Here is a 72,089-nt window from a genome sequence, read left to right as displayed (position 1 = left end):
TGTGGCTCAGGGGTGGCACACTTTTCTGTGGAGTCAGAAGAGTAAATACGTTAAACTCTGTCAATCATCCAGTCTCTGCTGTGATTACTCAGTCCTGTTGGAGTGCAAAAGCAGCCACAGACCATGTGTCAAAGAATGTGTGTGGCTGTGTCCTAACAAAATGGTACTTAAAGAACAAGCAGCTGGATTTCGGAGGCTCCCAGCACCCAAGGCATAACATAGCATTATCTCATACAAGTGAGCACAACTCTGCCCCTCACAAGTGCATTCTGATGGTGATGGTGATGGTGATCGTTTTATCTTCCAACTAACAATTTTCTTTGCAGGTGTGTCTGAACTTCTGAACTTTCCTATTGATTTCTTTATTTCAAATATTTTATTTTTAGCTCTAAAGACTTTATTTTTAAAGAACCTATTATCTGAGTGTATTTAAACAAGTATTCACCCTCCATTTCCTGCTCCTCACTGGCTGCCTATGAGTTGTTCCCAAAGTTGTTAATTCTCCAGCTTACCCCCTGCCCTGTGAGCAGCCTGGGAAAACAAGGACAGAACAAAACCCTTGGGTAGCGGGGTCCCAGTGGCTTCCTTAGAAAGCTGTCAAATTGGCAGGGACTGGGGCACGTATAGATGTGGCTCTGGCAAGGGTCTGAGATAGAATTCAACCAACAAATCAGGATGCCCATAAACGTGAAGCTTTACAAGGAGAAAAGAACCAATTGCAAACACACGAGTCAGCAAGAGTCAAGTACAAAGAGTCTATTCAATTGCCAGAGCAATGAATGCACAAACATGTTGAAGACCGAGTATCCAAGAGTTGCTCCAGTGTCAGTGCGACCAAAACAAGAGCCTGCCATATAAACCTGCCACTACAACTATGATACTAGGTAGGAGCTCTCATGGGGCATTCTGTGAATTCAGTACACCTGAAGAGGACACCATGCTTGACAAAGGTGGCTACGGGACTCGTGAGTAAAGCCTCCACGTCATTGTTCACATGCTACGTTTTCTGCAAGTTCCTTTCACAGGTAAATTCTGGAACTTCACCAAGAATTGGATTCTGGAAAGTTCAGTCTTCAGCCTGGGAGCTGAGTTGTGATGGTAAAACATGGTAACAGACAATCCAGTGTGCCAAGTGAGCTCCATCGTGGAGTTGAGCTTTATTTCTGTGGTTCTGGAGCTCACCATTTCTCCTCTCCTTAAGACACCCCAGAAAAAAAAATGCCACGGTCATTATCAAACTCCAGTTAGAGTAGTAGAGGTACGTGATCTCACATATCTAATATTTAGACCTGTTGTCTGCACTCAGCAGATGACAGTGAAGCTCTGTCAAGATCAGAACCACTTGTCCTACTCCAAATTGACCTACTGAATAAGTGCTCTTCTTTATGTCATGAAAATTGATCCACACGAATGGGCTGCCATAACAAAAGACAGATATGTGACATTGGCTCTGGGGACAGACAGCAGCAGAGGCTGGCAAAGCGTTGAATAAACCATTAGCACAGGCTGGAAAAATAGTAAGACATTTACCTTTGCGGGCTGGAATAAAAGGTCATCTTATTATCTAATAGCCATATGATTGGCCCAATTGTTCCTCCCAGCAGTTTGGGAAGAATAACTAATGAACTGGCTGGTTTGCCTGTGGGTATCTCCTGGTAAATGCTGGAAGTGTTGCTCCTTTAGTGTAGCTCTATATCGTAAGGTAAAGGAAGAGAGAGATGAAAAAAAGTAAACCGTTCTTTTTGCAAGCCAAATATAAAAGAAATACAAAAGTAATGAGGTGTGTTCAGCTGGGGAATGAAAAAAAAAAAAACAAAACCAAAAAAACTTTTTACATCCTTAATCTCTCCATCAGCAAAAGATCCTCAAAGTCAAGTATAACCTGGACATACAGATCAAATAAGATGTGTGCTATTCGGCTCAAAGATTCTTCTCTAAGATTCTTGAAAGATTTAAGCGGAACCTGGTTGACCTGTTCAGCTAGGCAGAGAGACTGCTCAAATTCTTCAGGGTCTTATCTAAAGAGACCAGGCATCACAAAAGTACTTAGTTACAGGCCTGCTGATCTTGAAAAGAATGATGGATATGTATTTGGGGGCATAAAGTGTTGAGCGAATCAGGTTTTTAGGTTCCTGTACTGGTAAATCAACCACCAGATGGGACTACGAGAAACTGAGACCTTCGAATAATCTCCTGTGGGATCTTGGTATTTTTATGGGAATTAAGCAAGCTGAATTATTTACTCAGGTACTAGCACTGATGGGAATTTTATTATGTACGAAGAAGAAAGAGCCAGAGGTCTATGCCCTCCGGGATCTATGCTCTAAGGTCTGAGAGCATATTAAAGATCTGAGGAAGTGAGCGGCCACTCACTGCTCAAGGAAAAAAAAAAAATGATATGGTATGTTTAAAAAGGTATAAAAAAAAAAGACTATGCAATAGAACTATGAGGCCCACAAAGCCTAAAATATTTACTATTTGAACCTTTATAGAAAATATTTCCTGAACTCTGACCTTGGAAACCACACCCACACAGCAATAAAGAACCTCAGGGTGGATTTTCGCTCCAGGGGAAAAAAATCAATGCCTTCCAAAATCATCTGCCCCGGAATGCTGAGTTCTGGAAGAAGGTGCCTAGTTACATTTTAAAATGGCTATGGGTCAATTACTGGAGTGTTCCTCTAACTTATCCTTTCAAAGAAAGCATTTATGGCCATTTTTTTTCTCTCCCTATCTCTGTTGTCCGGAGGCAGAGAACTTGGAATTTTGTTCAGATATCTCTGGAACAGGAGCCTCTCCCACATCTTGGACGTTTCTAACCTGAAAAGCACACAGTAGGTTCCTAGGAAGTATATGTTGTAAGTGCTTTGCTTTTATTCACAGATTAAAACACATACAACGCAAAAAGTTTATGTAATCTTTTTCTTGGAATTCCAAGTATCGCATGCCATTTTTTATTTCATATACTGGTCACGTTGTGTATTTAACTTACTTTTCAGGTTCATAAAGATGCAAGGAATGCTTGTCATATATTTTAGCTAATCTTTGCAATCACGGGAAAACTGAATATACTAGAGTAATTAAATAAGAATTAAAATAACTAAAAATATATAAATGACCGTGGGTGAGGGACACAAAGAGACAGAGACAGAGGTAGAGACAGTCACAGTCACATGAGCACACGTGACCAAAACACATTGATGATAAGTAGAAGAACTCATGTGTCCTTGCCTTTACCCACTCCAGAGCGTCAAATCTGAGTTTCACCTCACCCCGTCTTATTTTCCTCAAAGGAGGCAATGTGAACACTTTTTGTCAATGAGTGTCTTCAGTGTGCTGTGGAGATTTCTAGGATTCTTTTTTTACTTTTCTGAGGTAAAGAGACAAATGTGTGTCTTGATGTTTCCTTCTCATTTTTTTTAAATTGAAGTTTAGTTGTCACGTAATGTTGTCTTAGCTTCAGATGGACAACACGGTGATTTGAGAACTCTTCACATTATGTGATGCTCTCCAATGACAGTGTGGTGACCATTTATGGCTACATGACATTATTACAATATTACCGACTATGCTCTGTAGGCCGTATTCTTCATCCCCATGACTCATTTATTTTATAACTGGAAATTTGTACCTCTTACTTCCCTCCACCTATTTTGCCCATCCCCCCATCTTCTCCCCTTCGGTAGCCACCAGTTTGTTCTCTGTATTTAGAGGTCCGTTTCTGTTTTTTTTGGTTTATTTTGTTTACGGTCCACATATATGTTTCCTCTTTTTCCTGCCAAGAATGTACAGGTAAACCCAGCGATGTGGCAACCTCCTCGCAACCATAATGTAATAGACAGGAGGAAAAAAGCCATGCGGTCGCCTGGATAAGCAGAATGAAGGAGCCTCATCATGGTCGTATTGAGTAGCTGAGCCAGTACTGAAACTGCCTCCCCTTGGGTATTGATAAGCAGGGGAAAAAGAAACACCTGTGTGTTTATTCTACTTCTAGTCAGGTTTTCTATTACTTGCAGTTGAACACATTTCTTACTTATACATATATTTAGAGAGAAAATCATTGAATATTGATTCTTGTTTATATTCTTCAACCCAATGAAAGCAACAATTGCCTTAGGGAAAATAAAAAAGCAGAAACAACATGCCTTTTAGTCTTCCTTTCCTGCTTTTGCTATTTGCTTATTTATACTCCACAAATATAAGTTTCCATTAGGTTAGCTTATTAATTTAGGCCATCCATCCTTGGTCTGCTCTGTTAATTTAAATCTTATCTCTGCCATGACCCGGTGTTGCCCAAATCAATGAATAACACTACTGTTTCCTCAGGCCTTCAGTCTTTAAAAGAACCTTAATTCGTGTCTTTTTCTTACTCCTCACACCCGATCCTTCATCAAATTGTTTCCCACATTCTGACCTACGTTATCCTGTTTCATAGACCGTTGGAATTTACTTTTAACTACTTTTTCTCTACCTTGACTATGGCAGCCTTGTTTTAAATTAAGAGTATGTTCCTTTTACAACATAAATCAGGTAACATTGCTGCCCTACCACTAGCCTTCCGATGATCTCCCTTCACGACAGAAGTAAGTCAGGCAACCTTACCATGGGCTCTAACATCTTACACCCTCTGGCTCTGATGCTACTTACTTTCTTAGTCACTTGGCTCCATGGGTTTGTCTGCTCACCATGTTGTTCTTTAAACACATCAAGCAGACTGTTGAGAAATATGTGAAGAAATGAGGGGTGTTACTCCAATGGGACACCCTTTATATGGAGACATGAAGCCAAGGAAAAGGACATTTCATGTTAAAGCAGGACGTTTTAAAGGGCATTAATGCAGTGATATATCCCATGCAATTCAATGGCATAATGTCCAGTAAAAAAAACGTACAGAATTTTAGACTGGAAAGTGACACTATTGATATGATTAATCTAATACTTCAGGCAATATATATATATGTGTATATATATATATACACATATATATATATATATATATATATATATATATACACATACACTATTTGTTTTTAGAGCAGTTTTATATTTATAGAGAATTGAGCAGACAGAGTAGAATGTTCCCATATAGCCTTACCTCTCCTGGTCACTGTTTCCCTTGTTATTAAAATTTTGCATCAGCATGGTATATTTGTTACAATAATAAATCAATAATGATTCTTCATTACTTTTTAAAATATTTATTCATTAATTTTTGACAGAGAGAGAGAGAGAGAGAGAGAGTAAGGAGGGGAGGGGTGGAGAGAGAGAGAGAGAGAGAGAGAGAGACAGAAAATCACAAGCAAGTTCCACACTGTGAGTGCAGAGCCTGACGTGGGGCTCAAACTCATGAACCATGAGATCATGACCTAAGTGGAAATCAAGAGTCAGACACTTGGCCGACTAAGCCACGCAGGTGCCCCAGTGACTCATCATTATTAACTGAAGTCTATAGTTTGCCTGAGAACTCGCTCTTTGCATCATACAGTTCTGTGGCTTTTGAGAAACGCAGAACATTATTGTTTTTAACCCTAAAAATTCCCTGTGCTCTATACATTCACCCTTTCCCCCTGTGCCCATATCTCCTGTCATTCACTGATCTTTTTTGGGTCTCTACAATTTTGCCTTTTCCAGAATGTCATAGATTTGAAATCCTGCAATATGCAGCTTTTTCATACCATTTTATTTCATTAAGCAATCGGTATTTATGTTTTCTCTATGTGTTTTTGTGGCGTGATAACTCAGTGATTTTTATTGCTGAATAATATTCTATCACATAGATGTATCCTAGTAAATTTATGCATTCACCTTTTTAAAAAAATGTTAATGCTTATTTATTTTTGAGAGAGAGAGAGAGAGAGACAGGATGTGAGCAGGGGAGGAACAGAGAGGGACAGAGACACAGAATCCGAAGCAGGCTGCAGGCTCTGAGGTGTCAACACAGAGCTCAAGGTGGGGCTTCAACTCACAGACAGCAAGATCGTGACCTGAGCTGAAGTTGGATGCTTAACTGACAGAGCCAGGGGCCCCTATGCATTCACTTTTTCCAGTGGGCCTGTACAATTTGCATTCTCACCCTGGTGAAGGAGAATTCCTGTTGCTCTAAATTATTGTCAACATTTGATATCAATCATTTTTGTTTTCTCTTTATTTTAGTCTCTAACAGATGAAAAGTTGGTTTAGCTTGCAACTACCTAGGGATTTATAATGCTGGGCATCTTATGTTTCTCTTTTGTATATCTTCTTTTTTTCTTGTTCTGTTCGGATCTATTACACACTTTAAATTCAATTTGTTGACTTCTTATTGTTGAGTTTTGAGAGTTTTTGGTATATTTTGAATACAAGTTCCTTATCAGATAATGGATTTTACAAATGCTTTCTACCAGTCTGTATCTTGTCTTTTCATTTTCGGGTCTCTTACAGAGCAGTGGTTATTAATTTTAATGATACTAATCATTTTTTCTTTCATGTCTCATGCTTTCAGTTCTGTATTAATAATTCATTACCGACCTCAAATTTATGAACAAAGTATGTAAATTAAAAAGACAAAAGAACCACTCACCCTAACCAGGAGAAACTGTATAATTTTAGAAAAACTTAAAGTGTGCATATACTTGAAAACTAAGTATGGGGCACCTGGGTAGCTCAGTCGATTAAACACCCAACTCTTGATTTTGGCTCAGGTCATGATCTCACAGTTCATGGGATCGAGCCCTGCATGAGGCTCTGTGCATGGAGCCTGCTTCGGATTGTCTCTCTCCTTCTGTCCCTCCCCTGCCCTCTCTCTCTCTCTTTCTCAAAAGAAGTAAACATCGAAAAACAAAACAAAACAAAACAAGTATAATTCCAATTCCTCAAAATGGAAAAATATGGTATGAAAAGAGAGTAGGGTCATGTATTAGATTCCAGAACTCCCTTAAGGAATTACCACACATTGGGTGGTATTAAATAACATGAATTTATTGTTTCCCAGTTCTTGAGGAGAAAAGCCTGAAATCAAGGTGTCAGCAGAGCCACGTTTTCACAGGGCTCTCAGCGAGTCCCTTTCCTTGTGATATTCTAGCTTCTGAAGGCTGCTGGCCATGCTTAGTGTTCTTGGCTTGTGGCAGCATTAACAGCTCTTCCTGCCTCTGTCTTCACATGTTTTCTCTGTGTGTTTCTGTTTTCTTTTATCAGGATGCCAATCACTGGGTTGGTGTCTTCGTTTGTGTGGGTTGCTGTGACAGAATACCACAGGCTGGGTGGCTTAAATACAACAATTTGTGGGAACACAGTTGTGGAGACTGTAAGTCTCAGATCAGGATGCTGGCAGGTTCCGTTTCTGGTGAGGACCCCATTTCTGGTTCACAGAAGGCTGTGTTCTCTCTTCCCACATGGCAAAAGGGACAATGGATCCCTCTGGGGGGTCTTCTCATTCATAAGGGCTCTACCCTAATTACCCAATCATCTCCCATAGGCCCCATCTCCTTATACCATCTCACGCTGGTGGTTAGGAGATCAACCTATGAAATCTGGGGGCCACAAACATTCAGTCTATAGCTGTAGAATCCACCCGAATTGAGAGTGACCGCATCTTCACAAATTACATATGCATAGACTGATTACATTTCCAAATGATGCCACACCCTGAATCTCTGGGTACACGTGAATTTGGGGGCGAAGTTATTCAACCTGGCGTAGGTCATAGAGGTACATCGTATGCACTTTCCCTTGAACATGCAAACAGTAAAAGTGTTCAAAGACAATGGCAATGGTAATAAAGCACCGTAAATAAGCTTACTAAAAATAAACCCTTCATAACGAAGGTCCATCCCTATTTTTGTTAAAAAAAATAAATTTGTACCAAACAGAACGCTTTGTGAGATGAACTTAGTTGATATGTGAATTCTCTAGAGGGAGGTGGTCGTGTTTGTGACGTGAGGTCATGTTTGCGATGTGAGCTAAATCCTCCACTGTCACCTGTGACATCAATAATGTTCCACAGAGACTTTGAGCACGTTCCCCATCGTGTAAGCAGCCAGGAAAAGGACAGCAGGTGTGTTCCCCATATCATACTGCATATTTGCACTAAGAAATTCAAAGGGAACCTACCTGTAAATCATCCTCATCGATTCTTATATGTAAAATGCAATTTGAAGCGAAAGTAGCTTCAAGAAGCTTATTTTATTACCGGACTGCTGATGTTTAATGTCATAACTGGCTTACTCTCCTTAAAATAAGCTAACAAGAGGCACCTGGTGGCTCAGTCGATTAAACATCCAACTCTTGATTTTGGCTCAGGTCATGATCTCACAGTTTGTGAGTTCAAGCCCCGCATGGGGTTCTGTGCTGACAGCCTGGAGTCTTCTTCAGATTGTCAGTCTCCCTCTCTCTGTCCCTCCCCTGCTCGTACGTTGTCTCTTTCTCCCTCAAAATAAATAAACACTAAAAAAAATAATAGTAAGTTAACCATAAGCATGATGGTTCTGTGGTTTGAGTGAAAATTTAATTTTCAGCTTTATATGTGTTTGACAACCGTCTACATTTATCACAGGCACAATCTCTCGACCACACTCGTGTCCAAAATCAGCCAATGAGTGGAAACAAATTCCCAAACATAATTATAGAAAATATTTTACATTTAAAACAGCAATTCTTAATTTAATTCCTATGCTGAACCAATGGAAGAAAATTGGAGAATAGAATTAATAAAATAAAATTGGATTAAATGTTTCTTACACTTAGCAGGTTGACTTAAAATGCAAAATTTCTAATTTTGAAATGTTTAAAGTATCAGCTCAAGGGCTGATTATTACAAAACTGTTTCCCTGGGGCGCCTGGGTGGCGCAGTCGGTTAAGCGTCCGACTTCAGCCAGGTCACGATCTCGCGGTCCGTGAGTTCGAGCCCCGCGTCGGGCTCTGGGCTGATGGCTCAGAACCTGGAGCCTGTTTCCGATTCTGTGTTTCCCTCTCTCTCTGCCCCTCCCCCGTTCATGCTCTGTCTCTCTCTGTCCCAAAAAAAATAAATAAACGTTGAAAAAAAAAATTAAAAAAAAACTGTTTCCCTGCAGTTACAAAGAACTTATGGGTCCAACTATACCTAAATTAAAAACAAAAAAAGAAAATTATAAATCCTGCCATTTGTGTCAACGCTGGGATGGAAACACGAGAGAAAACTTCCAGCAGTTCAGGACTAAGAGATGATGCACCAGATGTGTGTAGGTTGCCCACGTCTGAAAACTGGACGAGGCATCTTGTGGCAAATAGATTGTGTGTGAATGCTAGATGGAGCCACGTGTCCTTAGTTAAGTCACTAAGTTTCTTCCTGTCTAAACGTAAAATAAGAACTTTTCTGGAGAACTGGGGAGATTCAAGAAATAGCAAGGGAAGCCCCTGAGACTCTGGTACAATATGCCCTGTTGTCGAACGGTCTGGTGTCCCGAGGTGGGTGGTGTCTACACGGGCACCTGGCGATTCCACACACCTTACACTTCTTTTCCTCATGTTAGAAGGAGTAGGGGCTGGGGAAATGCTGTTTCTGAGATTCTGCCCTCATAATACCACCAGATAACATGTTAGGGAGAGAAAAATCAAGTGCACTCTTCCGAGGTAACTGTAGATGTATGTGCGAAGCCTGACCTATTTCCCCAAAGCAATTCCTTATCAGATGCCTTTTCCATAGCTATTTGCCCTGAAATAACACGCCAAAGGTATCAACAGGTTTTAAATTGAATATTGAATAATTCCTCACATCCCTCCCTCTCCCCGATTCCGATGCCAAAAGAAGGAACGTGATTCCGCTTTGAATAGCAAAGGATTAGGGGAACTGTGTGCACATCTTAGGTACTTTGTAAACATGGTTGACTGACAATGAATCAAAACAGTGTCATAAAAAGGAAGTCAAATCATACGGGGAGATGTAAATGCTCTCTATGCATAAATCCTGAGTGTAAAACCTCTAGGCCTATGCAATTCTCCACTTTCTGAATTCTCATAAAGTCTGCCTAGAAAGTAGAGTAAGAATGGCTCCCGCAACAATGGCTTTGAGGGGTTAAAGGCTCATTCTTGAATATGGGTGATTAAAATAGAATATTGATTTGGAATAAAGAAATAAACTTATGATGAAGGTATGAAAGCGGATTATGAATAATCTTATTTTAATTATATATCACTAGTGAAAGCCCTCAGGAAAATATTTCCCGAAATATTCATTGAGGTGTTATTACTTAATCAACTTAATTCACTTCTTCTATAGTAAGAAGGGAAGTTAATTTTATCTTCACATGTTTATATTTGGGTTTATATTAAATTTGTATGATTCAATAAGGGATATTCTGAATTTCCAGGCATATTTAACATCAAACAGGGATTGTGGTATTTTAATTTAAAAATACCTCAGAGCTTACTAAATAAACTTAATGGCTAAATATTTTGTTTAGGATCTGGAATCTGGGTAGATAATATTTTTGCTTTGTTCACTTATAAAGGAATCTGGTTTTATGTCAGAAGAAAGTTAAGCGTTAATATGCATAGAAATATTCCTGATATGTTTACATTAACAAACATTTACAAAGAGATGCATTGTTTTTAGGCACCACGTTTTGATCTTAAGGACTCTGTATGCTTTATTGATAAAGATTGTGGAAGTTGAACTGATGTTGTCATTTTATTTTGTACTTTATTATTTGAATTTGCTCTTATAGTTATGAAGACAGGGCTTATTTTCACCAGTTTCTAAAATTGTTACCCATTACTTCTTCGCACAGTGAAACAAGAACATGGCTCCAGTATTTAGCCTAAGGTATAGTGATATACCCGATGATCCCTAAAGCTGATAGAAACAGAACTCGCCAACAGGCAGCTGGATGTCCGTGTCCTATTTGCTGGTAAGAGAACAGATATTCATTAATCTAGTTGTCAATAGCCATCTTTAAAATATGTTAGTTTTAGATTTTATCTTCAGGATTTGACATTTGTAAAATGTATGAAGAGAAGGAGGTGGGTTTTATGAATAGAGATAGAGTGTGATTTTCCTTATAATCTTATTAGTATGATACTAAAAATTATATTTTACTAAAATATGATTCATACACATCAGTCAAAAGTATACTTTTTACCTCGAATACTGTGGTCAAAATGCCCCTGCTGATGCTGGGGCACCTGGGTGGCTCAGTCGGTTGGGTGTCCGACTCGATTTCGGCTCAGGTCACGATCCCAAGGTGATGGGATTGAGCCCCAAATTGGGCTCCATGGTGAGTGTGGAGTCTGCTTAGGATTTTTTCTCCCTCCCTCTCTCTCTCTCTTTCTCCCCTCTGTCCTTCTCCCTTGCTTGTGCTCTCTCTCTCTCTCTCTCAAATAAAAAAAAAAATAAAAACCAAATCAAATTTAAAAGACTCAAAAATGTTCCTGCTTATGCTGAAAAAAACATTTGGCAAACCCAACCTTTCAGATCTGACCATAATGCAGCATATGTTGCAACTGATTCCCTTCAACAAATATCACATTTTTCTCACTTTCTCTCTCTCTTTTTTTCTTCACTTTTCATTCCAATTCATTTACGCCGTTACCACATCCCAAGCAACCTATATATGCAATATAACATCATACCTAGGACAAATATGTAACGTGTATTCAATAAATAGACAATATAAGAATCTTAATCAGAGTTTTCCAAATTGTACTCAAAATGTTTCCTCTAGCTACATGTTAGATCTGAAGGATAGAGTCATAACTCATCACTACCTTTTCATTTTTAGATAATTTGATATTATGGTCATAAGAAGTAATACAATTAAATACTCTTTCATCAAACGTTCCCATTTCAAAGTATACAGATATTGATTACAAGTAGATTTTGGTGAATAAATTTAATACATATGCCCTAAAAAATAGAATTAAACTAATATTATATAAAATGAATAAACATGAGAACTGTTCCCCAGGTCTTTCCCCAGATCCATACTGTTTGCCCCTTAGGTAGACTCAGCTATGCTCTAACTGTTAAGTTTTATTCTAATTAATCTCATATTCTGAGATAAAAGGATCATGGAGGACAGTTTTGACAGTGCTTATTTTTGTTAAATGATTATAAAATTGTTATTATATAAGCCATTTAGATATAACTTTTTTAAAAATACTGCTGACATTCTTTTTATCATAAAACCCACAGACCTTCTTTATTGCTGCTGCAGTCAAAATGTACACTTTGAATGACATTCTCCAGGAAGAGAATTCGGAGATTAATAATTGGATATTCTGTAACATTGTTCTCTAAGAACTGTTAGCTCTGTTGCATTTTCTTAGTTTGACATTTTGCAAAACCTACTGTCTTTATTTGCAGGATAGAATGGAAAGTTTGTGGAGACTTAGGCAACTTTTCTGGAAATCTGCCAATTAAATAAACAATTGAGATTGGAATTAGTGTGGCTTATGATACATTAAATACAATAAAGTAAAAAATAAAAACAATAGTATGAACAGTTTCCTATCACCTCCTAGAAACCAACTAATTCTGGGGATTCGGGATTTCTTCTCTTTTCTTCTCTTTTCTTTTCTTTCCTTTTCTTTTTTTTATCTCTGTATTAAGGCTTTGTATGGAGTCATATTTTTTATATAATAAAACTCCCTTCTATAATGGTATGGCTGTATGTTAGTAAATGTCAAGTATAAATATGGCTATTATATCATCAATGTGTTCAACAACCAACACTTTCAATTTCATATAAATCTGACTTCCACAATATATTTCCTTCTAGATTCAGTTTAAAACCCAAACCAAACAAACATGTATTTGTGTGTATAATTTATACCATACTTTAAGCTGAATGCCGGAAATAAAAACATCCATATGACTGAACTTCTGTTCTCAAAGTATCTCACATCTAGCTAGGAAGGAAGAAATTTAACAGTAAATACACCATATGCTAAGTGCTACACTAGATTAGGGTAAAAAAGAGGTGTACGGATAGCTTAAAACAGGGAGGACCGTTGTGTTACATTGAGAAAGTTTAAAATGTTTGATTATCTTATGGCAATGATAACAGTAGACATACAGTTACTGTATTCTCATTCTGTCAAAGCCTACGATTTAAAAATTCTATTCTTTTTGTTGAATTGGTGGTATTCATGCAAAAGTCATCTCTTCTTTTTTACCATAGTTATTTTTACTTTCACGTCAAACCTACTGGACCAAGAAAATAAATCTTTCGCTTGATATTACGTTTAATATATTTATTACCTTACATTTGTCTCTCCAGGCTAGTAGACAGTGAGATAGAATATCATCAAAGGATTTCTAATATAATGAAATCTATTAGAAAAAATGTATTGGTACTTAGCAAAATATCCTCTCTTCTAAATTATTTCATTCCTTTCCAAAGAAAAAAGGTGAACGCTTTTTATGTTCACTTTATTGACTGCAGGTAAAATTTATAGGATGATCTTTATCATTTGTAGCCTATAGAAGACCAGAATTGAATTGACATCACACATTCTTTGGAAAATTCTAGAAGTAATAAGAAACCAAAGGACTACTGTCATCCATATTAAGAACAGATCAAGTAAGGGGCGCCTGGGTGGCGCAGTCGGTTAAGCGTCCGACTTCAGCCAGGTCACGATCTCGCGGTCCGGGAGTTCGAGCCCCACGTCAGGCTCTGGGCTGATGGCTCAGAGCCTGGAGCCTGTTTCCGATTCTGTGTCTCCCTCTCTCTCTGCCCCTCCCCCGTTCGTGCTCTGTCTCTCTCTGTCCCAAAAATAAATAAACGTTAAAAAAAAATTAAAAAAAAAAAAAAAAAAAGAACAGATCAAGTAAAACATCCCACTTCATATCTCACAGAATAAAATAGCCAGATTTTGAAAAATTTACTATCATTTAAAGAAATTATTCTTCATTAAGTTTTAGTCTAAGTGATGTCATCAAATGAAAAACACTCTATAAATACCTTGAATTCACCTGTCCCTGTTTAAATATCACAAGGCAAACAGTGAATTGTGAAGATGGTTATAAGAGTATGTAATAATCAGATATTTGAAATTAAAAATATGTTTACTTGTGTTATTTTTCTTACCTATTTTGTGCTTTGAATTACTCTGCAATAAAAATTGTTACCTCAGAAAACTGACACCTTGAAACCATTTTATAGGATGTAGCTAGAAATGCTGCTCACCATTTGTGTTCTTTTTTTCTTTAATTTTTAAGATCTTGGCCAAGTGCAATATGTGATATATATTATGAATAAATACGCTTTCACAGATGAGAAACCAAAGCATTTACCTTTATATGTCATTTTTCTTGCCTATTGAGACAAATGACCTGATTGCCAAAGAATTTGTTTTTCTAAATCAAAATAATAAGAGAACAAAATGTTATTGTCAGGGAGGAAGACCTTCCTCTGCCCTATCTATGGTCCTTCCAGATGGACTTAGGATCAAACTGACATAAGACAGATTAACAGGAGAAAATCAAATTTAATAGCATAGGTACTGGGAGCCCACACAGACAGGAAATTTTGAAGACAAGAGGCAACATGAAACTAACATGACCTAAAGAGAGGGAGAAGTTCTGAGGATACAAAAGTAAGAAAGCTCATTAGCAAGAAGGTGGAAAGAGATGTCTGGAAAAACAAGGTTGCCCTATTATGCAGATAGGATCCTTAGGTAAAGGGGAGTCTTTATTAACAGCTTTCCAATGTAAATAGAGGCAGTGTTCGGGGAGGCACAGAACTTTTCCTGCATCTGCTGGGTTTTGATTACTTTAACTCTACATAATCTCTGTGTCAATGTGGCTCATCTTGTGGCAGCCTGCCCTGGGCCCCTAAACTATCTTAATAATGTTTATCAAAAATAATAAGATTCTGCTACATACCTATTAAAATGGCTAAAGTCAAAGACACTGATAATGAATATTGCCAGCAAGTATACAGAGAAACGCAAAATCTCATTCACTACTGAGGGAAACGCAAAATGATACATGAACTTTGGAAGACAGCCTGGCTGTTTCGTACAGAACTAAACATACTTTTAATCTGTAATCTAGCAAATGTGCTTCTAGGTATTTACCCAAATGATCTGATAACTTGCGTACACAAAAGACCTAGACAGGTATGGGTATAGCACCTCACTGATAATCTCAAGGAAGCAACCAAGATGCTTATCCTATGTGCAAGGACAAAAAACAAAACAATAAAATGACCAGGGTTCCTTGGATACATTTCTGATTCTAGGACTGGGGCAGATAATTAAAGTGATCAACCTAAAGCATCTCATAGTAAGTGCTAACACACACACACACACACACACACACACACACACACACACACGGATGAGTGCATATCAAATGTCACCAGAACCAACTGAAGAGGATCCCAAAGGTCAAAGCTGAAACAATTTTAACCAAAAAGTAAATAAAATAGTTTTGGATTATAACCCCATGTATTAAAAAACAATTCCATGAGACTAAAATGATATAAATAAATGACTGACTAGATTCTGTGCAAACAAAATTCCAAATAATGTATATAGATTCTGCCCTCACGAAAGCTGGACCATAACTTCCCACGCCTTAAGCACAGGCTTCCAAAGATTATGGCACAGAAAGGTGCAGGGTGGGGGAAAGTAACATAAAGTGGAGAAAATAGCAAATATGTCTCAGCTAGGTGATCAAGGTCAACACTCAAAGCAGTAATAACTCAGGTCAACCACATGTGTCCTTGATATAAGGTGATGAAACTGGCACCGTGCTCTGTGGTCTCCATCCCAAACCCATAACCCCCATCTTATCCTGAAAAAACATCAAATTTCACTGAAGGGACATCCTACAAAATAACCGACTAGTATTCCTCAAAACTGCCAATGTCAGAAAAGTCAAGAAAAAAATCTTAGAAACTGACACAACCAAGAGAAGCCTAAAGAGACAAGATGAATAAACGTAATGTGGTATTTTGGGTGGGAAAGAGAAAAAGAACATTAGGCAAAAACTAGGGGAAAGGGAATGTGCTTTATAATAACATACCAATATTTCTCCATTAACTGTAACAAGTGCGCCATGCTGATTTAAGATGTTAGTAGGGGAAACAGTGTGAGGTATATAAGAAGGTAGATGTCTGTACTATCTTCTCAATTGTTTTCCTGAAAATCTAAATCTTCCTAAAATATAAAATTTATTATTAAAATACTACTTTATAAAAGCCCTATTTTCTATCAAGTATATATAATACTATATTATACTATATATATTTATATATGCATATGTGTATCTGTATGTATCTATATCTATACTTATAAAGGTGTATATCAGTCATATAAGACCATCTTCAAACCAAGATAGATGGCTACCCGTCTCTCTGGCTTTCCCCACACTGGAGCCTCAACAAGGCTCAAAAACAAGATGGAGTGACAACATGTCAGCAGAGGTAAGGACATTCAGGTGGTTCCATCAACTCTACTGCTTAAGGATTGCCTGGCAGCCCAAGACACAGTGATGGTCAGGGACTTACTGAGGCATCACATGGAAACATTACCAGGCCATGATAAACACAGAAAGCTTAAAATATTGCTATTCACATAGCACACATAGGTTGTAATTAGAGTTTACATTTACCATGTCACTGATACCAAATATCCTTCAAAATCTTCAAAGAAGAGATTATTCCACAACTTAGTCTTCCTCCACGTCACTCAAGATGTTACTATGTTATTTTATTTTTTTTCTTTCCCTACCTCCTCTATCAGAAGCAAGCAGAGCACTGAATCACCAGGTTGGGCGTCCTTTTCCGCGGTAACAACCTAATTCCCTGGCAATTACGTCAATTTCAGGTGGCAAAGTTCGCAAAGGCAAAGGTTTTTATTGTTTTGCTTTGGAGAGGAACAGAAAACACATTTTGAAGTCCAGAAGCATTTCATATAGCTAGGTCAAAGTTCAACGCAAAAATAGTTTCTAAGAACATCTGTAATCAGATAGTTTGTGATGTCTAGTGTTAAGTGCTCAAGGCTGTACCTTGTTTAAACTCAGTGCAGGGAGAACTTTTAGTCAGAAGACATCAATTTACAACCAGAACTAAAGTTTTGATGTTAAAACTCACCTTCAAGTCTTGATTCTTTTAGCATGAAGCCCAGTGAGTCTTTCTAGTATGTTAAGTGTGTAATAAATTATAGAAACGGGGCGCCTGGGCGGCTCAGTCAGTTAAGCGTCTGACTTCGGCTCAGGTCATGATCTTGTTGCTTGTGGGTTCGAGCCTCGAGTTGGGCTCTGTGCTGACAGGTTGGAGCCTAGAGCCTGCTTTGGATTCTGGGCCTCCCTCTCTCTCCCCTTCCCCCACTCACACTCTCTCTCTTTCTCTCAAAAATAAATAAACAATGAAACTTTAAAAAAAAATATAGAAACTCCTTTTCTTATGAAACTTCATTGATAGGCGCGAAATTATACAACAGAACAAAGTCTCAACTGCGCCCACCAAATTAAAAAAAAAAAGATGGTATTTTCGGTCATTTGTATTGTGTCACTATAGGATTAAATACAAATGGAATCAAAGATGCTTTTCTGGAACCTAAACCAATCTGTAACAAAGGGTATTCCTTTATCAAAACTGGTAATTTTGAACTGAAGCTGATAAACTTATTTCACTATGGTTTGATTTTATACGAACACCTGTGCTTACTGACTGTCAAGGTTATATCTTATAGGCAGCCTGCTGATCACAATGTCAGTTTTTCCAGGAATATTTTTAGGTTTTTTTTTTTTTCTTCAGTAAGAGCTGGTCTATTCATTATCCATCTCATATATAGAACTCTCCCGGTGTCTCACTAAAATAACGCAGGAGGCTTCAGATACGTTTTTATTTAGTCAATGTAGCCAGTTAGCTCTCGCTCTGTGGTTCTCCATCTTGTCCTTTCGTTTTGGGTCAAAGAGGAAAAAGGCATCAATAAGTGAAATGATTGTTCAGCTAGACAATCTAGCCTTCATTGGTGCACACATAAATAGTAAAACAGAATGTCCAGCCACACATACATCCCAGTGTTCCTTTCCATTGGTGCAATTTCCTTTACTCCTGTTCCTGGAAAAGTGACCCTGTCCAGTGATGATATTTGGGCAAGTATGTAAAGTCCATGGTTTTGAGTTTATTTAACTGGTTTGCCAAATAACTAAGATGCACTTTATCAGGTAAATTTGTGTTTGGCTTTAAAATGAAAACTGCTATTCTCTCAGTGGAATTCAGTTACCTGTTATTACCTAATTGGATTCATTCACTTCAGTCAACAATATTTGTTGAATGCTTGCTATGCTATTCTAGGGCCCCGTAATGGTAAACAAATCATATAGGGTACATAGAGAGCTTAGAATCTAATGGGGATGAACAAGGAGGAACAAATATATTATGAGTGCTAACATTTATTGAGTATTTACAATGTGCCATCATTGTTTTGATTTTGTTTATTTAGTAACCCATTTAATCTTTAAAATAATCCTATCAAGTTGGAAATGTTGTAACCTTCATCTCACAGATGGAGAGACCAAGGCATATAACTCTAGTCAAAATCATCTTACTTTCCTGCAACTATGAGGCAGCAGAGCCTCTGAATGATACAATCTTAACAAAAGTGATCTAAGAAATGGAGTTATATAGTAAATATGAATAAAGATAGATGAATAAAGATTAATCTATGGATAAAGATGGAAGAGTTCTATTCAACTAGAGAATCACATGTCTTGATATTTTAGTGGGACTGCATTGGGAGCCCCCCCGCCAAAAACAAAAACAAAAACAAAACCGTGGAATTTGAATACAGACCTGAGAAGATGAAGAAACATCCATGTGTCTACATAAAGGAAATAAGTTCCAAACAAGGGGAATAGCAAGAGCAAAGACTTAAGAAGGATGTGCTTGGTGCTCAGTTGGTTGGGCGACCGACTTCGGATCAGGTCATGATCTCTCAGCTGACGGGTTCCAGCCCCGCGTCAGGCTCTGTGCGATGGCTCAGAGCCTGGAGTCTGCTTCAGATTCCATGCTTCCCTCTCTCTCTGCCCCTCCCCGTCTCTCTCTCTCTCTCTCTCTCTCTCTCTCTCTCTCTCAAAAATGATAAATACTAAAAAAAATTAAAAAAACAAAGAAAGATGTGTTTGACTTAGTTGATGGACAACAAGGATGGGACAGAGAAAATGGCAGAGGGTTGGCCAATGGGACCAGTTCGTGAGGCATCTTGAGGTGAAGGATTTCACTTGAGTTATGCAGGCAGCCACTGGAAATTTCAGAGATATGATGAAGGTGACATAACCAAATTTAGTAACAGCTGAAAGTAGTCACCGTGTAAACACTGGGAAGGAATGGAAGTTGTAAGAGCATTCAGAGGCTGAGTAATCCGTAAGTGATGGTTTATGTCACAAGGTATCAATCTGCATTTACCTTCTCTTGTTATTGTACTCCCGTGGGCCTTTTGCTTTCTTTGCATATTTAACCGAAATGGCTTTTCAAAGAAACTGTCTTTCTAATTATAATGTGAACTGTAATCTCTTGGAGGTAAATGTGCAGGGTTTTGGCCTTTGGAAACACGCCAGGGTTGGCATGATAGGAAGGAGATGCACTGAGGGGAAAACAGGAGATGACGCTAACTTGGCATAGGAAAAGTGATGGTGGACGTGGTGAGCAGATGTCTATCTGGGGAAATTATGTGAAAACGGAGCTTGTAGAATTTTCTGAATGGCCGGCTGTGGAGGTGAGAGCTGTTTGGGGGGCTGAGTTGTGATCAAGAGTTGAGTCGGGACTTGCGAACCTAGTGGTAATCATCAGACATGCGAGCTAAGATTTTGTGTCGGCAGCTGGAATCCATCAGCCTGGACTCCAAGAAAGAGGACTCAGGAGGAGGCTTGAATGTCGAAAGGATGGTAGTTAAAATCAGGAGATAGGATGCTCACTTAAGGGGTGTGTGGAGAAGAGCAGCTGAGGTACTGTGACTTGTAGCATAGAGAGGGCAAATACTGAATATTTGAAGAAGGAAACTGGGAAGGGCTATAAAACAGGAGGAGTAACTTGAAGGTACAGGGTTACTGAAGTCAACGTACTGAGGAAGAACATTTTGTTTTCTAGTTTTAATCTGTTAGAGGAGAAAGCTTCTTCATCAGTCCTGCTAAATTCAATGCGATGAAAACTAAGGACAGTGCACTTGGTCCATAGGAAAGACATTGGCCACATCGATTTAAAAGTAGTTCTGGGTGAAAGCTTCGTTCAGTCTGATTCAGAATAATTACCTAAATGAAATTAAGGTAAACTGTAAAAGCTCAATGAATGTTTTTGTGAAAACAACAGCTACATCAGCAACAACAAAATTGTGACGAACTTCTTACTGATGGCCTGGATTTTTTTTTGTTTGTTTGTTTGTCTTCCACAGTACTGGAGTTACAGCTGGATATATGGCAGATTCCCTTTCTGTGGTTTCTAGATGAATAACTGGCCCTGGCTTCTAGATGATTTTGTGTGGGTTTCTGCCAGCGGGAGTTAGGCAGGGGTGATCTTTCTGCAATAATAGCTGTTTCGGCTGCCTTGCATCATTATGATTTTCTGCAGCAACTAGAAAAATCGGACCAGCTTCGCTACAATGATTCACCCAGAGGGCTTTTTTGTTTGTTTGTTTTTAGCAGTTCCAAGGATTTTGTAAGCTCTTAAGTCCCTGTATTAAATCTCTTACTGATTAAAATACCTATAGTGGTTTCTATTTCCCGTGTTATCCCCTGACTAATGGAGACAGGTAGTGCCTACACCTTATCAGAAGGGTGCAGGATATGCTAGTGTTCTTTGAGCCCTGGAGGTGAAAAGAATTGTAAGCAGGTGCATATGAATAACAGACCGTGTGAAATGAAGACTAGTCCTGCTTGACATCAGGTTCCATTACGTGTTCGTTCTTGCAATAATATGCATCTATGAGAGCAGGGATTATAAGAATTATACTTGAAAACAGTAAGTAATAGGTTTGGTTTTCCTAATTTTAAATTGTGTTGAAAAATGATGCGTAAGGAAAAAGACATATAGGCCTAGGTATCAAATAAACTCAGTTCCACAAATAAACATATTTTAAGAACATATGTAATATTCTGCAAGTACCATTTTGAACAAGAGATACTGCACAAAAGATCTTAAGGAAGAACAAGGAGACCCTCACGAAAGAAGAGCAGGAGTATCAGCAGGAGTATGCGGTTTCTCACCGGACCCACTTTGGCCCCCCGGGAGTACTGTCTGCTTAAGTCCCTAGGGGGCTGGAAGGGCAGGTCCCCTGCCTGGTCCTGGTGCCTTTACCCAAGGAGATGAGGAGAGGACAGGGGAGAACAAAGCAGTGCTGCAGTCCAGAGCCCAGGACCCGGGCCCCAGGCCACACTCTGGGAAGCTCCAGGTTCTATCCCTGGAGGGACTCGAACAATCGCTTTGCCCTAAGAGGTTCCCCTTCACAACACCTGTGGGAAAGAACATTGGAGGGCCAGGGGAGTATCCGGGGTCTGGCTGCTAGACAAATATTCCTCTCCATTAGAGCAATAAAATGCTTTCTGATCTCTCTTTCTCTGTCTCTCTCTCTCTCACACACACACACACACACACACACACACAACACACACACACACAACACACTTCCGCAAAACACAATTGAGCAACTTTCCTAATCAATATCAGATGGCGAAATTCAAGGAACATTTTAACTAATTAAGCTGCAAAATAAACTTAAAAGAGGTATCTGAAGCTAGCCTTGTCTACAAAGAGAATTGCCACTTTGACAAGCTCAATTAACACTTTGAGCTTAACTTAGGAACTTTATTATTATTATTATTATTATTATTATTATTATTATTTTTACTTAAATGTTTAAGCAACGTGGAGCTAATGCATTCTTTATGTTCGGCCTTCACACAACTGATATCAACCATAACTATGCCCAAAGGCAACATGAAACAGTTGATGGCAAAGAAGATGAAGTTAAAACGCAGATTTTTTTTAAAGGTAAAGGATTCTAATTAGCTAATGGATTTTAAAGTTATATAAATATTATAAATACTGATATATAAATACATAAATATGATAGCACTTAAATTTAATCATACAAATATTTTTCTTCTAATTTAGACAACCATACCCTGATTACCCAACACTTCATTAAAATAGTCAGAAATGAAGGAGAGATTTAATTCAAGACCACAGTCATTTTGGAAGCTGGAGAAAGTTAAACTTTATTGAGAGACTATAATGTTTCACTTAATTGCCAAAATAAGAAAACACACTGAAAAGGCAAAGTCTAGAAAGGTTAAAATCTGCATACTACACCTGCACAATAATTACAAATTCTATTGCATATATATATATATGTGTGTATATATATATGTATATGTATACACACACACACACACACACACATATATATATATATATATATATATATATATATATATATGTATGTATGATATAACCAAACAATGGGCTGTCTGAAAATGCCGGTGTTGTTTATCACCCAATCCAGGGTGTAATCACTCCATTGATGTTCATATATTCTGCACTAAGCACTGTGAAAAGTGCAAGGGAGAAGACAATACATTCAATAGAACTCTAGTTCCCAAAGAAGCCATAATTTAACCAGGAGTTCAGTCATAATGTAGTTAAACAGAATGTGTAAGTATTTCATTAGCCTTTGATTTTCAGAGGGAGTTTATTCTGTCAGGTCAACCTGGCGAACTTCACAGAGGAAGAATTACCCATTTGGAAAGGGCTCCACCTGAAAAAGTTACGTGCATCCCTGCTATCCCTATCATAATACATATAACACTTCATTTCTTATAGAAGACTGCCTTTTGAGAGGCAGAATAGCAGAGTTGTTGAAAATGTATACAACACAATCTATTTAGATGCAAATCCCAGACTTTCTGCTTCCTTGCTTAGGCAAGCTGCTTACCCTCTTTGTATTTAGGGGAAAGGGATCTATATTAGGAAGATTAATCAGACTTAACTGAGTAGGCTAAATTGGAGTGGGAAATGAATTATCATTTGTGAGAGCCTTCTTTAATCTGGAGCTGAAGACCACAATGTCCCTGTTATACAATGATTACAAGTAAACATGGAGGATATTTTATCAAGCACAATCCTCTCATGAAATACTAGAATATATACCTAAACTTGAACACTTCCTAAATACATATTTTTTTTTCTATTCGTGTGCATAGAATCTGTGCATTCAGCAAATACTTTCCCATAGTTCTTATTATTAGCCACATTATTACATTAAATTTTATATGAAAGGTCATCTGATAGAAGGGAAATATACAGACATACTAATTCATTAATTATTCACTTATTCAACATTGATTGAATTCAATCTTTGCCAAGCACTTGATTGGTGTTTCTTGGAAAATTGGTAAAATGGTAATCCGATTCCAGGTAGAAGTAGAAAAGAATGTGTTTTCGACTCCTTTGGAGGAAGTGTTCTGCAAATGTTCATTAGGTCATGTTGACTGTTGTTCAAGTTAACTATGTCCTTATTGAGAGCCTGTCAGCTTTCTTCCATCAATTATTCTGACCATGATTATGGATTTTTCTATTTCTCCTTATAGTTCTGTAAGTTTTTGCTTCACTTATTTTGAACCCGTTACTGGGTTCATAAATATTTGGGATTCCTATATCTTTGTGATGAATTAACCCTTCATCATTCTGAAAATGCCCACGTTATCGCTGGTCTTTGCTATGAAATCTACCTAGTCTGGTATTAATTTATTCACTAAATGTTCTTTGCCTTGGTCATGGCATGGTAGTCTTCCCAGCTATTTACTTTTAAACAGTCTGTGTATTTACACAAAAGGTAGGTTTTTATTAGGCAGCATATATTTGGTTCTTGGTTTCTTATCCAATCTGACACTCTTTAGGCGGTGTACTTATACTATGTACATTTAATAAGATTATCATTCTTATTGATTTTGATTCAAACAGGTAAATAAAGTGAAAGATATTAAAAAGAGAAAAAATGGTATTTACCCACACATTTGCAATTTAATGTGTTTTTAATTGCTGGTTTTGTTTTCCTTCTTCCAGGAGGAGGAGATCCTTTCATAGTGACTAGCACAGGACTTCTTGTGATTGATTGCTTTTGCCTTTGTATATCAAAGGAATTATTTTGCCTTCGGTTTTGAAATATATACATGCAGATTTCCAATTTGACAGTTTTGCTTTTGTTGTTATTGTTACTATTGCTGTTTGCCCATGTTTTACAGAGGACAGCCCGCTGTTGGGTGCCCTGGGTTGTTGCAGAACAGACACCTGCCTTTCCTCTCATCTTTGTACCTCTGGGTAAAATGTTCTCTCTTTGGCCACTTTTAACCTGTTTTTTATCACGGTTTTTGAGATATCTGATTATTAAATATGCTTTGCCACAGTTCTCTTCATGTCTTACGTTGAATTGATTGATCTTTGTTCTAGGAGTTCAAATTAAAGGTGTGAAATTTTTATCTATTTTGTTTTCAGTATTTCTGTTTACTGTGTTCTCTCCTTCACCCTTTGTGGGTTCCAGTTTCACATGTATTTAAACCACTTAAAGTTGTCCCATGTTTTGTTTTGTTTTGTTTTGACGTTCAATTAGCCCTCTTTTGTTTTGAAGTTTTGTGTTCCTAGGTGTTTTTTTTTTTTTTTTTTTAATGTGGCTTTCTTTCTACACTTATTGGTATTTTTGTCTCCTCAAGATCACTAATGTTATCTTCTGTGGTGTTTAATTTGCTGATAATCCCACGTGGTGCATTTTTCATCCCAGCCATTGTAAAGGTCATCCCTAGACATTACATTTTACCTTTTTTCATATTGTAAAATATTTTCTCATAAGCAATGTACTTAGAAGTTTTTTAAGCCCCCGTGTGCTAATTCTATTACCTGTGTCATTTACAGTTCGGTCTCTACTGATTGTTTTTGTTCTTACTGTGGCTTGTATTTTCCTGCCTTTAGAATGCCTGGTAGCCAGTATCCTTCTCGGTACCCTTCCTACATCCTGTGTATGTATTATGAAGTTTTCTACTCTGGTCCTTTGTTGAGCTTTCGGAATTATGAACATTAATTATTTTCAGTGGTTAATTTTCAGATCCTGGGAGTTCCTTCACGTGCACGTGCTGATTGGTTTTTGACTGACGACCCAAGAAAGACCTCAGCAGATCTCCAGTGTTCTCGTTTCTCTCTGTCTCTGCAGTTACCTCCTCTCTGGTACTCCTCCCTGCAAACTACCTCCATCTTGGCCTTCATACACTATCAGTTACCACTCCTCAAGTAGGGAGACTGCAGGGTCTCACCAGGGTTCTTCATGCCTGTCCAGTAGCCTGGAAGCTTGCTTGGGGCAGTAAGTTGGACAATTGTAGAATTCATAACTGTTGTACTGATTTCTAAAAAAATGTCCTATACTGTATCATTTTAACTTTTTCTTATATTCTATTGGGCTTTTCTTTTTTGTTTCCCCCAGTAGTTTCAGTAGGAAGGGTATAATTGGTTTGTGTTACTCCATCTTGTGAGGTATCAAACGTTTTATTGCTTTTTTAAAATTTTATTCTAAGATGATTTTGGAGCAATGCTGTAGAAGATATATTGATGAAATAAGAAACTTTTGACAGAGAAACAAATAGGACACTATTCTGAGAGTAATATACAGGGAGAACGCAAGAGGCATGCTTGAGTTATATCAGAAGTTCAGTAGGTAGGATCAGACAAACAATTTAACATTTATTATTGTTTTTCCTCCCAGCTTTCTTTATTCACATTGTTATGCACTCTGGTGTACTTGAAATTTAATTCTTTAATAAGGTAGTTTGGCATAAGGCTTTGTCCCAGATTCTGTTTCTGGGGTACACAAACTAAGCTATTTAGTGATACTTTTTTATGCTATTTTTATTCATCAGCAAAGTGAAATTATGCTTGAATAATTCAAGCTTAGTTAAGAGTTAGTACAAATCAAATTTTCAAAGAAATCAGTATCTAAAAATTGCTCTGAGATTATAAGATTCTTATGTAAATATTTGAGTCTGAAAAATGCTAAGCTATATTAAATCAAACGGCTATCTACTTTTTTCTTCTTCAATCTTGTAGTTGCAGGACATATGGAAATAAACAATGCCAAAGTGAATATTTCTTTAATTCAGCAAAACCATAATAGAAACAAAGAGGCTAATCAGCATAGATTAGGAATCATTCTTATTAAATGACTGTAAAATATGTGAAATGATATTAATCTGTTTTGAAAATGCTATATGATTTTCTTTACCACCTTGCCCTTTTAAAAATGGCATTCATAAATGCTTTCAATCTTAAATAAAGATCACACTAAGGATGAATTACATAAATCTTAATTACTTTTCTATATGGAAACATAGCCAAACACTGGCTTGGCATTTATATTGTCATATTTTGTATATTGTTTTGGTAGTTATTTAATCAAATAGAGAAATTACATAATGGGACAGATGAAGAGGCAGAAACAAACTTACCTAATATTTGATACCCTTGTTTTTTGTAAAAAAAAAAAAAGAAAAAAGAAAAATCACAGCAAAATTCAATATAATGTCCACATCACTAACAATTTCACATTAGTTCAACTGATTGTTTTATACATTAAAATAGCAAGCGAAGCCCCTGTGTGGCTCAGTCAGTTAAGCATCCAACTCTCGATTTCAGCTCAGGTCAAGATCTCATGGTTCATAAGTTCGAGGTTCATGTGGGGCTCTGTGTTGACAGTGCAGAATCTACTTGGGATTGTTTCTCCCTCTCTCTCAAAAATAAATAAATAAACAAAAATAAAGCAAGAGAGTTCTGTATTATTAATGAATCATTCATCATCTTTTATTATAGCACTGTCACTTTCTGACTCTAGATGATTTACTACTGTTTATTTAACTTCCTTGAACATTGAACAGAATATTATTTGAATGCTAACATAACATTTTTGTCATCTCTTTTCTTCCACATAACTTAGCACACTGTCTTTTAGCCAAATTTGACTTGTGTTTATAATAGAATTTATCTTTCATGCATTGTTATTATCTATTTGATATTATTGACCACTAATAATGTTAGGAATATAAGATTATTTTCCATTTCCTATGTGCCTGACATTATTTCATGCATTTAGGTAAAATCATCTTAATGAAACCCAAACACAGCCAATATCAAGGGAATCAAAGTTCAATGAGGTTAAGTAATCTGATTGATTTCTTGAAATTATGATATGGCAGAGCTAGGATATAACTCCTTTCATAGTTTTCCCAAAAGAATACATGGACATAGTTTATATCTATTCTGTATATATTTTTTACAATATTCAGTATTATAATATATTCTTGATAATTTAAAGAGTTGGAAAATATATAATTGTATACAAACACAAAGATTAATTTGTCAAAATAACAAAGAGAGTAGAATAGAATTTGCTGAGTGTTTATTTGGCAATTACCATAATGAGTAAATTGAACAGATGTTTTTAGATTATAATTGAAAAAAGTTTACCACACTGTTATTAACAATTAATAATAATAAAATTGAAACCATAAGATATGATGTGGAGACCTTTGCAAATTCTATCAAATGGAATCTTTCCAAATAACAATTTTCCTCGGTATTATTATGCTTATATTATCAATGAGAAAATTGAAGCATAGCTAAATGAGTGACCCAAAATCAAAAGTGGTAATGCTCCAATTTAAATTCGTTTTATTTTGATTTTTTTTACAGTCACAATTATCCTCTGGAGATTTTGTGTGAAAATATATAATCTAGGAATATGCCTTGTGAATTTGCTTTTAATTTGATTTTATAAGCATGGCATGGTTTGTAAAATAGCATGTTATTTTATTGGTGCATAAGGTGGTAATTAATTATAATACTTCAATAATGAGGTGAATAACTTTTCTTCATATAGGAGAGACTGACAATTGAGCAGTGTCTAATTTAGTTGCTACCACTAAAGCTTTACATATTAATAAAACTGGATATATTATAAATGTGATGAATAAAGATATTATTAATGCCTTCATAATTATAATATATATTACATAGTCCAAAGATTTGTTAAAAGTCATTTACTTTATATTGTGAAAGCTTTATTCCCTTCCTATATTTCTTTAATTTAAGATGTCTCAAAAGACCAATCTAGAGATTTTTCAAAATGCTAGGTTGTTTTTATTGAATGAGGATCAAAATGCGACTATAAAAAAAGTAACATTAAATGAGCTATTATATTACTCTTGTTGTTAGATACCAGAATTATTCCCATATCCCTTGCCATGTCTCAATTATTTACAGAAATGTGAATTTTGTTCTCATCTCTGTGGTTACTTTATGGTCGGTATGTATCTTATTCTCAGTATTTTTAACAACTGAAAATTAAAAAAAAAAATAGTTCCAGAGTTGAGAAGAAAATCTCTAGATTCCAAAGTTGACCGTCAATGGTAAATAACTGACACCAAACAATACTCACATGTCATACGTATACATCCCTAAGAAAGTTACAAGGAAAGCAGTCATTGTTTGGGTTCTGAAAGACTGTTTTCTAATCAGGTACATAAAAACTGAGGTGAGCATTGGAAAACATAAATTTTGCATAGACAGTAATGATTCCTAGGAATCTAGCAGAACTTGAATGAGAAGAAAGGACCCAGGACTACAGGATATCAGATCAAACAATTTTGGTAAAAAATTTTTATCGGTTGTACTTTCCTGACTTCTGTTCCTTGGAACACCATTGTAGGGAAATAATTATGCAGGAAACTAAGTTCGAGAAAACATGTGTATGTTTTTCAGGTATTCATAGTTAGCATTACCGGCAACCAAAATTTTCAGACATTCTGCAATAAAGGCAACTGAATATGCTTGTTTAAACCAATGTCGTCCAAACAACAACTGTTTATTGCTAGAGAACATGTACTGCAAACTTTTGGCGTAAAGCTCTAGTTTAACTGAATCCTGTAACATGTAACATGCCCTAATCTCCTTTTGGTCTGAATCCAGTACATAACCACAGTGTATATTTTCATCTGGAATATACGGTTCCTTAGTTTGGATTGTGACTGTTTGCTTTCACCATCTCTTAGCAAGACCCCTAATACAAAATAGGTGCTCAATCAGTATGTTACATAATTTTTCCAAATTTGAATATTCACCGGGTTCCTCTTTTCTTACGTTCTTCCATATAATTATTTAAGATAAATAATTGAAAACAACAGCAAAAGCACCCACTTCTTTTTTGACTAGCTTGTTTTTTAAAAAAATACACTTGAAAGTTTCAAAGCCCCTGGACTTTACAAATAATATGAAATGATTATCACAATTATTGTTTCCATTATTGTTTCTATATAAGTCCAAGTAATATGTACAACTTGTACTAGAAAGGAGGTTTATTCCAGGGAATACACCACTAGACTACGACTATGGCTTTCTCACCTAGTTGTAGAAATTGAGGGAGTCCTTGGGTAAAGTTATTCAAATAATGAGTTTTAATTTGCCTTGCTTGAAATGGGTACATAATTCTGTGTCAACATTTCAGAGGCAGTTTTTGTAAGGAAGCTTCAATTTTAAATGTGTTAAAAATATTAAATGTCACATGAAAATGTGCTCAGAACAGAGTGACATCAGCATTATGGCAAAAGTCATTCCTTTTTTTTTTTGTCTCTTTTGATTTAAACTAACTGACATCCGTGAATGAAGAAGTGTATCAGGGCAGCTGAGAGATCCATCCATCTTTGCTCCCCAAGGTGGGTGCCTTGGACTCTGAAGGAGGTGGTGAAGCGGGGAGGGATGGTGGTGAACCAGAACAACCTTTATGGCAGAGGCAGTGGCAGGTCACAGGCTGAGTGGGGGTGTGCCTGGCTATGCCTGCTGAGGCTGGGGAGACCAGTTGTTTTCACTGAAATAAAGCCCTCAGTGAGTGGGGTTGAAGGAAAGGAAATGGGAAGTAAGGGGAGATACCACACATCTCCGGGACGCCCCCTCCACCCAACTTGTAGATGCCCCTGCGGGCTGTGGGTGCATCCAAAGTTCTAAGTACACTCCTCCTTCTGCCCTGTGGCCATCCTTTGCTGTTTTTTTTTAATGCCCAATCCCAACCCTTGTAGTGAATTAGCTTTCCTAAGCGAAACTAGAGGCACTTCTCATCAAACACCATGAGAAATCATGGTAATACAAAGAAAATACCACAAAAAGAAAATGACAATTTTCTAGCAATTGAACCCAAAGACATGGAATATTGCAATCTAACTGAAAAAAAGAAAAGAACTTAAAATAGCTGTTATAAAGAAGTTCAAGGAGCTATAAAAACAAACACTCAGAAGTGCAATACAATAATCTCAGAAATAAAATTAATGAATAGAAGGAGTACTTTACAAAACACAAATTCCAAAACAACAACAACAACAACAACAACAACGAAACAAAAACCCCCAAGAAACAGACAGAAATTCTGGAGCTAAAGAACTCAATATCATATGGAAGATAAAGAAATAGATCACATGGAAGAGAGAATTAGGAAGCTCAAGGTTAGAAATATAAAAATGGCTCAGGTGGAAGAGGAAAGAAAACAGATATAAGAAAAAGTAAAGAAGCCCTTTGAGAAATAATAGATTGCATTAGAAAAGCCAACATAAGAATAATGGATATCCTGGGGCGCCTGGGTGGCTCAGTCGGTTAAGTGTCCGACTTCAGCTCAGGTCATGATCTCGCACTCCGTGAGTTCGAGCCCCGCGTCGGGCTCTGTGCTGACGGCTCAGAGCCTGGAGCCTGCTTCCAATTCTGTGTCTCCCTCTCTCTCTGCCCCTCCCCCGTTCATGCTCTGTCTCTCTCTGTCCCAAAAATAAATAAACGTTGAAAAAAAAAAAAGAAAAAAAAAAAGAAAAGCCAACATAAGAATAATGGATATCCTGGGGCACCTGGGTGACCCAGTCGGTTAAGCCTCAACTCTTGGTTTCAGCTCAAGTCATGATCTCATGATTTGTGGGGTCAAGCCCCACACTATCAGTGTAGAGCTTGCTTAGGATTCTCTCTCTCTCCTTGTCTCTTTGCCCCTCCCCTGATTTTGCACTCTCTCTCTCCTTCTCTCTCAAAATAAATAAATAAACTTAAAAAAAAAAAAAGGAGAGAGAGAAGGGAACAGAGAGCATATTTAAAGACACGATACCTGAGAACTTCCCAAACCTGGGGAAGAAACTGGATTTATAAATCCACAAAACTAACAGAAAATGTTATTATCTCAATGCAGAAAGACCTTCTCCAAGACCTATTATATTAAAACTATCAAAAGTCAATGCTAAAGAAAGAATTTTAAAATCAGGGGAAAAAAAGACAGTAACCTATACAGTAACCCCATTAGGCTATCAGCAGGTCCTGAACAAACCAGGAGAGAGTAGAATGACATATTCAAAGCACTGAAACAATCCTAAAAGTGTGTAGAGGCAGAAAAGGCCCCAAATAGCCAAAGCAATTATGAGAAAACAAAACCGAAAGAAAAACCAGAGGTATTTGGCTTCCAGATTTCAAACTAAACTATGAAACCATAATGATAAAAACAGTCTGGTACTAGAATAAAATTAGACACATTAGCTAATGGAACAGAATGGAAAGCCTAGAATTAAACCCTGGTAAATACAGTCAAATACAGCCAACTAATATTTGACAAGGGAACCAAGAATACCTGATGGTGAAAGGATAGTGTCTTCAGCAAATAGGGCTGGAAAACTGGAGAAACACAGCAGAACATGTGAGTGCTATCTCACACCATCACAAAAACTAATTCAAAAATGGACCACACTTAAATATAAGACCTGATGCCATAAAACTCCTAGAAGAAAACAGAAAAGAAACTTACTGATATTGGTTGTGGCAATAATTTGGGGGGTATAAAGCCAAACACAAACAAAAGAAAAGGGAAGTCAATCAATGGGATTACATCAAGCTCAAAAGCTTCTGCACAGTAGAAAAACAATTAACAAAATAGAAAGACAACAACCTACAGAATGGGACAAAATTTTTGTAAACCAAATATCAAATAAGGGGTTAATATCCAAAATATATAAAAATTTCAGTCAATTCAATAACAAAAAGACAATCAACCCAATCTAAAAATGGGCAGAAGAACTAAATAGACATTTCTCCAAGAGGGTATCTAAGTGGCCAACAGACAAAAGAAAAGATGTTCAACATCACTAATCATCAGAGAAATGCAAAGCAAAACCGCAATGAGATTATCACCTCACATCTGTTGGGATGGCTATCATCAAGAAGACAAGAGACAACAGGTGCTGGTGAGAATGGGGTGGAAAGGGAACCCTTATACACTGTCAGTAGAAATGTAAATTGACCAAACCACTATAGAAAACAATATGGAGATTTCTCAAAAAATAAAAATGTATCTACCATATGATCCAGAAATTCCACCTCTGTGTATGTACCTCAAGTAACTGAAAACAGGATTTCAATAAGATATAGGCACTCTCACGTTTATTGTAGCATTATTTACAATAGCTAAGAGGTGGAAATTACCCACATGTCCCTCAATGGATGAACGGATAAAGAAGATGTGGTAGGTATACACAATGGAATATTGTTCAGTAATGAGAAAGGAAGGTATCCTCCCCTTCGTGACAACACAGATGGACTCTCTGAGCACATGCCAAGTGAGGTAAGTCAGACAGAGAAAGACAGACACTATGTATCATTGATATGTGGTATCTAAAATAGTTAAATCTGTAATAATAATAAAAAAGAGCAAATGATTACCAGGAGATGGGGGGGTGGGATAAGAGTGATGGTATTTGAGGATATAAACTTGCTGTGAGTAGTAAAACAGCCGTAGAGATTTAATGAATAGTATGGTGAATATAAAAAATAATATTGTACTATAATTATGTAATATAACTAATATAACTATTGCTTTATTGGCAATCAGATCACGGTATATAAATGTATCAAAGTAACATTGTGCACACTTTAAACTTGTACAATGCTGTGGATCTAATTATTCAAATGTCTGATCACCTTGAACGCTATTAACTGGCAGGCTCTAGTGAATTCAGGAAAACCATAATGACTATCTAGTTCTAAAATCAGGATACTAGCCTAAATAACCTGGGTGATTATCAAAATTGTTTCCTGAATTCTTGACTGTTTTGCCTACATGGAAGTGGTAAGAAGAACACAATAATTAATAGCAATTATATCTCTAAAACCATCATTTATTAGCAGCACGAGCTTTGAAAATCAGGTTCATTTGGATGGCTCAACTGGAATAGAGTTGATTTTAATTTGTTTGTGTTACCATTAAGACCCACTAGGACAACTGGATTTATTTGCACTCACTGCTACTCCAAATTCACATAATTCCAACTCCGCCGAGAGCACTAATGAATACTGAAGCTGCTGTTTCTTACCTTCAGAAGTCAGAGAAAACATGGAGAGATAGCTTGGAAAAATGAATTTAAGTTGACTCTAAGTTTTTGATACCTAATAAACTAATGTGTACTATATATATTATTGAAAACAGTAATAACCATCCTACCTTTAGAGGGCATGGACCATCAAGGTTTCCTAATCCCGTTAAAAATAAGAGTGGGATACTGCCCCACTGCACTCTTTAAATTCAACTCTTGTATATGTTTTTGTTCCTGCCTCTGATCACCTCTAATGGGAATACAATTTAAATTGTTCTATAAATTTTAAATTTCTTTTTTTCTAAATTATTATTTATTTTGAGAGAGAAAGAGAGAGAGCAGGGGAGGGAGGGGTGGAGAGGGAGAATCCCAAGCAGGCTCTGTGCTGTCAGTGTGGAGCCTGCTACAGGGTTCAGTCTCATGAACCATGAGATCATGACCTGAGGCAAAATCCGGAGTCAAATGCTTAATTGACTGACTCACCCAGGCACCCCTAAATTATAAATTTCTATGAAACTAAAAAAAAAATAATAGACTTTGCAACTAACAAAGGCAGAATTTTGAACACTCTTTTTTCAGATATTTGCTACTTATTAGGCATAGGAGATTTTCAAATTTCAATTTTTTTTAACATTTACTTAATATTGAGAGACAGAGAGAGACAGAGTATAAGCATGGGAGGGGCAAAGAGAGAGGGAGATGCAGAATCTGAAGCTGGCTCCAGGTTCTGAGCTGTTGGCACAGAGCCCAATGCAGGGCTTGAACTCACAAACTGCGAGATTGTGACCTGAGCCGAAGTCAGTTGCTTAACCAACTGAGCCACCCAGGTGCCTCGAGATTTTTAAATTTTAAATCATTACCACACTGATAGTTGAAATATTTAAGATTGTTTTTGTGTTTATTTGTTGAAAAAAGTAATCAGCTGCCATATATACGGAAGTTATATGAGGAACATATGTCAAAAAATAAATCAAAAAGATTTCAATTATAGAAAAAACTTAAAAAAAAAAACCAATTGCACAGAGGCTTTGCCTGTAGAGGACAAAATAACTGAATAGTTGCATGTTAGAAGAATAAATCGAGATCATTAAGAACCTCTGCTAAGATATTGGGGAAGGCAGAGCTGAAGTTGTTCTCCCTGAGGTGGGACAGTCTAGAGCTGAAGCCTTTGAATTTTTCAGAGAAGCTAGGGCTAAATAGATATGCCTGCCTGTTCATATTGGGATGGCAGAGGTTGGACAGCAAATCGTCTTCTCGGCACCCGTGAAGTCACATGTACACTTGCAAGTGCACGAAGTATGAAAATATCTGTTCTTGGGGCACCTGGGTGGCTCAGTCGGTTGAGCATCCAACTTTGGCTCAGGTCATGATCTCACAGTTCATGAGTTCCAGCCCCACATCGGGATTGCTGCTCGTAGTGCAGAGCCTGCTTCAAATCCTCTGTACCCCTCTGCCCCTCACCCGCTTGTGCTCTCTCAAAAATAAATACCCGTTAAAAAAAAGTCTCTGTTCTCAAATTCTGAAGCCATTGGTTACACCAGCACTTAGGAATGGTGGTAGGTCTTTGCAGTGATAACACTGTATTCTTTCTGATTTTCTTCTTCATTAGGGAAGTCATGATAATTGAGAAAATAAGCAGGGAGTGTTTGTTGGTTTCTTTTCAATTTATTCCAATGTAGTAGTCATACAGCTTCCCTCCTTTCAAATACATGGTAGGATTGTATTGCCCCATGGGATCCTTGAAGGTAGGTGAAGCTACAACTACCTTGGCCAATGAACTATGAGCAGACATGGCCGATAAATATTTAGATGGAGGAAATTAAGAGCCAACCCTAATTCATCACATACTCTCCCTGAACCCTCATAAACATAAAAGCATAGGTCAAGAAAGAACTTCTTTAGCTCAGTTCTCTGAAAATAAAAATAACAAACAATATATTTTTGTGTTACCCTAATGGGATTTTGGTACTATTTGTTTTCACAGCATAACCTAGCCTTGTCCTGATTAATACAATAATATAATAAATAAATAAGGACACCAAAGCAACAATGAGAGAAATGTTAACATTTGGCTTTGCATTTTCTTTTTTTTTTTTTACATTTTCTCTTTGATCATAACAAAACTGCCATCATTTTGAAATTGCTATATGTTTCCGTTTATATAGACATATGCATATATGAATTCATATATATTTATAAATTTATGGATGTATATAAATTATAAATTAAAAGTCCATTCAACTGATCCCCTTATAAACTTATAAATTCTAACTGGAGGCCTAAGACAAGTCATAGGCACATTTTTCACCCTGCGATATGTGTTTTTTGTATCTGAGGGCCTTCTCAGAGTAATACAGAAGAATAAGTGAGTTTGGCATTTTGATTTGATGTCTTATAACCTACGCATCTGATATTTCTTCATAGTATATTTGTGTGATGCTTTCTAGACACTTAAACCTGTGCATTCAAACATATTTGAAAAGTTTCATTCTAAAAGCCATCTAGGATTGAATCTCATGTGTGATACAGTTATCCATCGTTCACAATCCACAATTCTGCAATTACCTTTAATTACTTTTCAGCCTCCAAATATTAGCTGAAAATTGTGTCTCAGTGTTCAAAATAGGTATGAATATTTGTTTTTAACCTATCTACTTCCCAAGGAAAGTGAGTAGATGGAAGTTCCGTTACCACTCTTTCAACAAGGCATCTGTCATGATACATTGTTGTATAGTCCAAACTCAGAAACCATGGGAGGATTTTTAAGCAGCACAAATCTATCAACGAGTCCATTACCTACTCAATGAAGCATAAAATGAACAGATAGTCTTGAGTCTGCTCTCCATATCATTGTTGCTAATATAGTCGGCATAATAATGAAAAGTACACGGCTGAACTCCACCTACACTAGACAATGTGAAAGAAACAAAAAACAAACCTAAGGAAACATTGCTGCCAAGGATTTACTCATTTAGACAAACGCAAAACTCTTGAGAGGATAAGTAGGAGTTTTAAATATTCTCCAAGAACACATAAAGACATAAAACAGGGCCGCTATTGATCGTTTTTAACTTGAAAAAAGAGAAAGAAAAGGGGCAAAAAAAGAAAACCTACTCATCAACCAGCAGGTGGAACCACTATGGGTGCCGAATTTCCATACTGATGGTTGACTTTTCCATTATGGAAGAGGCAGCATGTACACATTTACAGCAGAGATGGTGTATACACATATGGAAGAGACAGTGTATACACATATGGGCTCATCCACAATGAGAAGGACCACAGACCTGGGAAGGACCAGAAATCAGGCAAGACCTGGGAAAACTCAGCCACACTTAGTTATGGCACTGATGAAATTAGGCATGTGACAAATGTAGGCACCTTTAATTAATGAATTTGGAGAGTGGCTTGTAGGGATCCCATCCAGTCTTGGGCAGCCTCCACACTTTCATGGGTTTTCCTTTCATGATGCCCCCAACCCTCACACAGATTCTTATGATGAAGAACCAAGAATAATTCTCAAGTGCCTCTAGGAGGGAAGGGGAATATAAATTAAGTTTCTACCTTAGCAAACTAGAGAAAGAACAGCAATTCAAGCCTAAAGCAGGCATATGAAAGAAAATAAACATTAGAGCCAAAATCAGTGTGATTAAAAAAGTAATAGAGAAACAGCATCCAAATCAAAGGCAGGTTCCTAAAAAGATCAATGAAATTGATAAACCTATATCCAGGCTCATCAAGAAAAAAAAAAAAGAGAAAAGGTAGAGATTACTAATATCAGAAATGAAAGAGGGGCCATTGCTATGATCTCATGGATGTTAACAGGACAATAAATAAATAAATAAATAAATAAATAACCCCACTCCCCCAAAAAACCCAGACCACCCCTAAAAAATCTATGAACATAATGCTCACAAATTTGATAAGTTCATGTTTAGTTTAACACAGATATAAATGCTTACATATAAAATTATTTATAATATACGTGTAAATAGGTTAAGTATACACACTTACTTCTGTACCTTGTCAGCTCAGGGCCTATAAGCAACAACACATGGTAGCAGTGAGCACAATAGAGCCTGTATCTTCATTTCTCATGCCATTACAAGGACCCAGGGCCTTTGGAGAAAGTGCGGATTCTAGCACTTGGGCAGGGAATGTACAAGATGATCCTGAAGCACTTTTTAGTGCCAGAGAGTGAGAAACTTCTAACGCAGACACACACACACACACACACACACACACACACACACACACACATGCACACACACACATACACACACAGGCAGAAGTATGTCAAGGGCACAGGAGCTAATTGAAAGTGCTTCCAATAGCCATATCTGGAATAATCAGAGAAAGATTCAATAAAGCAGTATTGGGTTATGAACCCAAAGTACAAGATTAATACTCGTTTCTCCATATTGATATAAATAAATAATTGAATCAGTAAATGGAATAGAGAAAAGTGTCCCATGCAGAAAAATCCCAAATCACATTATTACTACTAATAATTAATAGTACATAGCATATATTCTGAATTGATAAAAACATGTTTAAAAACAAAAGGATAAGAAGGTAACTCATATACATATAGAGGAGGAAGATGATTGGAAGAATGAGGGTGGATGATCAACAACCTCCAACCCATTCCTCAGCTACTAAGGGCCCACATTTTTGTGGTAATAATAACATTTTCCATTAAAATTCAAAAGGAAATTTCTTGTGTCATGCTATCCTGCGAATATGACTTAGAAGTCATATGTTTACCTGTAAATATATATTTTTTTAATCCTTGAATAATTCTAGAAGCAATGGAGAAGTATGGGCTGGGAGACCGCCAAAGGCAGGTGTTCTCAAGGCAATTCGTACTGAAATCAAGGCTGGGTTAAATAACAGTAATAAGAAGTAAATACTATCGTTTGGGGCATCTGGGTGGCTCAGTCAGTTGAGCGTCTGACCCTTGATCTTGGCTCAGGTCATGATCTCACGGTTTGTGAGTTCAAGCCCCACATGGGGCTCTATACTGTCAGCACAGAGCCAGCTTTGGATCCTGTGCCTCCCTCTCTCTCTGCCCTGCCCCCTCTCATGCTTTCTCTCTCTCTTTCTCTCTTTCTCTCAAAAATAAACATTTTTTCAAAGGAAGTAAATATTAATGTTTCAGTTCTGCATCCTTTTTACTAAAATGTGTGTGTGTGTGTATGTGTATATATATTCAGATATAACATACAGAAGTATAATTTTTAATACAGGTAATTTTCTCCTGTCCTATGTTTTTGGCATTGCCAGTTAAAATATCATAAATCTTGGACTATGTGCTTGCAGCAATTTTTTTTAAGTGAAAAACATCACAAAATAATTAGTTTGGGGTTATACAGAATCAGGAATCTAAATTCCATTTCAATCAGATTTTAACCAAATAGATTATACATTAATTTCAGATAAAATTTACTAAGAGATCTGTGCATTCATGAGAGATTCACATGTGTGTATTATTTAGTGACTATATTTCTAAAGCTTTTTGAGCATAAAAATAGGACACATTTATTGGCATATTGCGAGTCAACATTTCGCCAGGAAAATATAGTGTACCAATTTGATTCTGAGTCAATAGAGCAAAGATGAATTATGTTGAAAAGTGTTGCTTCATTGCACAGAACAATTTATTTGTGGTACAAAGAACTATTTAAATGAATGCGTTTTAAAATGATATTTGAATAACTGTAATATTAATAGTTTTTAAATGACAGGAAAATCGTCTGGGGACTTTTATATCTCATAATCCTTGGTAAAACTCCCCAAGTAATACATGGGAATTGAGAACATTGAATGCACTGCACATTTTCCTGAGTTGTCACATATATTAGACTCAAAGAAGCATTTTGCTTAATTCACAAGCAGTAGACATAAATTCTGCAATAGAATATATATTAGTAATGGTCTATCCCCAAGGCATTGGCTTTTAAAAGCCTATCAAGATATTAAGAAACTTTTTGAATAAAATGTCCTTAAAAATAAAATTTATTTACATGCACATTTTTTAAAGCCTGCAAATCATTTTTCAAAAGCCATATTACTATTTTCCACTGAAGAATGAGTTTGTATATAGTGATAACCTTTAGATGGAAAGACTCTGGAAGAATAGGCAGTTTTATAAGCTATAAATTATCTTCAAATTCATAACATTTTAATCATTCTATTCAGTGTTTCATAACCTCCATATATACCTAAAAGGAGACCCCATTGTGAAGTAATATTTTCAGAAAGATTTCCCAATGCCGTTGGACTCATGCGGGATGTTCACAAAAGGACCCAGATGAACATAGAGTTAGACCACAGAGATTTTTATGTGTGTGTTAAAGTGTAAGTCATGGACCTGATTAAAGAGGAAAAAAATCGCAAGAAGCAATCATGTCCAAAGAAGTTCGGGAAGCAAACATGTGGTTCCTTCCCCACCATCAAGAGGATGTACTCCCAGGAGTCAATAGCACAATCAGTCAATATCACAGCCAGAAATCCTACCATCTATTCGCTAAACTAGTCATTCTGGTGCAGCCTTTCTGAGCCCCAGTAACAGAAATGTACCCGTATCCACATCTGATACCAGCTGCCATATGTTATCATCATTTCTCCTGAAAGGCAACATGGGTTTCTTTTCAATGTGAGGAGGTTTTTAGAAGACAAGAAATTCAGATAGGTAAAAACAAATCTTAATATTTGACTTTTTACCTACGGCAGTAAGTCTGTTGGACACAAAACCAAGTTCCTCTATATTTACATGAGTCTGTGCCCTTCTATCTCAGAATCCCATGGTAAGAGACCTAACACGGCAACAGGGGAGGGGATTGCATGCTTATCAGTTCACACTAAAATCATTCAGATGGGGTAAAAAATAGAAAAAAAAATCAATGTCTAGGATATCTCTAACGATACACTTTAAATTACATTAAATTAGACTATTTGAGCTAGGGAAAACATCAAGTGCACATTCAGATAATTGTATTCGAGACGAAATACAGTTTTGGCTTAATTAATAGGAACATACAAAACATCTTACCTGAAAACATGCCTGCTGGGGAACTTCACACGCAGAAGGAGTGGTAAGGTCTTTCACTCCCTCATGATCTTGCAATGACTTCAACCTTTCTCTCAAAACCATGGCCTAAATAAGGACTGAGTTCTTCTCATCGACTTTGAACTTGGTGTGACTTCCAGGGACCCCTTTGCTTTCATTTCTGCTGTGGAAATAAAGAGACCAAACCCAAATAAGAGCGGACAGAAACTATTTATTCAGAGCTTGCCATGACCAGAGAGTCGGTACGATCACGTGCACTTGGAAGACAGCCGTAGAAAGCCGTAGAGGGACAAGAGGGAAAGCCCTCCCGCGTGCCCTGGCAAAGTCAGCGTCAGTGAGGTGTGGGTATGTTCCTTGGAAGCAGACGCTGGTGTGGTTCGTCTGCTGGTGACCTTTAGGGGTTCTTGCAGAGGTGGAGTGAAAAATGATAGTGCCAAGGAGAGAGAGCTAAGCCAGGAATATGGTCCCAGTGAAGAAAAACTGTCACTTGATTCCACTGAGAAGGTCTGTAGATCAAGTGCACCCCACAGCTCGTTCCAGCTTGAAGCAAGGCTGGAGCCTGAGGCTCTGCACCTCCTTGTCAGTCAGTCACTCGAGAAGCATTCCCTCCTGAGGGGGTGTAGTCTGTGCAGTGAAGCCGCCCCCCTTCTGCCAAGGATGTCTGGAGAAGAGAGCAGCTATGATCTGTTATCAGTCCAGGACAATCACCACATCGGGCGCTGGGTGCCCAAGCATGCGAAGGGGCCGGGAGGGACACCAGCCCCGTCTTCCACAACTGCCCCTTGCAGTCATCTGAACTGTAACTCAGCTTGAACAGCTCTTGATTTCTTACAGCCTCTTAGTTTGTCATTTGGATAGCCGTTATTCTCTTTGGCTCAGCTCTAGCCTGCATCTCTGTTTGGGTTTGTTTTTGATCATTTAGATGCAGTTCCATTTTTCCTCCTCTGTCTTCCATTATAACAGTTGGCATATATACATGACACAACTATCCAACACATTCTACCAAATGAATTTACTAATACAGAGAATGCAGTGTTCAAAGTGCAATTTACCTTCTCCGAAATCTCTAATAATAACAAGAGTAATAGAGAGGACGACGCTTATGGTTTTCAAGGTCATTAGTAGTTAAAGCATTCCTAGCAGCTACTATATTCACTCACCTTGCCTGTAACCTATGCCAAAAAACCAGAGTACTTATCATTTGTCAAATATAGACAATGTGTTTTCTAACAGTTTGTTGTTGACCTATATCTCATGGTCTTTGCATATTCTGTATGTATTAAATTAATGTGAGCATGTACTTAGTAACCTTAAACAAGATTAATTATAAGAATATCAAGTTTTGTTTGGGGTTGCAGATCAAGATAACTTCTCTAGTATCTACCCTATCAATTTGTATGAACTTTTTTTTTTTTTAGCATTCATTACACATGGTGCAGGTATCTGTCCTATATTTTAACTATATTGCAATATGTTGAAGAATAAGGAAGTATCTAGGCTACATGTTTAGTCTCCAAATGCAAAAAGAGCACTAACTAATCAGTTATCAGTAAACATTTCTTAACTGAGTTACATTAAACTTTCATTAAAAGTAGTATTTTCACTGAGTTAATACAGTGAACAAATTATAGAAAGGTAGGAGACAAGGATGGTAAGTGAACACATCCTATAGCTACGAAAAATACTAATAGTGGGTATAGCAAAGACAACAGTTAGGGCAACGACAAATGTAACAATGTGAAATATTTTAGAGGTAGGATATGCTGGGTTAAATACTACTTGTCCCTAATTGTTTAATGTACCTACTTGAATAATTTGACCTTGATTTACCAAATGCAAAAGGTTAAAAAAAGTGTCACATCATTTTATGCAAGAGTGGACTCCTACTGAGATCAGCAAAATGGGGAAAGATTATTAGGGAGAGACCCCATTATTGGGAACAAAGTCATATTGGCACAATCCATCTACAACTCTGTCATTCTTTGCATTGAAACTTCTTTTTGCCCACCTTAGTGTTTAACTTTGTTTTACTTTTAATATATAAATGTGCATGATTCCGAACTAACTCTTTTGGTGAGCAATTCAAAGAAAACAGATCTGATGTTGACAGCCAGCCATATGCTCATCTTTGTGGAATGTAGACAACATTGCTCGTCGTGCATGAGAAAAGGAACAAAAAGATACTCCTAATATAATATTCTCAAAAACCTGCTACGGAAAATTGTTAGTAGAACAATTGATTTTGTGATGAAAAGCTGATCATAAAATAACATGATTCTCTGTTTCTCTCAGCATCCCAATAAAAATTGCATTTTCATGCATTCCCTTCGACCAAGACTAGCTTGAAACTGTATTGTTTAAGGAATCCTATAAGACTATTCGATAGTATGCTAGTTTTTACCATGGTTAACCTGAGATTTCGTGTCATTTTACCGTGAAACTGTTTAAGAGCATTCAGCATAATGAAACTAACAAAAACCAAGCCCTTGGAAATCTTCTTGTACAAAACTACTACAGAATCTATTCAGAAGGTTCACTTCATGTCAGTTTTAGAAGGAGCCTGCAAATGAAGGGATTTCATTGCATGGAAGTGTGTGTGTGCGTGCGGGTGTGCGTGTGGTTTCTTTTTTACTAAAACTTCTCTCTTCAACTCTATTTCATCTATTATTTCCCTAGAGTAGAACAAAAATATGATGGATGCTGTGTGAAGAAAAAAGCTTTACTAAAATACAATCTTACTATTTAAATGTCAAGGAATATCAAATTTGTTTTGAAATACTGCAGAGGAAATAAGAGGGGGATATGGTTTGGAGGCGTGGATGGAGCCAACTGATGGTTTTTCTTTTGCTTTTCTTCAGAGGCAGTGCTCCCCACACGGACTGCTCAGGGCTGAGCTGCTCGCCCATCACACTTCCGCAAAGAAGAGACAGGAAGCTTCACTTTCAACAGTGAAGCTACCGTGGCAAGTAAATGATACTTTCTGTCTACTCTGAGCAAAGTATTTAAAGACTGCTGACCTGAATACATTCAAGGTACACAAGGTCAAATTAACTATTTGTAGTGGAGGAGCTTGGGGCTGGAAGTCAATCCTTCGAACAAATTTCGATCAGTTAGCCAAATCCCCATGCAGTGTCTGAGGCTTTCATCTGGGAAGTGGGAATTCCAGTCCTGATTTGGCCAAATTTTATATTAACAGACTTTTGTAAAAAACAAACAAAAGAAAAGAAAAGAAAAGAAAAGAAAAGAAAAGAAAAGAAAAGAAAAGAAAAGAAAAGAAAAGAAAAGAAAAGAAAGATACTGGGGCATCTGTGTGGCTCAGTTGGTTAAGCGTCTGACTCTTGGTTTTGGCTCAGGTCATGATCTCATGGTTTGTGAGTTGGAGCCCCACGTCAGGCTCCTTGGTGACTCTGCGTTCTCTCTCTCCCTCTCTCCCTGCCCCTCCCTCATCCCCTCTCTCTCAAAATAAAATAAACTTGAAAAAAGAAACAACATACTTTTTGCACACTGACTATTAGGTAAAAATATAATCGATACTACTCAAAGTGATCCATAATGAACTGCGGGAGCCTCGCTAGATGGTTTTCCAACTAATTTTCCAATAACATAGAACAACGTATGCCCATCTCTTTGCTAAAGCACAAACATAATAGAGATACAGTATACCAATTTTTGAAGATTTGCTAAATACCTAGTGCCCTTCTCTGCTTCTCACATCTCAGCATTATTCAACACAGGCATCTGACTAATGTATTCCCACTCTTACTTAATTGCACAGATAATCACAAAGTCAAAAATATGGGCGGATTCAAAAAAAAAGGAAAAAAATGATAAAAGAGAGAAAATATGTGCAGATTCAATAAAAACATGTAGAGTGCAGGTCCAGAAGATTGGTTACACACTATTTTCAAATATTTTCTGCCTGTCTTCCTGTCAGCTCTCTCTCCTTTCCCCTTTTATGACATTCTTCTCATGTACCCTCAACTGAGTAGTAAACCCACTTCACAGGAAAGGGATGAGCTATGTGGAATAGGAAACAAGACCTTGCTCAGGTTCTGTCTTCTATACCAATTTACTCCAGAGCAAAACATATGAAAATATTATCAAGTTTTGCTCTCCGATTTCCTTAACAATTAAGGGAATGAATCATCAATTGATATAACACAATTTACCTGTAGTATCTTGAAGAAATTACCTTCTAAAAATACCTTTTTTCATTTTCTTCATTGCCTAATTGCTCCTAGGAAAATGTATCTCATTCACATATTTGCTTGGTTGGGATTCTGTCTTCTGATCTTATTCAGGTTTTAATTGAAATTTAATTGATGTTGTTTTGTTATTGTTATGATGATGTTATGTGTGTATGGTATTTTTCTGTGCATTTTTTTTTCTCCTGGAGGATCACAAAGAGGAAAATTAAAGACGAATTGTGATTTTTTTCACCTTTTGCCAGGATAGTGATCTGTGAATGCTCAGAATATCCTGAGATACTCGTTTACAATCCTCTAGGGAGAAACATTCCACTAAGAGGCTTTTGTTATAGTATTTACCATACCTGGTGGAAACAACGATCAAGACAGACATTTTGTAGTATCTTACGTAGTCCAGTCTTCTTGAAAACTTATATTTTCCCTGGCAACTGCTCTTTTATGGTGTTTATTCTTTTTCTTAGTGACCAATCTGCATATTAAAGATCTCTTGTATTCATGTCTCCCTCGAATTCCTGATTTCATGTGCCATGCAAGTTGAATGAATTCTCATTGTTAGAAAACAGCATCTACTCTCTCTGGATATTAGGACCTGATCTTGAATCAATCTTGAGTGCTTGATACTAGCTTTGCATCTCTCCAACCTCACAAAGAACTGAGGCTTATTTAATATTTCAACATAACGAGTCCGTCTTCTTGGCAGGAATTCTGCGAGTCCGTGCCCTCCTTCCTCCAGGGCAGAATGGTCCCTTGGAGTGACAAGGCTAGACAAGACTTGTCCTAGTTGGGGACTTACATTCAGGTATCTCTGACTGAGGAATGTTGCTGAAACTTCCAAAATCTGTGTCCTCAGGAGCCTCCACGCCTAGATTTTTTTTTTTTGCTCCTTCTCCTCTAAAACTTTGTTTTCCTCTACTTTTTGAATTTCCTAGGACTGTAATTGCAAAAGAAATTCCTCTCTACCATCTGTATTCCAGCAGCAGTGAGCCCCGATGCTGCTTCCTCTGATGTTCCTTTTCCATTCTGCTCTTGTTCAATGTAGACACTGCTGAATGTTGAAAACCTTGAACTGCTCACTGAATGGTTTCCTTTTCTTCTCTACCACATGGAGGGATAAAACTGTTAGCTCTGCTTTCATTTGTTTTCCTACATGCCCTTCCAAATTGAGCTCAGTGAAACTCCTTATGAATCTATGAAATTAACATTTCTGATTCTGATAAAATTAACTTTTTTTCCCCCCCAAATGAACATTGCCATAGTTAACAGCCTTATCTCTCTAAGGTAATGTCTCCTATTGGTCTGTCACTGCATCCCCATTTCTCCATGGTTTCCCAAACAAAACAAAATCCTCCAATTCTCCGACATCCCCGAGATGTCCTAGAATTCAATTATATACTGACTCTAACTACACATAGTTGATGCAGACCCAATAAAGGCTCGATATCACTTCTCTCACTTCAGATGACTACCTAGGAGACTGTACTTCTGTCTGGACAACTCTAAATTCAGGGGCTCCCATGACTTCCCCTCAGGTTCAGTCATTTGCTAGACTAATTTATAGAACATAGGAAAGTGCTATCCTTACTCTTAAAGTTTATTATAAAGAATAAAAATGAACAGGCAGGTCCAGAAGGGTCCCAAGTGCAGTGGCCTCTGTTCCCTGGGAAGTGGGATGTGCCACCTCCTGGCACATGGATGTGTTCACCAGCCCAGAAGCTCCCTTCCCCTCACTGTTTCAGAGATTTTAATCTAAGTTTCATTATATAGTCATGATTAATTAGAGCTCTGGCCATTTGTGATTAAACTCAATTTCTGGGCCCTCTCCCCTCCCCAAGGCTGGGGATAGGGCTGAAATTTCTAACCATCTAATCTCTTGGTTATCTCTGGCGACCAGCTCCCATACTGAAGCTATCTAGGGACCCACCAAGAGTCATCATATTAGCATAAACTCTGGGATGGTCAAAAAGGGTTCATTACGCACAACAAAGGAGTCGCCTATCAATGAGACATTCAAAGGCTTTAGCAGCTCTGTATCAAGACCAGGTAACAAAGACCAAAATCTACATTTTTTTTTTTACTGTATTACAGTTCCTCAGAGAATTATTCCATGTTTCCTGGAATATATGAGTTTTATAAATTTGGAGAGATATGCATAGATTTGAACATATCTGGAGGAAACAGAGAGAAATAGGCCTTGAGCTCTCCTCATGGAAGGATTAAATAAAAATGTACTGCACGTCTAAAATGCATCTATAAAGGCAACTATCCTTTCAAGTTGGTAAATTTTTTCATGGGAAAAAAATAAAAAGATGAAATAGGGGTGCCTGGGTGGCTCAGTTGGTTAAGCATCTGACTTAGGCTCAGGTCATGATCTCACAGCTTGTGAGTTTGAGCCCCGCATCAGGCTCTGTGCTGACAGCTCAGAGCCTGGAGCCTGCTTTGGATTCTGTGTCCCTCTGGCTCAGCCCCTCACCCGCTCATGCTCTGACTCTCTCTCCCTCTCTTTTTTTTTTTTTTAATTTTTTTTTCAACGTTTATTTATTTTTGGGACAGAGAGAGACAGAGCATGAACGGGGGAGGGGCAGAGAGAGAGGGAGACACAGAATCAGAAACAGGCTCCAGGCTCTGAGCCATCAGCCCAGAGCCTGATGCGGGGCTCGAACTCACGGACCGCGAGATCGTGACCTGGCTGAAGTCGGACGCTTAACCGACTGCGCCACCCAGGCGCCCCATCTCTCCCTCTCTTAAGAATACATAAACATTAATTTTTTTTAATGTAAAAAAAAAAGAAATCAAATGATACACATTTTTATCTACTTCAGTTTGAATGAAATGGTAGTCAATAATCTGGTACCCAGACATAATGTGTGTATTGTAAGAAATACTTGTTAAAAAACAATAGTATAAGAAGGCATTTCTTTATGGATTCCAAATATTAACATTTGTCTATTCTGTCTCAGTTCTCAGGTTCGAACTGGTTTACCCCTATAAGCAGGTTAGCTTGAAAAGGGAAGCCGTGAACAGCAGCATTTTTATTTCAAGTAAGTAAGGGTACTTATCCCTCAGCTTTTGAGTTTGATGTCCATATACCAGCTCTTTCTTAGGTATTGGCTTCTTGCTAGTCTACTGTACTATTCAGACCTGTTTCTGGTGACCATTAAGCCCCTGTTTTTCTTGTTGGGCTGTTAGAGTTTTGTCTGTGTACGTGCATTGTAATGGGACATGGTATTTTTGTCTTCGAAAACAGCTCTAGGTTTCACCTACAGCTTGAGTTTTGACAATTTCCAATAGCTCGTCTGGGAAATTCCACAGTGAAAACAAAAACAAAAACAAAAACAAAACAAAAAACCCCAATAACCTAGCCAGGGCATGACTCTTTCTTCAATACTAGATCCTAGGCATAAATCATACAAAAATGACATTTACATTATATTATGCTTATTTATTGGTATGACTTTTCACCATCAGCTAGGAACTCCTTGGGGTTAAGGTTATATGCTGTTCATTTTAGTACACCAATCTTAGCACAGAGCTTGGTGCATAGCCGAATAAACCAATAGGTGAGTAAATGTGCAGATTTCAAGTATGAGACAGGACTACTGCGATGCATTCACCATTCAGTGGAGGAATGAACTGAAAGCTTACCGGATTGGAAATAAAATACTGCTTCAAACTTATTGTGGACAAGAAGATGACGGTTAGGTAGGTCAAGAGAAATAAAATACATAAAATATATTAGCTTGCATAATATTCATATTATTTGGGTGGAGGGAAACAGTCTTGCTAATTGTATTTGAGGTTTTTGTTACCTGGGAGAATATTCTTTTAACCAATGAAAGTGTACCTCATGAATGAATAATGCATTTTTCATGACCCAAATTAAAATGTTAAAGAAGGAAGTAATAAATTCCCTCCCTTCCTTCATAAATATATAAAAAATAAAATCCAATTAGCACTTGAGTGAGTGGATCACTAAAAATTATAGCACATCACAAATTACTTGGAATTGTGAAGCATGCTAATTCATATTTTGGAATAAATTCTAGGCTTGTCAGTATGAACTTAAATCAATCTTCATTTTTCCGTCTTTATATTGACTTTCAAATCATGGGGTATTATCAGAATAATTTTCATCAAAGATAAAATTCATCTTGATTTTTCAGTTTAAAGTATTGCTAGTAGATAAGTTGTATCCCTTTAGATTAACAACTAATTATTTCACAAATAAAATTCAAGTTGTTACTGTCTGTGGACATACTATATAAATTAAATTACTCATTACTTTTGAAAAACCTAAGTTATTAATGTGCTCATCTCAGCATACTTGTTTATTTCCCTTCATTATAAGTGATTTATGCAATTCATTAGATTGTGGTAATTATCACTTAAGTCTTATAAGGCTTTTATTTATGCAAGCTTTACTGGTGTTGATGAAATGTACACCGATTTATAAAGCAGGTTTGATAAGTTGTATATATAGGATAATGAAACCACTCAAATTATCTTTAGGAGATGATCAGATGCATTGTATTTCTGGTAAAATCATAACTGGAAATGATCTCTAGCACAATTATTGTGTACTGGATATACTGGAGAGCTTGAGAAAGAGAAAAAGCCTGTGTCGATTTTGGTTTATTGCCTCCAGATTAAACATAATGCTGCAATAGGTAGTCAGGGTTTCCAAACACAAAACCCAAGTTAACTGAAGTTATCTCTGAGTGCTATATATTTTCAAGTGCTACAGTTATCATAATAAAGCCTATTTCATCCGTAAGCTGAAAAAAATCAGGAAGTTACAATAGATTTTAAATTATACCCTAAATTAGTGATTTATTTCCCTTTCGACTCAACATTTGAAGTGTTGTTTCCTTTGCTTTCAAATGTACCCCTTGGATGTTTTCAGCTGTCACAAAGATGGCAAAGTAGGAGACCCCAGCCTCTCTCCCCTCCCACCAAAATCAGGCAGCTATCCATGAGCGCAAACTGCTCTGAGATAGCTCAGGGGCACACTTAAGAAACTGCAACAGAGTGGAACAGAAAAAAAAACAACTGGGAATAACAGCACAAAAAGGGAAAGTTGAACAGCTTCATTTAGGCTGCATCAGAAATGTTGAGTGATATGTAGGTATTTATTTATATCTTTTAGTTCACATCATCACCTAATGCTGCTTGTAATTTCTCTTCTGACCCAATTTCACTTAGTTGTGTGTTCCTTGTTGTAAACGTTTGGAGATTTCTCAGGCATCCCTTTGTTACCGGTCGACAGTTTCATTTGTTTATGGAGAAAGAATACACCACATATGATTTTAAGTATGCTCTTAGTTTGTTGAGATTCATTTCATGGCCTGGCATGTGATCTGTCGTGGTGATCATTCTCTGTTCTTTGCGAAGAATGAATGTAATGCTATTAATTAGTATGTGTAGTGGTTCATAAGGTAATTTAAGTTAAATCACTTAGTACTGGCATGCCCTCTGCATCATTGACATCTGTTTATGTCTATTTTGTGTACACATTCTTCCCACTACTGACATTCAGATGTTAAAGTCTCCAAAATGAATGGTAGCTTTGTCTACTTATCTTCAATTTTTGTCAGTTTCTGCTCTTTTATTTTAAGTCACTGTTATTAGGTGTATAGATGTTTAAGATGACTCTCTCTTCTCAATGAGTCAATCCTTTGATCAATGTGAAAAACTGTGGTAACATTATTATCACAAATCTACTTTGCCTGATATTAATCTACATATAATATATATCATATTAATATATCCACTTAAGCTTCTTTTTAAATTTTTTTTTACATTTATTTATTTTTGAGAGAGTGAGACAGTGCATGAGTGGGGGAGGGGCATAGAGCAAAGGAGACACAGAATTCAAAGCAGGTTCCAGGCTCTGAGCAAGCTGTCAGCACACAGCCTGATGCGGGGCTCGAACCTACAAACCATGAGATCATGACCTGAGCTGAAATCAGACACTCAACCAACTGAGCCACCCAGGTGCCCCGACTTCAGCTTTCTTATGATTGTTATTTGATGGTGTATTTTTTTAATCCTTTACATAGTGTATTATTTATCTATTGCTGCTGTAACAAATTATCATATATTTTTGTCTTAAAGCCACACAAATTTATTTACTCACAGTTTATGTGGATTGGGAGTTTGGGTGCAAGGTAGCTCAGCCTTCTCTACTCCAGGTTTTATGTGCATGAACAAATCACGTCAGCAGGGCTGCTTCCTTTGCTGGAGGCTTGGTGGATAAATCTGATTCCAAGTGAGTCCATTTTTTGGCAAAACTTGGTTCCACAAGCCTGTGAGTCTGAGGTCCTCATTTTCTTGCTAGGTTTTCGTGTGGGGTCATTCTCAGCTTCTTCAAGTTCAGCCATACCGCTCAGCCCATGGCCCCCTTCTTCCAACTTTACAGCTGGCAGTGCAGACCAAGTCTTTCTCACATTTTTATCTCTCTGCTGCCTCCCTGCCTGCCATATCTCTGTGACTCCAGCTGGATAAAATTCTCTGCATTTCAGGGCCCAGGTGATTAGATAGGGCCCACCTGAAAAACACAGAATAATCTCCTTATTATAAGGTGTAAAAATTTAATTACATCTACAAACTTCCTTCAGCAGATTATTGATTAATTTAATAACCAAGAGGTGGGAATCTTGAAGGAAGCATACTCAGAATTCTGCCCATCATACCTGTGTGTGTCTTTTTGTGGATTCTGTCTTGTGGAAGTCATATAGTTGGGAATTAAATTATAACACCCATTATCTCTGTTTATCAACTGGATTCTTAGGACAATTTACTCTTTCATATAATTAACCATATACTTTCATTAAATTCTCAACGTTGCATTTATTACTTCTATATTTCTTTCTTATGATTTCTTATTAGGAGAATATTTTATTTCAATTATTTCCCATGATGTATAATCAATTATTGTTTCTTTTTGTGTTTTTAGTGGGGTCTCTAGGGTTTATAAAGTATACTGTCTTCCTGAATGCGGTTCACCTTTGTAAGAAGTAGGTGAGATGTTTCATTTTCAGAAATACCAAATAAAAGCAGTACCGTCTAGTTAATAATAGGTTTAGACCTATTGGAAATATATGAGAACCACCCCCGCCCCCCACCACCACCACCACAAACGGAGTCCCAAACCCTTAGACACTTCACTTTCGGTTCTTCTTCCCTTCTCCATCATGGACTTATTTTCGCGGGCTTTCTAATGAGCACGCGCCAAAGAACTGAAGTCTCAGCGTCACCTCAAGGAATGTACTTTTTGGTTAGGTGGCCATAGGTGACTTCCTGGTAAGGCTGTAACCTCCGTAGTACTCAGCCAATGGGGAATCAGAGGAGGGGGATGCATGCCAGGAATAAATTGTCTGCTGTAACTGCCCCAAGCATGCCTGTCTGTTGTCAGACACCTGTTCTTGCAAGAATGTTGATTAAAGCCTCGCTTCATTGTGCTCCCAGTTAATTATTTGTGGGATAAATTTAAAAAAGGAAAAATATCTTTTATGTACACTCCATATGAGTATTCTCCATGTTTCCCTGTGGTTTGTTTAGTTATAAATGCTCTCATAGAATTATTCTTTTGCCCAATGACTTCCTTCAACAATTATTGTCATTCGAACCAGCTGTTGAAAATTCTGTTTAATAACAGAGTAAATTCGTCCTAGCCAAGAAAATCAAAAGTGAATGATTCAATACCATGAAACCAGGAAAAAAAAATTCCTCTTAACTGCTAATATTTTGTTTCTTTTTGGCTCAAAGCTGCACGTGAATTGCATATGCCGTAACCCACCAGGGGTTCTTCTTGTGAAATGCTGATTATTTATATGCTAAATAAGCACTAACATCTCAGTATACAAAGATTTTCTCCCAAGTGTCATGAATTCTACTACGAACAAGAGACCACTGAATCTGATCACACACGCACGCGCGCACACACACACACACACACACACACACACAATCACCCATGAATTATCTTCTTGCCCTCGAAAGCATTTTGTTGCATAGATTACGTTAAAATATTTGGATAAAAGTATTTGTGCACTAAATCTACACAGACATGGCATACACGTGTCAATAATTTCCCCTAATTCTACTAAGTTTATAAGCTGTTATCATCCTTGATATGTATGGAATGTATTGAAAGATTACATAAAGAAAAAAAAAGATGTGCTTTAAATACATCTCCATGTAATGAATTCCAAATTATTATGAATAAAATAATAACATATGATGATAAAACAGTTTTTACTAGGCTAAAATAATCTGTTTCAATATATGGAAACTTTGTGTCAATTGCAAAAATAACTAGAATTACATGCTTGTATTCCAACAAATATATTTTTATTCCCCTGGAAATGTGCCAAGGATACTGATGGCAAATAAAAACTAAATCATAATTTGGTGTTTAAAATGGTACAACTTCTGGGGCGGCTGGGTGGCTCAGTCGGTTAAGCTTCCGACTTCGGCTCAGGTCATGATCTCCCGGTTTGTGAGCTCGAGCCCCAGGTTGGACTCTGTGCTGACAGCTTGGAGCCTGGAGCCTGCTTTGGATGCTGCGTTTCCCTCTCTCTCTGCCCCTCCCCCACTTGTGCTCTGTCTATCAAAAATAAATAAAATGTAAAAAAAAATTAAATAGTACAATCTGCCATAATAAATGTCAGAGCAAACAACAAAAGAAAAGCAGCAAAAAAGCCACATTCTAATGAATATCTTTTAAGGGACTGAGCTTTATCAAGAAAATAAATCAATACTTATTTTATATCTGTTTTAATCTCCTAAAGTCTTAATATCCAGTTAAAAATAGAAAACGGGTTTTTTAGAACATATATGAATTCTAAATTTTCATTCAATCAATACTGATTAGATTTACAGTTTAACTGAAAATTTTATAGATTTTACTGGAGCATTTTTTCCCTTATATTTTGTTTCTGGCAGATGTATACAACAGGAATTGTTTTAATCTCATTTTCTGACAGTCCAACTATGGCCATGCAATTTAATATTTCTCTCACATAAACACCAATATTTTTTTATATTCTTCAGTGACGACGAGTCTAAGTTTTGAAATAAATGACATTGTAATTCTTAAGCACAGGCCTTCAGTTGGGAATTTCCTTAATTTACTCCCACCTGGTGAGATAATATTTGGCATCCTTCTGAATTGCCATGCTTTCATGACTCTGTGAATAATAAGGATATAATCTAACCATTCTGTATATTTTAGAAACCATACATATATATATATATATATATATATATATATATATATATGCCTTTTTGCTTTGCTAATGGACTCTGATAAAACTATGGGCCTTAAGATTATAGATGAGTCAGAAGATGTCATCAATCAGAATACTGTTTGCAGTAGTCTAGGGACAAGGTGAAAATATGGTTTAGTGCCATTCTATAACATCTGTGCCACAAGGTCACAGAAATCTGAAGAGGTGAAGTTTCCTGGCATTTATGATGCTGTAAATCTTGCTAAGGAAACCTGCTTTTATACTACTATTTCCATCTCTTTTCTAACAGGGGTTTCTGATTGAAGACTCGCTACTGTAGTTCCTCAAATATCTTGTTTCAAGTGATTGTTCAAACGGCTCTGAATATTAACTATGTAACATACTCGCCTGAATACCAGTGGACAGTCTGAAAATCTAAAGCAAGCAAACAAGATTCACACACACACACGCACACACACACACACACAGAGCAAAACACTCCATGGCACTGAGAATAAACCACATGCAGAAATATCGATAACTAAATGAGTCTAATCCTCAGATAACTGTTTCAAATGAAATTAGAGACAAAATAAGAAATCTAAATGCTAATGCGAATGAAGACGGTCAACAGGTTCAAACATAATCAGCGTTCGATCTATTCACATTTTGTTTTACAAAAGCAAAAGACTTTTATTTTCTGAGACCCAGATGTAAAGTAACAAGGTACTCCGGTTATGAGTAATGGGACATATAATAACATCAGCAAGAATTTGGCAACTTCGAGCTGTCCTTTTAAATGATTTATGCTAGGAACAGATAATATGCATGCCCACAGGGAACTCAACACCTATTTAGCTACACAGGGTCTGACAAGAATCAGTACCATGGCAGGGCATAGAACTACTCCAAGGTAAAGGCTTAAGGTGGATCACAAAACTTATTAAAATATTTCTAAACATAATAATGTATAAAACAAGTAAATGTGCTTTCATTTTTGCACGTTTCTATGTTAACATGTCCAAGATTGCCATGACTGTTGTCCTAAATTTTGAAAACTAGATTTTTCTTGTTAAAACAGATAAAAACCATACATGAACACACACCAATGGATATCTCAAAGTAATTTATGTATACTTAATACGATGCTTAATATAATTTTGCTCTCAATACAAAGAATAAACACCATTTCAAATGTTCACACTAGTACATTCGTCATTCTATTACAGTGATCATCAGTATTTATGCATAGTGAAATATCTAAGCAGTGCAGTAATATTACAAAAGTTTAAAAAAAATGAGACAAGATCTCCATGATCCTCCATCAAAGTGAAGGGGAGAGCCTATGTTCATTCTATGATTATCATTATACTGGAGATTATCAATGACTTCACTGGGATGGGCTATCATTAGAGTATGTTGTATATGAAGGTAGATTTCCTTTGTTCAGATCTTGGGTTTAATTTTTGCTAGCTGAAGACTTTGGCCAAGTAACTTAATTTCCTCTTCTATAAAATGGTAAGAGGAACATGAATAACCTCATACGGTTTCGTGAGCATTAAATAAATTCACGTATGGTTTGGTACTTGGTATGTTCTCAACAAATATAAATTGGCTAGCAGAATATTCAAGTATTCTGAGATTAGTCCATACCTCATCACTTCGGTTTCTTTATTAACCAAAAGAGCAATTATGACAGTAGTCATGGGATGAGTTTTAATCTCATGGCTGAAACGTCAACCAAAATGTTCCATCACCTATCCCTTTCAGCTCCCCACGCTGAAGGGCCAGGTCTTAGTTTACTGCCGATGCCAAACGTATAAACTCTGCCTTGACAATGAAATTCAGCAACAAGTTTTAGCACGCAAATTGTGTGCTTGGCACTCTCATCCAGCAGAGGTGGACTCCTCTAGTGTGCCTGGGGACGTGGTGAGGGGAAATGTGATGTACTCCATGGCTTCAATGCTCACCATAAGATAATATTAATTCACCTTTTCAATTTTCCTGATCTTAATTTTCATTTAACACATATGCATGGAGTCTTGGAAAGTTTGCACGTGAATTGGTAATAACAATTCCACCTGACATACCACCCTCCTCCCCAAATATCACTTGGATGGACCAATTATTCTCTTTTCCTTTTTTCTCCTAGACCAGTTATTCTTAAATAATGAGTGTGTTCAAAATTGTATCTGGCGTTACAAGCAAAATGTCAAAATTCTTCATGCTTCCACTTTGGATCTGAATCGAGTGTTAAGTAATTCATCCAACTTGAAATCAAAGATCCTTAGATTTATAAATATGTTATATATATATATATATATATATATATATATAAATTATATATAATATATAATAAAATAAAATATATAATATATAAATATATATAATATACATAAATATATATAATATCACATGTAATATGATATATATTATATACAATATATAAAATTATATATGATATATAAAATAAAATGATATATAATTATATATATATAATATATATACCTATATATATATATATATATATATATATATATATATATTAAATATACTAGGCCACTTTAGTCGATACTGGTAAGAAATGCAGAAAGCTAACCTAGAAAACCAGGAAACTGAAGCCTGACTTCTGGAATGGAAGAGTGAGGAGCAGTGGACTCTCAAATAATCATTTAATTGGATGAAATAATTTAATCAAAACAAGAATAATTTAAAGACTCTAGAAAATTGTCCTAAGGCATACAGCAACTGGGGAAACATACATTTAAAAATCGACTAGATCTCGGTGAGGGGATGCGAGTCTGGTAATGCGGCTTGCCTTCTCCTTCCCTTCTCACAGCCCAGCAAGATGGGGGCTCCCTCTCCCAACGCTGCCAGTCAAGCAGGAGGACCAGGCCATGAGCATTCCCCATCCTCCAGCTTCATGTTGCAGAAGCTTTATTCAAGGCAAGTGGGCCCACATGTCTGAGGCTCCTTTCCCAAGGGAGGCTTCCCTCAGGGTAGCATGCTAACCAGGTGCAGGATGCTAAAACTGAGGCTCTCAGTCCATGGGGCAGAGTTTCCATGCTGGGAAGGGCAAACAAGAATTCTAGAGTCACTATCCCCCTCAGCCTCTGCTCATAGAGCTGGGCTGTCATTCTGGGAGCAGCCAGCTGTTGTCCTCATCCCTAGGTCTGGTGAAGTGCCAAGGAGTTTCTGTCCAAGGGGCGAGAGGACCTTACGGAGAAGGGAGAATTCTATGCATGGGACGTCACCAAACACTATGGAGGGCTTGCTGGAGAGTGATTAAAAGGGCACTCATAGGTCCAGGATACAAGTAGTGGCAAGAAAAAAAAAAATGACGGAACAATCAGAAATTGTGAACAGAGAAAGAGATGGTTAGGAAGGACCCCTTACCACGTGCGGACCTGGATGTCAGTCAACCCTGGGGATTGGGAAGGTAATGCATATGTAGTGAGGATTTCCACTCAACGAGGAAACAGAGAAGGACATGGGAAGACCTGAAAACATTTCTCAAGCTAAAGCAGTGTGCAGAGAGAAATTTATAGATGTAAACATCTATGTTAAAATAGCTCAAATACATAATACAGCCATTTACTCTAAAATATTGGGAGGGGTGCCTGGATGGCTCAGTTGGTTAAGCCTGTGACTCTTGGTTTGGGCTCAGGTCATGATCTCATGGTTGGTGGTTTTGAGCCCTGCCACCGGCTCTGTGCGCGTGGCACGGAGCCTGCTTGGGATTCCATCTCCCTCTCTCTCTCTGATCTTTGTTCTCTAAGAAACAAATAAATACACATGAAAAGGAGATGAAGTGAAAATTAAAGCACAGAGGTAGAATAACTTTGTTGTATCCAATTTATGCCTTAGACACTCTAGGAACATGTGCCAGCACTCTGTTCAGCCCACAGATGCCAGAGACCTTGGTCCCAGTGACATTAGAGTCCTTCCCTCCAGCTGTTCCTTGCACCATTCCTGAGCATCTGAATTATCTAAGTACTTCACTGTCAGAAACGAGAACCATTCCAACCTTTTCTTACAGATTTCATAAGTTTGCTGCCTAAGCCCGTAAGTGACACTGCAGTAGTTAGGTAGTAGGACACATGTACACTATAGAGTGGCATGGAATCATTTCTTCCAGTTCAGTGGGTGGTTAATGTTTCTTTGGATGTTTTTTTCTTTCTGGAAATAAGAAAGATCATAAACGTACTCTGACCCTGGGATCAACCCTCCATGTTGAATGGACAAGACATAGACCAACTGCCTAGTTAGGTAAACATGAAAAACAAAGCAGGATCAGTTTTATGTATCCATTACAGTTATTTAAAATGTTCGTAGTTCTTTCAATGTTTAGTTTAAGTAGATGCCATGGTCTATTCATGGTTTTTCTTGTCCCTGTAACAATGGATGTTATTACAAATGGAAAATCCCCCATATGTTCTTGCATGTGTGGCTGTAAATAGTGTAAAAAGCAGGGTTAGGCTGATGAAAGAAGCTGCAGTTTCTAATTATCAACAATACACCTCAGTCACAAGAAGAGAGTGAAGGATTATCGGGAGAGTCTCTGTAGATCAGCTTCAATGGAGGCAAAGTCTTAGACTTGACACTGTCCTATTTTATTTCAAAAAGCAAGGTTACACTGTAACCTTTTCCAAGGGTAAAGCAAACAATGATCTCAGTAAAAGTCTTCCCACTCAATGAAACCAAAAGTCAAGTGTTTCTGCCCTGAGATGAGCATTCATAGACAGATAACTCTTCAAAATATAACAGTGGAAATCATATATTTTACCCACTTTCTGACCAGGTTTGGGTAATGGTGTTCCAATGGAGGCAGGAAGGAGCAAAGCACATTCCAGTGCCTAGAATGAGACTCTTGTGATTGGAAAGCAGAGAGAGGACAGGAAGTGGAAGCTTTTCCGGAGGGAGGATTGTGCTTGGAGGTTATTCAGGCCACACTCTGGAGAATGGATTAGAATGGATTGGAATTGGGGTGGAGGATAGAATGTGCGCTAGTCAGACAGGAGGCTATCACTTAATCCGGGTGAAAGATGACGGCCGATTAGAAGGTGATATTTGTCGTTGAAATGGAAGGAACGTGATGCAGGAGAAAGGCATGAACTGGATAGGACTGGGGACTGCTCAGTACAGGGTAGAGGTTGGTAAACGACGACTTACTGGCTTCTAACGTAGGCAACGTTTTGGATGTGGTGTCTTTGAAGAAACAATCAATTATTTCGTGTTTTTACATTAGGATATTGAAGATCTACTTAAGAAAGAGAAACAGGTGTAATATGAGAAACATAAAATAGAACAGCAAAACATTACCATTTTCCTGGACATTTTACTTCTACAAATGCTTCCTAAATGTGATTTTATTTTCCTGGAAACTGCATCGTATTTTGCGCTTTTGTTAACAAATCTCCTGCCAACGAAATGTATTCTTTGAAATTCATAGTATTTGCAGTTGGGCACTAAAATGTTATTAGGATTTCTTTACTTCAGGTATTGCTTTTTGAGATACAACTAGCCGAATTCATTATTTCATATCAGCTGCAGATGCATTCTTATTACTTCATAAAAATGTTAAATAACATCATTCCTAGGAATTAATTGCTTTAGATTATCTAAATTCTCTATCTCTTGGCATTAATTTTTCTAGTACCATAAAATAAATGATATACAGTTTGAGTCCTTTAAGAAAAATCTAATTTTCCAGTAGCAATTTATATGAATGATCTCATATTTACTTTAGAGTATGTAAATATGATATGTATAACTATTACCGTATTCAAATTTTTCTTCATTCAGTGTTTTTTCTTCAATTTTAAGGCAGTCACTGTTCACTGAGGCCAGTCTGTGTTCATGATTTGTACAATTTTAATATCTACCTCTTCTCTGAAAACATTTTTATGATGCTTGTGAATGAACATATTTCATGAACATTATAAGACCTTGAAGTATATATTATAGAACTTAGGGGGCACCTGAGTGGCTCAGTCACTTGAGCATCCGAGTTCAGCTCAGGTCCTCTGTCACCCTCTCTCTGCCCCTCCCCTGCTTGCGTTCTCTCAAAAATAAGTAAACATTTACTACAGAACTTAGCATATTACATAAATATTAATGATTCCAGAAATTAGGGGTCCAAATTATGTCTGTTTATTTAAATGCTGGCATATAATTAGATATTTTACCACCAAATTTTTAAGAAAGCAATTTCACCAATATTTCTAGGTTTATCTTTTCATTCACTTGGTATTTATTGACTAACTCGTGGTGATTATGGTATAATAAAATCTTGTTTTCTAAATTGTAAATGGATAGAGTTGACATATGAATAATATGGTTGCTTTAAGTAGGGAAAAGTCAATATATTAAAGAGTTTACTTATCTGATATACTAAGGCTATCTATGTTTTAATATCCAATTAAATTTAGATAGTCTAAAGTAAGGATGAAAACATCAGATACCCATGGTTCTGGGCAGATACAAGTTTGAAAGTCTATCGTTAATGTATGTAACAGGAAATGAAGAAGAGACCATCGTAGTAAAATAGTAAGATTACATCCTTCCTAAAATCATTAAAATTCAAGGAATAAATAAGAACTTTACCACAGCCAATCAGAGGCCATTGAGGGCAAATTTAGCCTCCTGGAAGGCTGTCCTATATCATCTTCACTGAAACTTGATGTAACAGAAAAATTTTTATTTGTTTTATTGCTGCCATAATTGCTCCCCAATACAGATCTATATAATTCGTTTAAGAGAGGAGAAAGAAAAGTAACAAGCTGGGAAAAGTTGATCACTTAGTAGGAAATTCTTTTGTTTTTAATCTAATTAATTTATTTATTTAGAGAGAGTGAGAGTGAGAGCAGGGGAGAGGAGCAGAGGGAGAGAAAGGGAATACGAAGATCTCACGACCCTGAGAACATAACCTGAGCCAAAATCAAGAGTCAGACGCTCAACCAACTGAGCCGCCCAGGCACCCCTGATCACTTGGTAGTAAATTCTGATCTGAAGTCACATTTAATTAATTTTGATGTACTGCCTGTTTGGGACATCTGTAAATAATCACGCTATACCCAAATCAACTGACATACATTCTTTTCTGTTGGTTTCACATGCCAATGTCCATAGTCACAGTTCTTACAGACATTCTTCCCCTTCTAGATTTCATTTAAATCGCCTTGAGCTCATCAGGCTTTCCTGGGAAAGTTGCACTCACCATTCCTTTCCTCCCTCTCCAAGCCATGGAAAGAATTTCATAGGTGTCAGCTTAATAAATTAAGATGTTTGAACAAAGCTCTTCTCATAAAGGCAAGTGTTAATCAATGATTGTATCTTAAAACACTTTTCAGTATTCTCCTTTAGCTATTCAGTTGGGAAACAAATGAATCTTTTAACTCTGCTTACAAACCTGGCAATCATTTCTCAGCTCATGTAATTTCCTGTGAAATACAAATAACAAATAACAAAGAAATACTAATAGCATTCTGCTTCCAAACCTCTTCACCTAAGACAGTAGACTCATCACCAGCATTATCTAGCTCCCGGGTTATCACATGTGTCGGTTTTACTAAATGCTTCACTGAACACCATTTTAGATTTCAATAGCATTCTCTGCCCTGCCTACTACCCAGCTGGAGACACAATGCCACTTAATTTAGCTTCTTTTTTTTTGGGGGGGGGGGTCAACACCCCTGACCCATGTACCAATTTCTCTATCAGTCTGATTTTATTATATTCAGCTGTGGTGATATAACAACCCCAAAACTCATTGCCATGAAATAGCAATTTTTTTTTCATTCACTCATATCACATGGTCTTTGCAGGTCAGCTCTTATGCTCCTCTCTGTTTTATTCTTTCCAGGGCACGGGATAAGTAGGCAATTGTTAATGAGGTTTGCCATTCTCCTGGTGGGAAGAAAGAAGGGCTAGCTCATAAAACTTCTTGGATAGGACATAAACCAGTTCTCACATTTTATTTACCAATCCATGTCTCCCGGTCCAATCTCTGCTAATTGGTTAGGAGGTATCCTACCTGACAGAGAGGGACAGTGAATGTTTGGATACAATGAAATGTTTTAACACAGTGGCCTTTTGTGAGTGAACGGAGTAAAGAATAAGTATAGGTAGGGAGATCTGTTAGCAGGGAATTGCAGTAATATTGGTACAAGATGCTGGTGGCTTAGACCAAGGTAACAGTAAAAGCAAGAAAAGGTCAGACTGAGGATATACTTCATGCAGAGCAAACAAGGTGTTCCAAACAATTGGATAGAGGACAAGACAGATAAAGGATCAAACTAATGTGAAATGTATAGCTTGAACTAGGATATAATTGCTGTCCACTGAGGGTGGAGAAGAAGACAGGATTGTAGGAGAAATTGAGGAGAGAACACAGTGTGACCTCAGCATCTGGGCTTTAGATTTCGGGACAATGCTGTTGCGAATGGACCAACAGTGTACAAGATGACTGGCAGTATTAATTTTTTTTATAATCTTTTATTTCATTTCATTTCATTTTTTGTAACCATATACTTTAAATAAAACCAAATAGTAAATTTTTCCAGTAGATTTTTCCAGTCACATTCTATTGCATGGATGCAAGTATTACATATAGAAATGGATTTCACTAGAAATGCAATTTTTGCCAAACTAATAGAGCAAAAAAGAAAGGGACACAAAAAACTCAAGCACACAAATGATGAAGTGATTGCAATGCCTGACCATGAAGTATAAATAGGATAAAGACAGGGGTGAGTGCATCAACTGGGTAGGCACAGTAGAAAGCTAATAGAATTGAAAATTCCAATGGGCTAAAGAAAAATTCTTCAAATTTGGGTACCAGCACCACAGACCTGGATCACATGGAATTGAGCTAATTGGATAAGTAGCCCTTAGTTGTTATGAGAAGATCTATTTTTAAGTTTTTTGAAGTCTATTTATTTATTTGAGAGACAGAGAGAGCATGAGTGGGAGAGGGGCAGAGAGAGAGGGAGAGAGAGAACCCTAAGCAGGCTCTGCACTGTCAGCACAGAGCCTGACGTGGGGCTCGATCTCAGCAACCCTGAGATCATGACTTGAGCTGAAATCAAGAGTCGGATACTTGACCGACTGAGCCACCCAGGCACCCCTACCATATGATCTTGGTTGTAATTAGTAGGAGTAGGATGAAGACAAAGTCATTGAAAGAGGACAGCTCAAGAAATCAATTGGCTTTTCTGTGTTCATAGCTTTTCCCCATCATGCCCTAGTCCATTGCACTCTGACTTGTGATTATTATTTAAATCGCCTTGACGAAAGCAATATTTCCAAATTGTTTAAATACATCTAAAACATGCATGTGTTACCCTTTCCGCTTACATTTTCTTGCCTCTGTTCTGTGGCCACGAGAACATCTCTGGTTTAGCTGGAAAACTTGTGTAGGCTCAACTACTTATAGGAATGTGAAAGTGCATGGAAAACAGAAGGGTCATTCCCGTCCTACACTAGCTGACCACAAACCCATCCTAAAGCCACTGAATCATGTGAAAGAATTCAGTCATATCAGAACAGCTGTCTGGCCAATGGGCAGCTAGCTGCAGGTCACATGAATGATCCCAGATGAGATTAGAAGAATCACACAGTAAAAAACATAAATTAATAAGAAATAATAGCTTTGTGGTAAAATGCTGAACTCAAGGTATGTTTAATTATACTGCAGTAGCTAACTAAAATATACGTGCATATTGAAATGTCTGAAAGTTAAGACAAGTGTAGTAGTGGAGAACAGATAGTTGCTATATGAGCACATGATAGTAAAATGGGAGGGAAGTGGGGGAAAAATCTGGGTGATCATAGGCCATTTGTGTTTTCTAACTGGCTTTACTGGAAAGGAAAGTAAATTTCCTCATGACAGGAGGTAGTTTTGAAGCTTGGAGCAAGGCTTGTCAAGGAGGTGAGGCTTCAACCCACCTACCTACAGAAATTGGGAGATGAGGACACTATCTTCCTTGGTGATCTGTTTCAAAGGGAAGGTTCCCAGGTCCTTGAGAACAACATCTCTGGGGTATGAAGCTAGCAAGAGGCTTTTAAAAAGCTTTACATTACAAAAAGAGAGAGGATTCACAATTACAAGAGTTCTAAAGCATCATGTCTATACTATAGAAATAAAGACAATGAAAGAAAAACATTTCTATCGAGAAGATGGAGACACACTTCTGATCAGGTCATCTGGATTCTGTAAGGGCCAGTGTGAGAGGGAGGTCAAGGGGTTTGTGGGTAAGACGCCTGTGTAAAGTCAGTCAAACCTTCAGGAGACATTAAGCCCCTTTTGGTCAGTGGGTATTTGTTCTGAGTTGCTTATGTTGGCCCAAATGTTCGAATTAAATCTTTATGTGCTTTGAGGTGAGCTAATGTTTCTGTCTTAAGTGAGATAAAATATTTATCACAGGAAGAAGGTATTATGGATGGAGGGTACTCTCTTGGGAACACACGCTACAAAATCCTTGAAAATTGAAAAACAAAATGGATAGATGTTTTCTCTACACACAAAATTAAAGGCTGACAACCAAAATCGAGGAGAGAGAAAGAGACGGAGACAGAGAGAAAAAGAAAATGTTTCCCGAAGCAAATTGACATGGTGGGGTGTGTGTTTGTCTATCATCTCAGTTCAATCTATTAATGAATAGTCAATCCCTTTGAATTACTTGTGGTATCATATTCCTCTAATGATATTTAATGATAATTTCACCCAAATGTACCTATTTATTCAATAATTATTTTATTCCTTCCTATTTTTATATTCCTTTTCTCCTCTTCCTCCCTCTTTTCATTTGTTTACAGTTCTACTTTTCTCCCTGAAAAACTATGTTATCTTTGAATGAAAAATACCTGGTGTTGATTGATTGATATTTTCCCATAAGCCTTCAAATATTGTGCTACAGTCTCTGAACCCAAGGGTAAATTATTTTCAACTGTTTTTCTAGGACACCAGTAAAAGTACACCGAGTAACACCCCTCTCTGCACACACCCATGTTGTTACGTTTGCTCTTATGTCTTAAACCTTAGAACTCTTAATTACACCCAGAATATGACTCTATACCTACAAAATCATACACTTCACCATTTCTAACGTGAGTCAGAAATCTGACTTGAGTGTGGAAATAGGAGTCACTGCCAGACATTGGCTGGGCTTCCAAGTGGTAAATGGGGTATAAACACCATAAAACTTATAACCGTGTCTTGGTGAAAAGTGGGGTCAGGGATCCTAAAAGGAGGAGGCATTTTTAACCAGACATTTAGCACAAAGGGAGCTGAGTACAGGCAATAAACATAGATGCCAAACATGCATAAGGTGTTGGAGATTGTGTGAGCCTGAAGATGTGAGGTCCACGTAGTAGAGATTTATCTGAACTTCAGATCTGTAAAAGTATCTCCTACCTGCTTAGGAATGAAGAGGCCAGCAAATAGGATGAGCTAGTTCAGAGAAAAAAAAAAAAAAACTTCAACACCGAAAGAGGCCTCGGGAAAACAACTGATGTCTTATAAAGACACACCAATCAATAATTTCTGGCAGAGAACATCCCAAACTGAAAGGCTAAGTATCACAATAAGCGTCCCTTTCCAAGAAAAAGTAAGCATAGATTTCACGAGCTATGATCAATGTCACAGAACTCAGAAGCTTATTATTAGAACTTATTTTACTGAGAACTGTTGAGGAAGAAAGAAGATTCCGTATTTCCATATACACATTAATTTATTCCAACAAGAAAGCTTTTATATAAATTCACACATTTCTTGGGGAACAAACAATGTAACTATTTTATGTTTCAGAAAACTCCCTGCCCTCACAAAAAGAAAGATTAAAGTATTTATTTTCACTTTACAATGCATTGTATTTTAACAGTTATTTGTTTATAGCCAAATATGTGCCATTGTATGAGTTCGTTAATCTGGGACCAAGAACCACTTATTACAAAACATACCTTTTCTACAGAATCCTTAACACAGAGATTTTCTTGTCAGTGAAGATAGCTGCTTTTATGGGATAGATTCCACAAAAGTGCAGTGATGGGAAAAGAGCTAAGGGAAAGGTTGGGTCAAGACAGTGACACTTTGCAGACCACAGATGATGATTCCTATGCATGTTCACTGGTTTTCAACCGAAGGGTGTGAATTAAGATCCTAGACTCTCACTTCTTTATAGCCAGGGATTCTGGCAAGTCACACGAGTTTATATCATGGTCTCTATTTAAATTGAATCAAATGAGGGGTGTCTGGGTGGCTCAGTCAGTTAAGTTCTGGCTCCTGATTTCAGCTCAGGTCATGATCTCATGGTTTGTGAGTTCGAGCCCCTTGTCGGGCTCTGCACTGACAATGTGGAGTCTGCTGGGGATTCTCTCTCTCCCCCTCTCTCTGTTCCCTCCGCTGCTCATGCTCTCTCTCCCAAAATAAATTTAAAAAATTAACAAGAAAATAAATTGAATTGAATGAAACTGGAAAAATCATACATATTCATTACAAATGGATTTGAAGTTTGAGTATCACATAGACCAGTGTAAAGGAAGCTGGAAAATTATCCACTTGCAGGCCTCAAAGGGTAAAGAATAAACTGAGGGCATAAGGCTGAAAATAAATAATTTTAGGAAAATAATACATTCTGTTGTAAAAGAAAAACATTGTATAGGGTCCAACAGATATTTAAATAAACAAAAATACTTCCTATCATTTAGAGTATTTGATATTTACAAGAAAATAGAAATTCAACAGCATATTGATGAGAATGGAAATACACTTGAGGGAAAAAGTATAGACTACCCAGTAAGTTAGAGACATTGTTCTGTGTAAAATGTCTTAAAATCCTATCCCATAATACAACGATTGTTTCTTTTAATAGTTAATCTGGAACTATATATTAAATCAAAATGTATTAATGTCGTTCTGTCTCATCACCAACTGTTATTTGCTTCTGATAAAAGATTGACTTGTAGATCTACCATATGTGAGTAAATTATCAAGCAAAGTAGCGTTTAAGCAAAGAGCATTACTAGAGGTAAATGGAATCATCACTTCATGATGAAAAGTTAAATTCATAGAAAAGACACAGCAAGTTTAAACTTATATGTCCCTTATATGTTATACGTTATATTAACATAACCTTTTTGGTAATAGTATGCTCAAACACAAAATGGGAGTAAAGCTATAGAAATATAAAATGTAAAAATAATACATTTGATATACTATATATACATATAGTATTATTGTAGCCATCTATAAACATTTACGCAATAAATCATAAAAGAAATCACCATAGGGTATTTTTTTAAAATTTTTTGATGATTACTATTTTCAGAGAGAGATAGAGGCAGAGCATGAGTTGAGGAGGGGCAGAGAGAGGGTGACACAAAATCCAAAGCAGGCTCCAGGCTCTGAGCTGTCAGCACAGAGCCTGACAGGGAGCTTGAACCCACAAACCACGAGATCATGACCTGAGCTGAAGGCAGCCGCTTAACGCTTAACCCAGGCACCCCTGAAATCATTATAGGTTTCAAAGGATTAGTTTTATGCAGACCAAAGAAACTAGGAATCAATTTAAAATATATATTAAAAAATACAAGGCAGTAAGTTAAGCAATGAAACCAAAAAAAATGAAAAGAAGAGCTAAAACATTACACATCAACATATTTAGAATTGAGAAAAACAAATATAAATATGAAGGATTAAGGATACAGCTAAAACAGTTTGATTTATACTATAACATTTATAATTGCATTGAAAAACATGGCTGAAAAATTGGTGAACCAAGAAGTTACAGAATTTAGATAAAAAACAAAACAAAACAAAACAAAACAAATGAATCCAATGACCACATAAGGTAGAATATACCAGGAAAGACAGTAAATTCAAAATATACAAACGATGCCAATACCAATCCTGCTTAACACACTGATGAGAATGACAAAACTATCATGAGATTTATGAGGGAAAAAAGGGCAGATATAAACAAGAGCATGAATGAAAATGGGGCATTATATCAGAAGCTGTCAACGATGAAAACTAATGAGATGCTATAATACTTTATGCCAATTAAGTCGAAACTCTTAGAAGAAATGTAAAAAAGATAAGAAATAGAACTCTCTGCATTTGTTAACAACAAAAACAAAAACCCAAAAAACAAACCCCCCAAAAAGTGATCTTCTCCCCATTCAAGATATAGGATCAGTAAATACTCCCTTTAAAGAAAGCTCATTAAGGTGATTTTCAAATCAATTTTACAGCAAGTTTACAAGAAATTCTTCTAGTCATATAGAAATACTCTCTAAAAAGAGAAAAAGAAGACTTGCATAAATGAGGCTACCATATTTTGATGTCAATATGCCGGGAGAATGGTAGGAGAAGAAAGACAAATTGCAGGCCGGTCTTCCTCACGGACACCTGCACGGATACGTGCAGCACACATCTAGGTAGCACGCGTTAATCGCATTGGGTATGTCTCAGCGACATGCTGGCTTAAGAGTTGAAAACAATTTAATATATAATTTAGTACATTAAGAGATGAAAGAGAAGGCAATCTGATTATGCGTAAATGCAAAAATAATACCGAATAAGATACATTTAATTTTTATTTAAAAACATTCTTAGCAATTAGAAATAAAAGGAAATTACTGGAATCTACAGATTTTATTTCCATCTTTTACCCTGTAAACAAGTTGATAAAACATTTTTAAAGTTAGTCAGTTAGTATTGCGTGTAGTTATAAATCAGTGTCACAAAACATGGGTAAGTTCTGGTTGAGACAATTACAAAATTATATTGAAATATGTTAAGTATAAATCGATGGGCGCATATGCCAGCTTCATAAATAAGGAGATAAGGAGACACGACACATAGAGATTATCAATATTCCTTAACTGACCTATAAATTCAACATAAATTCAAAATTTTTGTGGTAAAATTTGACAAAAATGTATCCAATGGAAAAAAGAACAGAAATAACCAACATATAACTGAAAAGGAATAAGGAAGATCTTCCCTGATAGATATCAATAATAATTCTGAAGTTACATCTATTAAGACTGAGATAGAGAAAAACTGAAAGAGAATAAGGAGCTTATAAAGACATCAAGAATATATGGGGATTAGATTTCTGATAAAACATGCATAGCGGATTCCATCCAACTTAATAAAGTATCAAAATAGAAAGCAATTTAATACTTCTGAAATTCTATTTCTTCTGTCAAGCTAAAAATACAGAAATTAATACAACTTTTGCCAATAATAGCAAGCAGTAAGATGCCAATTCTTGATGACATTCCTGTCTATTTACCACCTATGTTTTTCTAGATCGATAGATACATGGATAAGTTCATCAAATATAAGTGATGGTTATTTTAAGAAGATAAATTCTTTATACTTTTAATTGTTTCTTCTGCAATTCTTAGGTTTCATAAGTGAGCATGTGTTCTGTTTTTCCAAGATTGATGTTAATAATCTTTTAAACCATTATAAAAATTAATACTATTAAGTAGCCTTGCATTTAACACCAAAATAAGGCTCAGTTGTTTTAATTTTCTAATAACAATACACAATTTGCATTTGAGTAATATAATAATTGAGTGAATAAATATTAAAGTTATTTTTGTTGATAGTTGGTTGATATTAGTTGGTATCTTTCTAACTCATTCCTCCTCTGTTGCATTTTAACAGACGCTCTCTAATATATCGCTGTTGAAAAATTATCTACATTTAGATATTGGATGATAAACGTACTCCTTTCCAGGGCACACCAGAAAATGATAAAAATCCTTCAAGAATTTAAAAAAGGTAACCTTTATACCGGAAATAGGGCAATGATATTTAAACAATGTGGCAAAACGTCAAGGAGATATTTTAGGTGCTGGAAGTGCACACTATATTTTAGTATATATTTTTTAATCAAATCTAGGTTTGTAAATACATTTTAAAATTGATGTCCTTGCATAATAGGTCCTATATATTAATTGAAATGCTTTTATTATGAGCCAAAAAGGAAAAACAATAAAGGAATTCATTTAGCTGGATCTAACTAGTTATTAAAGGCATTCAGAGTATGTTCCCAATAATATGATAATTAAATAGTTATCTTAGACCTTTAAATACTATTGTGATATATGCATATACACACACACACGCACATAAACAGATATATGCATATATGTATCTATATGGGAAAATTAGTATTTTATTAAATATTGATGAACTTTATAAATGTTAGGTTGTCACAAATCCTCAGATCTTAATACTACAACTAACATGCTGAAGATATCTATATCTATATTGATATTGATATAGATATATCAAATATATATAGAGATACATATCTGATTGGATACATATACTATATAGATCTATACAGTAGCAGATATAGTAGCATAGATCTTGTATATTTTATGTATATAGACATATCAGATATATGTAGATATATATCCAACTATAGAATCATATATATCAGACATATACAGATATATAAATAGATATACATATGTCTCTAGAATCAGTAATCAAACAAATGCTTGTAATAAGTCATCTTTATTAATCAACTTTATTTTCAGAACAATTTTAGATTACAGAAAAGATATGAGATAATACAGAGAGTCTTCAAGTACCCCATGCAACATTCTACAGTACTAACATCTTACATTAGCATAGTGCAATTCTTATAGTAAATGAACTTGTATTGATACAGTGATAGTAAGTCAAGCCCACATTTATTTTTTCATATTACCCTAGTTTGTATCTATTGTGTTTTTCTGTTACAGGATCTTAGGGTAGGACATTACACTTAGCCATCATGTCTCTTGAGGTTCCTCTTGGCTGTGATGGTTAGGTATTTCATTCATTCGTATGTTTGCTTGTTTATTTGTTTATGTTTTCGAGAGAGTGTGTGAACAGGGGAAGGTCAGAAAGAGACACAGAGAGAGAGACAGAGAGAGAAGGAGAGAGAGAGAGAGAGAGAGAGAGAGAGAGAGAGAGAGAGAAAGAAACTTAAGCAGGCTCCATGATCAGTGCAGAGAACATGGAGGGGCTTGATATCATGACCTGAGCAGAAAGCAAGAGTTGATCACTCAACCGACTGAGCCACCCAGGTGCGTTAAGATTTTATTTTTTAAGTAATCTTTACATCCAACATAGGGCTCAAGCTCACATCCCCAAGATCAAGAGTTGCATGCTTCACCTACTGAGCCAACAGGCACCCAGGTCTTTCTTATTTTTAATGATATTGACAGTTTTTAGGATGCTGGTTAGGTACTTCTCTATTGAAATTAATCTATGTTTTTCTTATTATTAGACTAGAATTACGGGCTTGAGGAGGAAGTCCATATCGATAAAGTGCCCTTTTCATCACACGATATCAAGGGTACATATTATCAACATGGCTTACTGCTGTTGACATTGACCGTGACTACTTGGTTGAAGTAGATTTTGTCAAGTGTCCCCTCCTAAAGTTACTTTTATGCTATTGCATACGGTACTCTTTGTAAGGAAGTCGTCATGCACACCCCACACTTAAGGTGTTAGGAATTATGCTCCACATCCTTAAGAGTGGAGTATCTACACCAATTATGTAGAATTTTTCTGCATGGGGGATTTGTCTGTTATCACTCATTTATACATTTATTTAACCATTATTGACAACTGTGAACTCAGATATTTATTTTATACTGAGGATAATAATTCTATGCTATGTTATTTATTTGTCTTTGCTTATATTTCCCCAGTTTTTTCATTTGGGGCTCTTCCAATTGGCTCCAGTGTCACTTTTATATAACCCATCATTTTTTGTCTGGGGGGAGCGTCTTCTTACTTTCTGACATTTACAGGATGCTCCAGGCTCATCTTGTATATTTCCTGCCATACTTCTAGAATCAGCCATTTCTAAAAGGAGCTCTGGTACTTTTATTGAAAATGGTATTAGAAGCCAAGACCTGGGATCTAGTCTCAAGTTAAAATGCAGGCACACAGGGGCGCCTGGGTGGCGTAGTCGCCGACTTAAGCCAGGTCACGATCTCGCGGTCCGTGAGTTCGAGCCCCGCGTCAGGCTCTGGGCTGATGGCTCAGAGCCTGGTGCCTGTTTCCGATTCTGTGTCTCCCTCTCTCTCTGCCCCTCCCCCATTCATGCTCTGTCTCTCTCTGTCCCAAAAATAAATAAACGTTGAAAAAAATGTTTAAAAAAAAACTTAAAAAAAATGCAGGCACA

This window comes from Prionailurus bengalensis, chromosome D3 (assembly GCF_016509475.1).
Source record: "Prionailurus bengalensis isolate Pbe53 chromosome D3, Fcat_Pben_1.1_paternal_pri, whole genome shotgun sequence".
Taxonomy (NCBI): Eukaryota; Metazoa; Chordata; class Mammalia; order Carnivora; family Felidae; genus Prionailurus; species Prionailurus bengalensis.
This window is presented reverse-complemented; position numbering follows the sequence as displayed.